Genomic DNA, 70,370 nt, shown 5'->3' with positions numbered 1-70,370 from the left:
TTAGCTCTCTCTTTGGCAGACGCATTCACGACCTTCAGAGAGACTCATTTTCTCACCTGGGTGGTTCTCCCCGGCGAGGGTCCTTAGAAGGAGAAGACAAACTCCTTCCCCCTCTTTCAAGGACTCGGCGAACGGCTGGAAAGCCCCACTGGAAAGAGGAGGGTCCTCAGCTCCGGGCCGAGCGACCGGAATGGGGCTAGAGTCCGTGGATTTAGCGGCGGTGAAAAGGAGACCACGTCTGTCTCAGCTCTCTCGGCTCCTGGACTGGAACGGCTGTGCGGTTGCCACGAGATTCGGCCCCTCTCAGCTGGGGCCGCTTGATCCAATCAACCCCAACATTCTCTAAGGGAGAAGGAAGCGTCCGGTGAAAGAGGAGCTTCCTCCTTCCCCTCTCCCAAGCTGGCCGAAACCCCAAGCTTTTGCTTTCAGGGTATTTCTTAAGCGCTTACTACTTGCCAGATGCTCTTCTAAGCCCTGGGGCCTGAAACAACTTAAATCAGGTCGGACACGGTCCTCGTCCCCCACGGCCCTCACGGTCTCAATCATCATTTTACAGGCGAGGGGACCGAAGCCCGGAGAAGTGAAGTGACTCGTCCAAGTGCAAGTGGCAGAGCGGGGATTAGAACCCGGGTCCTTCTGGACCCCCAGGCCAGGGCCCCAGCCACTGGGACCCGCTGCTGCGGCTCGTAGAGGCTGCTGCTGGGGAAGGTTGGGGAGAGGACAGGAAGGAAAGGAACCGCCTGGGTGGGATTGTCTAGGCAACTAATTTAGCCAAATAAAGGACAGGTGGGGACACGAGCGGTTTTAAGGCTCCTTTTCCTGCCATCCTGGGGACCCAGTGGGGATGAGATATCAGCAGTTTCAAGTTTCCCTTGAGAGCTTCCTAAGAAACCAAGACTTCCAGAACTAAGAAGGGAAAGTCGGCCCATTTACTCCGTGATGATAGTTATCTTGGAAATCTCCTCTCATACTCCCGCCATCTCATGAAGGTCTGCACTCGAAAGAGCCACCAAACTCTCTTACCTTCTCACAGATCTCGACGATAGTAATTAAGCTATTCGTTAAGCGATGACCAGGTGCCAGGCACTGTCCTGAGCACTGGGGGAGATACAAGCTAGTCAGTCTGGACACGGCCCCCGGCCCGCAGTCTTCATCCCCGTTTTACAGACGAGGGACCCGAGGCACAGGGAAGTTAACTGACTTGTCCGAGGTCACACAGCAGACGAGCGGCGGAGCCGGGGACTAGAACCCAGGGCCTTCTGACTCCCGGCCTGGGGCTCTATCCGCTGGGCACGAAAGAGGAGCTGCGTGGGGAGAAAACTCAAGATGGTGTGGGGTCAGGAAAAGGAACCGATTTCTTATTACAAAGTGCCCCCACCCTTCTCTGGGCACGGAGCGTGGCCTAGTGGATAGAGCCCGGGGCCTGGGAGTCAGAAGGACCTGGGTTCTAATTATGGCTCCGCTGCCTGTCTGCCCTGTGGCCTTGGGCAAGATACTTAACATCTCTGGGCCTCAGTTCCCTCATCTGTAAAATGGGGATGAAGACCGTGAGCCCCATGTGGGACAGGGACCGCGTCCAACCTCATCAGCTTGTATCTACCCGGTGCTTAGGACGGTGCCTGGTCCATAATAAGCACTGAAATACCAGAAAACAAAATGAACGGAGCCCGGCTGTTTTCCTTGGGAAATCTCATTCCAAATACCAGACACTGCAAAATGCCTGCGCGTGGGCCAGAGAGGGAGGTTAAAATGCACAGGAATGGATTTTTAAAACTTCGATATTAAGCACTTGCTATGAGAAAGTGCCGCGAGGTCAGAAGTTAATCCTTCAGGTTACCCTGTAGAGGTCAGGAAAGTGTTTTTTAAGCTGAGAAGACATCCCCCCACCCCCACCGGTCTCTGGGCAAGGGGCGTGGTCTGATGGTGAGACCGCGGGCCTGGGTTCTAATCCCCGTTCTGTCAGTCGCCTACCGCGTGACCTCGGGCAAGTCTCTTCCCTTCTCGGGGCTTCAGTTACCGCCTCGGTAAAATGGGAAGTCAATCCCTCTTCTCTCCGCCCCTTGGACTCTGAACCCCGTGGGGGACGGGGACTGTGTCTGACCCGATCGTCTCACCGCGGTGCTTAGCATTTAGGAAGCGCTTAGCCAACACCACTAGGATTATTAGGGAGAAGTAGCACGGCCTAGTGGATGCAGCGAGGGCCCGAGAGTCAGAAGGACCTGGGTTCTAATCCCGGCTCCACCGCTCGTCCGCGGGGTGACCTCGGCCAAGTCTCTTCGCTTCTCTACCCCTCGGTTACCTCGTCTGAGAAATGGGAATTAAACTTGGGGGCCCCGTGGGGGACAGGGACTTTAACCGATCCTATCGGCTCCTATCCGCCCCAGCGCTTAGAACGGTGCCTGGCAAATAGTGAGCGCTTGACGAATACCACCGTTTCTGTCGATTAGAATCGATTATAAAAATCGATAATTAATGGCGATTAATAAATATTCTGTGTTGCTTATTTATGGTGGGAGGCATTATTAGGAATTGATGGTCATAAACAGATGAGTGGATTACTAATGAAGAAGAATCTTCGCGAAGGCTACCAGAATCCAAGAAGGGGGGGAGATGGCCGGAGAGAAGACCCCCGACCTCCACCCGCCTCGGTCGAACCCGGAAACGTCCGGGAGACGAGTCGGGGGGAACGGCTGTGGGCGGGGAGTGTGTCCGTTTATTGTTCCGTGGTCCTCTCCCCAGCGCTCAATACAGCGCTCGGCACACGGTAAGCGCTCAGTAAATACGACCGGATGAACGCCGATCGAAGGGCTTGTCGTGAGGTGACGCCGGCTCTGCTGGTCAGAGATCGCCGGCCGGCGGGTCGGGGCCCGACGACCACAAGCCCCCGCAACCGGTACGGCGGACTGCTTTGGACTCCCCCGTGGACTGGTTTGTTCTCTGGGGTTAACAGTCGATCAATCAATGGTATTTATTGAGCACGGTACCGCTCGGGCTCTAGACGGGAGCTCGTTGAAGGCAGGGCACGTGCCCGTTTCTCGTTACAGTGTCCTCTCCCGAGCGCTCGGCGCCGTGCTCTGCGCACTGTGAGCGCTCGATAAATACGACTGACCGAATGAACTCGGGAGAGTACCATAGAACAGAGGTGGTAGACACGTTACCAGCCCACAACGAGCTTCCGGTCCGGAGGGGGACTTCACCCGGTTCCTGTCCGTAGATCTCGTGGGGTCACTTCCGGGGACCCTCGTAAGGGTAACGTCGTCGCCTGCGGCGATTCTGCTGGGGTCGTTATCCTCATGACGATATTGGTTGAGTGCTTACCACGTGTCAAGCGCTGTGCTGAGCGCCGGGGCAGATGCAGGTTAATCGAGTTGGCCACGGGCCCTGTCCCTCCCGGGGCTCCCGGTCAGAGCGGGAGGGAGAACGGGGACGTAATCCCCATTTTACAGTGGAGGAAACTGAGGCGCAGCAAAGTTAAATGACTCATCCAAGGCCACGCGGAGAGTAGTCGGCAGAGCCGGGATCGGAAGCCTCCGATGCCCAGGCCGGTGCTCTTTCCACTAGGCCACGCTACTGTGATATCTGCGAGGATTCGCTTTTCCTCTAGTGTTGTTGGATTAGATATTAAGAACGGCCAATTTCAAGCAATGAAGGAAACCGTCTCCCTCGAGTCAATACCCAGAGTAGAACTCGCTCAGGTCGTCTCGGCGAACGTGAGTCGCAGTGAACGCACGGTAAGAAAAAATACTAAGGTATCTCTTCGGTGGTTCCTTCGTGCTAAGCGCCGGGGCGGACCTCGAGCGAGCCATTTCACTTCTCTGTGCCTCAGTTACCTCGTCTCTATAATGGGGATCGAGATTAGGAGCCCCCGGTGGGACAGGGACCGGATCCAACCCGATTTGCCTGCATCCACCCCGGCGCCGAGCACAGCGCTCGGCACGTAGTAAGCGCTTCGCAAATCTGTCGTCGTCGTTGCTTAGAGCTGTCGAGTCGTGTCCGACCCATAACGACGCCGGGGCCCCATCTCTCCCGGAATGCCCCGCCTCCTTCCGCCATCGTTCCAGCCGCTTATCCGCAGCGCATCCGTATCCATTTTGCTTCGTAAAAATCCACAAGCGGCTTACCGTCGCCTCCCTCCGCGCGGGAAACTCGGGTCTCCGCCCTTGACTCTCACCCGTGCCGCCGCTGCCCGAAGCCTTCCGCTCGCTAGCCGCCGCCCAAGCTAGGAACGGAACGGATACGTCTCTACGTGACTCCCCCTTCCGTAGCCGGGGCTGGTGGAGCACTGGAAACTCTCCAGGTGCGACCCTGAGGGGGAAGCTTAATAAATGCCACGATGATAAGTGCCGTAATTATCATGATCATTGTTATTATTAATAAAGGGAAACCCACGTATAGTGACTTACCTTAACTGGACATGCCAGGAGATCTCCAGGACTCCAGAATTCCCAGGAGTCGGTGCCGGAAGCCCCCTCCTACAAGATACCACCCCCGTGCCGCACTTCTTTCCCGGCAGGCGGAGGGGAAGGGGAGGGGAGTGGCGGGAGTTGCCTAGGCCCGCTCCGGCCCCCTGCCTTCCTACCCCTCACTCGGCCACCCCCCCGCCCCCCGAGGGCCGCCCCACGGGGCCGGACTCTCGAGGTGGGCCCCGGGCATCCTCCTCCCCGACCCACACCGCCCGATTCAACCGCGTTTGGTTCCCGGGAGCCGGCCCGGGTTCGGCGGGCAGAAGGCTACCGCTGCGGCCGTCGCCGTCGACAGGCGGCCTGGAACGTGAGGGGCTGGCGGTCGAGGAGATCTTTTAGCCCGCCGAGGGAGGAGGAAGGCTCCCCGGACACCTCTCCCCGTGGGTTTCCCTGAATTCTGCCGTCTTGGGGTCGACCGCTCAACCCAGGGCTTCCCGGGTGGCGCGGCCTTGGCCCCGGGGCCTAACTGGGCTTCACGGGCCTCCGCGGGGAAGGACGCTGGCGGGGGTGGGGGGGAGAGGGCGGGCCTCCGGAAATCCAGGAGGGAGGGAAGGACGGCGGCGGGAGGAGCGAGGGACGGGGAGAAGGGAGACGAAAGGTGGGAGGAGGGAGAGAGGAGGACGGCAGAAACGCTTTCTGGGCCAGATATTTCTGCGGCGGCTCGGACACCTGCAGAGTCGCACTCGAACCCGATGTCTTCCGACTTCCCGCCTACCTCCCGAATCCGGGCTGGCTGGACCGGACCCCTAAACCCCCACCCACACAAACACACGCGTATTCACACGCGTGCAACACCCCCCCTCACATACGCGGACGGACAAGCAGGCGAGCGGGCCGGCCGGCCGACTAACGGACAGACAGGCGGAGAGTCAGACGGGCGCTGAGACGGACGGGCAGAAAGGCAGACGGATAAACGGACTAGCCGACGGGCAGGCAGCCTGACCGACCGGCAGGGGCACGGGTTCGGGAGCCGGAGGCCCGGGCCCCTGATCCCGGTTCCGCCGCTCGGCGGCTGCGTGACCTCGGGCGAGTCGCTTCGCCTCTCCGGGCCTCGGTGATCGCATCTGGAAAATGGGGATGAAGACGCTGAGCCCCACGCGGGGCCGCCTGATGACCTGACGAACAGGGCCCGGCACAGAGTAAGCGCTTAACCATTACCGTGATAATAAGCATAATAATACGAACGGGCAAACGGGCCGGCAGACGGAGAGGTGAGCAGACAGATAGGCCGGAAGGCTAACAGGGAGGCAGAGCGACAAGCAAACACTGGCAGACTGAGGGGTCAGCAAACTAGCAGGCAGACAAACAGGCATACAGACTGGCAGAGAAGTAATAAGAATAATAACAATAATGTTATTCGTCAGGCGCTCACTACGGGCCGGGGACCGTACTCGGCGCCGGGGTGGATACGAGCAAATGGGGTTGGACGCGGCCCCCGACCCGCACGGGGCTCACAGTCCCCATCCCCGTCTGACAGATGAGGTCACTGAGGCTCGGGGAAGTGAAGTGACCTGCCCAAGGCCACGCAGCAGACAAGTGGGGGAAACCGGGATTAGAACCCGTGACCTCCTGACTCCCAGGCCCGGGCTCTCTCCGCTACGCCACGCCGCTTCCCGAGGTGAGCGGGCCGGCGGGCCGGCAGCGACGTGGCTCGGCGGAAAGAGCACGGGGTCGGGACTCGGAGGACGCGGGTCCTAATCCCGGCTCCGCCTCCGGTCTGCCGTGTGACCCGGGGCAAGCCACTTCACTTCTCTGTGGCTCAGTTAGCTCATCTGTAAAATGGGGGTGAAGACTGTGAACGCCACGTGGAACAACCTCATTACCGTGCATCTACCCCCGGGGCTTGGAACAGGCCCCGGCACGGGGTAAGCGCTTAACGAACACCATAATTATCGTTACCATTAGAGGTGAGCAGACCGACAGGCAAGAAGGCTAACCGCAGACAGGCAGACCTCCGGGCAAACAGCCCGGCGGGCCGGCGGGGAGAAAGACGGGCAAGCGAGCAGGCGGGCTGGCAGAAAGAATCACAATGAGAATCGCGGTAATGACGATAATGGTATCTGTTAAGCGCTCGCTTTGTGCCAGGCACCGTCCTAAGTGCCGGGGTAGATGCAGGCTAATCAGAATGGCCCACGCGGGGCTCACGGCCTTCATCCCCATTGGACAGATGAGGCGACCGAGGCCCAGGGAGGCGAAGTGACCCGGGCCAAAGCCGCACGGCTCGACGAGGGGCAGAGGCGGGACGAGAAGGATGCCGGGCGGGCGGACGGACGGGCCGACGGGCAGCCGGGCGAGGCCGGCTGATGGGGAGAAAGACAGGCAAGGAGGAAAGCGGGCGGGGGCACGGTCACACGAAGGAGCGGGCGGACGGATAGATGAGCGAGCAGTCGGGAAGACGGCCAGGCAGAGGCCGGCAGACGGACAGAAAGGCAAACAGGCAGGCAGGCAACAGATCTCTCCTCATCTCCCCACTCCACCGCCCGGCCCAACCCCGCCCGGAGGTCACCGGGGACACCCAGAAGACTTGGGACGGGCTTGGGGGTCGGAGGACCCGGGTTCCAAGCCCGGCTCCGGCCCTCGCCCGCCGGGTGACCTTGGGCGAGCCGCTTCACTCCTCCGAGCCTCGGTCCCCTCATCTGTCAAATGGGGACGAAGACCGCGAACCCCACCCGGGACCACCCGATGACCCCGCATCTCCCCCGGCGCTTGGAAAAGTGCTGGGCACGCAGTAAACGCTCAACAGATACCACCGTCATCATCGTCATCATTATTATTATTAAGACTTCGATACGCCCTCCTCCCCCGATTCCTTCGGGTACCGGGATGGCGGTAGGGGGGCGGTCGAGTGGGAGAGGCGGGAGGGACTCAGGGCGGAGGAATCGCCAAGACCACGACTGGCCTACTGTACTCTCCCAAGCGCCCGGGACGGTCCTCTGCACCCAAGGAAGCGCTCCATAAATACCGGCACCGGTTCGGTCGCGATCCTCCCTCTCCTCCACCTCCTCCTCCTGAGACCCCCCCCACCCCCCCCCCAAATCCAATCCATCTCCAGGACCGCTGCCCGGCCCGGGGCGGGGGGCGGAGGGGATCGGGCGTTTCGGTCTGCGCGCCGACGGGCCGCAGGGGCATCAGAGGGAGATCCGGAACCGTTTCCGTCTGGGTCTCCTCCCGGGGATCCAGACCGGCCCCCCCGCCCGCCCCCCGCCCAGCCGCCTGCCCGGGACCGTCACTCGATCCATCGAAAGGATCGACCGTCCCTCTCCGTCCCTGTCGCCGTCTTCCAGGCCGGTTGACTCCTCCGTTCCTACGGTCGTATCTATCGGGCGCTCGCCGCGTGCGGAGCACCGTACTGAGCGCCTGGAGAGTACAATCCGGCGACGGAGACGATCCCCACCCAAACGACGGGCTCACCCCCGGGGGCCACAAGAAAAGGAGAAAAGACCCTCGCCCCTCCAAATACACCCACCCTCCCACCGCCTTCACTTCTCCAGGCCGGGCAGGGCGGAGCAGGGCCGGGCAGCGGGTGGCTCCCGCCCCGCTAGCCGGGGAGAGACGGTCGGAGACCTTCCCTCCCACCCCCGCGATGGCCCAGAAGGCCCCCAAGTGCCCCCCTACCCAACCTTCTTCAGGGATGGGGCAGAGGAGTGGAGGGAGGGGCCGTCTCTCCCACCCGCCACCCGCCAGAGAAGGGCAGGATGCTCTCTCCTCCTCCCTTCTCTGTTCTCTCCTCCTCCCTTCTCCTCCTTTTTCCTCCTCCTCCATTCCTCCTTTTCCTCCTCCTCTCCTCCTCCCTGATTTTTCTCCTTTCCCTCTGTCTTACTCTCCTCCTTATCCCTCTGGTCCGCCTCCTCTCCAGTCCCTCCTCCTCCTCCTGAGGTTTCCAAGCAGCTCTCCCAACCCTACACTCCGAAGCCGACTCTCACTTTTTTTCTTTTTTTTTTTTTGGCCCGGGGAACGGTGCTCCTCCGCCTCGTGTATTGGGGGGCGAGGGGCAGAGGAAGAGGAGGGGGAGGAGGGGGAGAGGAGGAGGGATACGGGAAGAAGAGGAGGGATAGGGGAAGAGGAAGCGGGATAGGGGAAGAGGAGGGGGACGGGGAAGAGGAAGGGGGATAGGGGAAGAGGAGGGGGACGGGGAAGAGGAAGGGGGATAGGGGAGGAGGAGGGGGACGGGGAAGAGGAGGAGGGACGGGGAAGAGGAGGAGGGACGGGGAAGAGGAGGGGGATAAGGGAAGGGGCATAGGAAAAGAGGAGGGGGTATAGGGGAAGATGGGGAGAGTTGGGGAAGAGGAAGGGACGGGGATAAGGATGGGGGAAGAGGAGGAGGGATGGGGAAGAGGAGGGGGGATAGGGGAAGAGGAGGAGGGCTGGGGAAGAGGAGGGGGATGGGGAAGACGGGGAGAGGCGGGGAAGAGGAAGGGACAGGGATAAGGATAGGGGAACAGGAGGAGGGGAGGGGGACGAGGAAGGACAGGGACGGGAGAAGAGGGGAAGGAACGGGAGGCGGGAAGGGCCAGGGAAGGGAGAAGGGAGGGGGGAGGAGAGGCTCAGGTGGGGGAGAGACAGGGGAGGGGGGGGAGAAGACGACGGGAGAGGACCAGGGGGAGGGCGGGGAAGGTGGCGACCCGGGTGGGGGCGGGGGGGGGGGGTGAGAAAGGGAGGGAAAGGACCGGAGAGGGCGGGAAGGGAGAGTGGAAAGGGAAGGGCTAGGGGAAGACGGGGAGGGCCAGGGGAAGATGGGGAGGGCCGGGGGAAGGTGGGGCGGGCTAGGAGAAGGAGGGCTGGGGAAGAGGAGACGTGGGGGAAGGGGAGAGCCGGGGAAAGGGAAGGGCCGGGGGAAGGGGGGGAGGGCCGGGGGAAGGGAGAGGTGGGGAGAGGTAGGAAAAGCAGGGCCGGGGGCGACGGGGAGAGAAGGCTAGGGGAAGGGGGGGGGGGGGGGGGAGGGCCGGGGGAAGGAGGACCAGGGGGAGGAAGGCTAGGGAGAGGGAGAGCTAGGGAGAAGGAGCGCTAGGGGGAGGAAGGCTAGGGCAAGGGCAGAGCTAGGGGGAAGGAGGGCTAGGGCAAGGGGAGAGTTGGGGAAAGGGAGAGGGGGGGAAAAGGAGGGCTGGGGGAAGGGGAGGAAGGCCGGGGCCGGGGCCGGGGCCGGGGCCGGGCGGGGGAAGCAGGGCCGCGGCGGGGGCGGGGGCGGGGGGCTCCCGGGGGTCGGGGACAGCGCGTCCCGGCGGCCGGGGCCCGCCCCCCGCGCCCGCCGTCGCCGTCGCCGTCGCCGTCGGCGAGGCCCGGGGGGGCGGGGGGGAGGGGAAGGGAAGGGAGCGGAGGAGAGGGGAGGGGAGGGGAGGGGAAGGGAGGGGAGGGGAAGGGAAGGGAGGGGAGGGGAGGGGGCGGCCGGGGCCGGGCCCGCCCCGGGATGGGCCGGGGGGGGGTGAGGCGTCGGAGGCGGGGGGGGCGGGCGGCCGGGGCCTCCTCCCGAGCCGGAGGATGGTGCGGCACGTCTTGCGGAGGGCTCTGAGGACGCTGCTGGGCCGGCTGGGCCGGCTGGTGGCCGGCCACCCGGTGCTGTTCGCCTCGGCGCCCGTGCTGCTGTCGGTGCTGCTGGGGGCCAGCTTCAGCCGCTACCGGGTGGAGGAGGGCGTCGACGGGCTGCTGGCCCCCCGCCACAGCCTGGCCCGCATCGAGCGCCGGCTGGCCGACAGCCTCTTCCCCCTCAACCGCTCCCGCCACCGCCTCTTCTCGCACCTGCACACCCCCGGACGCTACGCCCGGGTCATCCTCGCCTCCCCGCGCAGGGCCAACCTCCTCGACCGACCCCACGCCGACCTCATCCTCCAGGTGAGGGGGCCCGGGGGAGGGCGGGGGGCTCCCCCCGCCGCCCCTCCGTCGTCACCCCCCTTCCCCCTCGGGAGAGGAAGGGTCCCCCGCCGCCCCTCCCTCGTCGCCCCCCTCCCCCCCCCTCGGGAGAGGAAGGGTCCCCGGCCGGACCGCTCCTCGGCCCCGGGGGTCTCCCCCGTCGCCCCTCCGTCATCCCCGCCCCCCCCCCTTGGGAGAGGAAGGGTTCCCCCCCCCCCATTCGGTGGCCTCGGGGGTCGGCGACGTGGACCCGGGAGCCCCCCCCCGCCCGCAAATGCGCCAAAGAGGGGGTGGTCGCCCTCTTCTCCCGCATCGTCCCCACCCCCGATTGAGGATGTCGGGGGGTGGGGGGGGGGGACACACACGCGGAGCGTCCCCCCACCCCCGTTTCCCCCCGATGAGGGGTGGCAGACGGAGGAGGGGGCGTGGAGCATCCTCCCCGCCCCCGCCTCCCCCCCACCTCCCCGATGAGGGGTGGCAGACGGAGGTGGGGACGCGGAGCGTCCCGTCCCCCCGTCCCCCCCCCCACCCCCCCCGATCAGGGGGGTCCCGCGGTCCCCGGGGAGCGCGGGGAGGGGGTGGGGGGGGGGCGCCCCGGGGGACCGGCGGGGTCCTAACGGTGAGGATGGGGAGGCTCGGCTTCCAGCCCGTTGATGGGCGCCCTCTCCCCCGCTTGGACTTTCCGAGGGCTCGGGCCGGTGCTCCGCACCCGGGAAGCGCTGGAGAAATGCGCTGCAACGAGTGGATTTCCTAAGCGCCTTAACTAGGCGCCGGACGCTGTGCTAAGCGCTGGGGGACGCGAGCCGATGAGGTCCCACGTGCGGCTGCCAGGCCCAAGCCCCGTTCTGCCGAGGCCCCGGGGGAGGGAAGGGAGAGGACGCCGCTTCTCGGGGGTGGAGCTCTCCCCGACCCGGCCTCCCCCGAAATGATGATCGTCGCCCCGACCACGACGGCGTTCGTTAAGCGCTTACCGGGTGCCAGGCGCCGTCCTGGGGGCTGGGGGCGGGGGTGGGTTACGAGCCGATGGGGTCGTCCCCCGTGGGGCTCCCAGCCTTCGACCCCATTGTACAGATGAGGGAACCGAGGCCCGGAGAAGCGAAGCCACCGGCCCCAAGTCACCCGGGCCCTCTCCCGCCGAGCCGCCCGTCGAGGGACGGGCCCGGACCGTCCCCGGGGACCGTCCGGACACCGGCCCCCGGGACGCCCCCCTGAGACTCCGGGAAGCCCGTGGGGCCGGAGGGCATCCCCCCGGCGTGAACCTCCTTCGACTCCGAAGGCGGCGCCCGGACGACTTCGCCCCCCCCCCGGGCCCCCGCCGGGCCCGACCTCTCCTCCCCGGCCCGCGTCCCCCTCCGCGCCGCGTCGTCCCGTCCGGCGTCGTCGGGGCCGTCGACGCCCGTCTACCCGCCTTCTTTCGCTTCTTCGGCCGCCCGCCTCCCCGCTTCTGGACCGCGGGCCCGTCGTCGGGTGGGCGCGGCGACCCTCCCCGTCGCCGAACCGTCCTTTCCGGGCGCCCGGTACGGCGGTCCGCGCGCGGTGAGCGCTCGGTGGACCCGGCGGGACGGGTGAGTGAGGCTCGGCGCCCGAGGACGTGTCGCGTCCCGCGGCGGGCGGACCCGGTAAAGAACCGTGACGGCGCCGGTGTCCGCGATGCGCTTACTACGGTGCCGGGCGCCGTTCTGAGCGCCGGGGTAGATGCCGGCCGATGAGGTGGTCCCCCGTGGGGTTCGCGGTCTCCGTCCCCGTTCTCCAGAGGAGGGAACTGAGGGCCGGAGAAGTGAAGCGACTCGCCCGGAGTCAGGCGGCCAAGCGCCCGCGAGGGTGCGGGATCGTCGGACCGGACCGCCCCCGCCTCCGGTCCCGCTCGCCCCCCCCGTCCCGCTCGCCTCCCGAGAGGGAGAGAGGGAGAGCAGCCGGTCTGTCCCCGTTGCACCCATGAGGAAACCGAGGCCCCGGGGAAGCGGCTCGCCTCAGGTCGCGCGGCCCGCCCCGACGGCGGAGCCGGGGGCGGGACCGGGCCCGTGCCTTTCCCCCTAGACCGCGCCGCCCCCTCCTCTCTGCCCACGCCGGGCCGGCGGTGCCCTCCCCCTCTCCCGAGCGCTGGGCACGGTGCTCCGCGCCCTGCAGAGGCTCCGTAAATACCGTCGGACGGAGGAGGGGAGGGACTCGGGCACGTCGGGGTCCGTCTCGGGCTTGGAGCGACCGACGGGGAGGACGTCTCGAGCTCCGGATGAACCCGACGGATCGCTCCCTGAGAAGATTTCTCCGGGAGACTTATCGGGCCGGGCGGAGAGTTCTGATTTAGCGAGTCCCGTCGAGGCGGAGGGCGGCCTCGGCCTGGGATAGACGAGACCGATCCGCGGAACGACGGTCCCTTCGGATGTGCGGTTTTAATGGCTTATCCGGTCTTTTCCTCTAGGGCCCCGGCCCCCCCCCCCCCCCCCCCCGCCCCGATGGTCGGGTGGTCCCGGATCCGTTTGCTCCGAAGGTCTGGGGAGGCGGGGCGGCCGCATCCGACGCCCTTTCATCTATTTTCCTTTTTTCCCCCACTCCCTGCGAGGTGATGCTGACGCGGGGCCCAAAAGAGCGAGAATTTTCCCGAGGGAATTCTCTCTCTTATTCCCTCTGATCCCACGGGGTCACTCCCGGATAAAGACTTGGAGGTGCGGCCCGGCTCAAAAGCAAAGTCGGAGTGATGGGGGTCCAGACGACCTCTGTCCCGTGGAGGCCCGTGTTAGATGGGTTAACTCTTGCCGGAATCTAAAACGGACCAGGGGCCGCCGGGCACGCTCGCTCAGTCGGGTGTACTTGTTGAGCGCTTACTGTTGGGCAGAGCGCCGTACGAAGCGCTGGGGAGAGTGGCACGGAACAGGAAACGGACGCATCCGTTCATTCGGTCGGGTTCACCGAGCGCTCACCGCGAGCGGGACGCCGTACTACGCGTCCGGGAGAGGACGGTCTAACATGGCACGGGCACATTCCCCACCCACAGAGAGCTCACGGTCGAGAGCGGGGAGACAGGCGTGAACATAGATCGACAGATGAAGGATCCGGACGTGAGCGCCGTGGGACCGGGAGGCGGGGGGTGAGTGCCGGGAGCGGGTCAGCGGGAGGAGAGGAGGGGAGGGCTGAGTCAGGGAAGGCCTCTTGGAGGAGACGGGCCTTCGACAAGGCTTGGAAGGTGGGGAGTCCCTGGCGGGTTTGAGGAGCGAGGAAGGAGGATGCGGGCGAGGGGTCGGCGGCGAGACGGACGAGACCGAGGCACGGGGAGAAGGTCGGCGTCGGGGGGGGGGCTACGTGTGGAGGCTGCGTTGGAGTCGGAGGGTAGCGAGGTGAGGTGGGAGGGGGGCGAGGCGACGGACCGCTCCCGAAGCCAACGGCGAGGAGTCCCTGTTGGCCGCGGAGGCGGTTGGGCGACCGCCGGGGGGTCTTGAGGAGTCGGGACACTCGCCCCGAACGTTTCGCTGGCGGGACGATGCCGGCGGCCCAGCGGATTATGGACCGGGGCGGGGAGAGGCGGGAAGGTCGGCAAGGAGGCCGATACGGTCACGGAGGCGGGAGGGGATGGGTGACTCTATTAACGCCGGGGCGGTTTGGATGGAGAGGAGGGGGCGGATCGGGGCGACGCCGTGAGGGCGGAGCCGACGGGATTTAGCGATGGATTCAGCGCGTGGGTCGAATGAGAGAGAGGAGTCAAGGATTCCCTGCCCACAGCGAGTTTACAGTCCAGAGGGGGAGAGACGGTGCGCAGCGAAGGAACAGAGAGACGCGAGAACCCTACCCGTCAGAACCCCCGCCCCGGGTTTACCAGAACGTTTCCAAGTTCTGGGAATTGGGCCCGACTTGCCCCGGGACCCGTTGGGACTCTGGCGGAAATGTTCTCGGGAGCTGTAGAGAACGGCCCGCCTTCGTCAATCCCAATAATAAGCATAGTGCTCGTTGAGCGCCTACTGTGTGCCACGCACCGCTCTCGGCACCGGGGCAGGTACAAGGTCGTCGGGTCGGACGCGGTCCCACGGGGGCTCCCGGTCTTCGTCCCCATTTTCCGGATGAGGGAACTGCGCCACTGAGAACTTAAGTGACTTGCCCAAGGTCACACGGCGGACACGGGGCGGAGCCGGGACCGGAACCCGGGACTTCTGACTCCCAGGCCCGGGCTCTTTCCACTTAGGCCGGCACGGACCTCGGGGGCTTTTTTTTTTTTTTTTTTTTTTTTTCAGGGAATCCGTTCGGCATCGATTATGTGCCGGGCCCTGTCCTGAGCGCTGGGGTGGACAGAAGTTAATCAGGGTGGACGCGGTCCACGTCCCACGTGAGGCTCGCGGTCTCAATACTCATTTCACAGACGGGGTAACGGACCCGCAGAGAGGTGCGGCGGCTCGGCCCAAGTCACACGGGCCGACGGGCGGCGGAGCCGGGATTAGATCCGGTTCTTCCGACTCTCGGGACCGTCGCCCTCTCCGCTGGGCCGCGCTGCTCCTAAAATTCCGTCCGGTCACCCGGCGCTTGGACACCGTCTCCCCGCCAGACCGGGGGTCCGATCGAGGGGAGTCTCCTCGGCTCTCGGATCCGTCCCCCCTCGCCCACCTCCTCCTCCTCTCCGTCTCCTCTCGCCCCCCGCCCCTCTCCGATGACGTCTTCGGTGACGAGACCGCGACGGTTCCCGGGCCCCCGTCCGGCCGGAGGAGGAGGAAGGGAGGTGACGGAGGGGGACTCTCCGCACCGTCCGCCGACGGCCGTGACGGAAGTGAGCGGCCCTCGCGGGGACGGGTGATTTTCGCCCCCGTTGGTCTGGCCCGCGTGGACGCCAAGGCCGAGGATTCGGGGCCGCCGTCGAGCCGCCCGAGCTGTCAAAAAGCGATCCTCGCCCGCGGCCTCCGATGGCGTCGGGCAGATCTACCGTGGAGAGGGGGAATTCCTCCTCCCTAAGGCCCGTCTCCCAAGAGACGAGAACGAGGCCGCCTCGGGGGCGGCTCCGGTCAGTCAATCGTCAGTCGGTTGCGTTTGCTGAGATCACGCTGTGCGCAGAGCACTGTACTGAGCCCTCGGGAGAGAACCCTACAACCAAACCACGGAGGCGCTGATGCCCACAGCCCACAAAGGGCAGCGGTCGGAGGCCGTGGGTTCTGATCCCGGCTCCGCCGCTTATCAGCTGTGTGACTCTGGGCCGGGCGCTTAACTTCTCCGTGCCTCAGTGACCTCATCTGGAAAATGGGGACCAAGACCGTGAGCCCCACGTGGGACGACCCGATCGCCTTGTTTCCACCTCAGTGCTTAGAACGGTGCTTAGAACTTCGCTTCTCTGGGCCTCGGTTCCCTCATCTGTAAAATGGGGAATCGACCCCTGTTCTCCCTCCTGTGTAGGCCGTGAGCCCCACGTGGGAGCTGGTTATCTCGAATCCACCCCGGGACTTAGTACGGGGCTCGGCACATCTAAGCGCTTAACAGATACCGCAATTATTATTATTATTATCATCATGACTACAGAGGGGAGGCACCTCTCCTGAGTCTGAGATAGCAGCCGAGGCAGCCCTGAGGCCGGGTGGCCTGGCGGAAAGAGCCCGGGCGCACTTTCCAAGCGCTTAATACAGTGCTCTGCGCACAGTAAGCGCTCGATACGATCGAATGAATGAATGAATGAGAGGACCTGGCTTCTAACCCCAGCTCCACCGCTCATCTGCTGCGTGACCTTGGGCAAGTCCCTTCACTCCTCTTTGCCTCCCTCCCCTCAACTGTCAACTGAGGATCAGGACTGTGAACCCCAAGTGGGACACGGACCGCATCCAACCCGATCGTCTCGTTTCCACCTTATCCCTTAGGTCGGCGCCCGGCGCCTAGTAAGCGCCTAACGGCTACCACCAAAAAAATTAAAAAGGGGACGGGGATCAAGGGTGACAGAGAGAAGCCAAGTCGGATTGTGCCAGGCTACCTCATCGCTGCAGCGGGAGCGTATTTCACAGATTGCCAATCGGCCAATCTTCCGATGACCCATTTCACTGGCGCTGGGGGAAGGGTGGGAAGGTTTGGGAACTGCGCAGGACGTCGGAATTGGAAAGCCTTTGCTGACTCGTTACTGAGAAACACCACCGTCCCCAGAGTGGATTGTTGAGCGGTTCATTCTATCCACCCGAGTGCCCAGTGCTTAGGGGAAGCACTCGGTGGAAAGAGCCCGGGCTTGGGAGTCAGAGGTCGCGGGTTCTCATTCCGCTCCGCCACTCGTCAGCTGCGTGACCTGGGGCAGGTCACTTCGCTTCTCTGGGCCTCGGTGACCTCGGCTGGAAAATGGGGACGAAGACCGTGAGCCCCACGTGGGACGACCTGAGACCCTTGTATCTACCCCGGCGCTTAAAACACCGCTTGGCACGGAGTAAGCGTTTAACAAAAACCAATATTATTATTAGATACATAGTAAGCGCTTAACAGATACCATCATCGTCGTCATTATTATTATTATTACCATTATTTCCAAACGCGGCCGGAGGGGCTGTGGAAAGTGGAATGCGGACGGATGAGAGACGGGTCTGTTCCTCACCTCAAGGAGCTGAGACTCAGGAACGCCGAGAAGCGGCGTGGCCCAGTGGCTAGAGCCCGGGCCCGGGAGTCAGAAGGACCTGGGATGTCAACCCCGCTCCGCCACACGTCTGCTGTGTGACCCTGGGCAAGTCATTTCCCCTCTCTCGGTTACCTCAGTTGCGCCGCTCTCTCGGGGCGCGGCCCGCGGGTGGGGTGGGGGGGGGGGGCGTCACCTCTCCCGCCTTGGGGGTGGGAGGGGAGTCCCCAGGCCCTGTAAGCCGAGGCCGACGTTAATAGAAATAAATACAAGACGGATACGGACCTAACGTCCTGCCGGGGCTGAGGGAGGGTGAATACCAAATGCCCAAAGGGGATGCTCTCGGAGGGCAGGGGTCGTGGCCGCCAATAATAATGATATTAATAATCGTATTTGTTAAATGCTTACTATGTGCCAAGCGCCGTCCTAAGCACTGGGCGGGGGGGATACAAGGTGACCAGGCTGTCCCACCTGGGGCTCACAGTCTTGGTCCCCATTTTACAGATGAGGGAACTGAGGCCCGGAGAAGCGAAGTGACCGGCCCAAAGTCACACAGCTCAGCAGTGGCGGAGTCGGGATCAGAACCCACGACCTCTGACTCCCTTCCCACAGCCCCACAGTCCTTAGCTATATTGTAATCGTTTATATAACCGTCCGTCTCCCCCTCTAGACTGCAAGGTCACTGTGGGCAGGAAACGTGCCTGTTTATTCTAACACTGGAGTTTCCCAAGCACTTAGTATGGGGCTCTGCGCCCAGTAAGCACACAATAAATAGGATCGATTGGTTGATATTATATTGGACTCTCCCAAGCGGTTAGTTCAGTGCTCTGCCCGGAGGCAGTGCTCAATAAATACCCATGATCGGCTGATTAAACGAGGGTTCCCGTTCCACGACGGGGACGACGGCCGCCCCCCCCCACCCCCCCCAACCAAAACAAACACACCACATACCCACGCACGGGCTGTACTGTACTCTTGCAAGTGCTTGGTATAGTGCTCTGCACAGAGTAAGCGCTCAATAAGCACGAATGAAAGAATGAGCTGGACTCTGCACCTCGCTCGTCCTCAGTCTCTGACCGGAACTTGAGAGTTTCCTCCCGAGGCCGAAACAGACCTAAAACAGTCGTAGGCGTGGTGATGGAATTTAGTGAGCGCCAGTGAAGAGAAGCAGCATGGCTTCGTGGAAACAGCCCGGGTCTGGGAGTCAGAGGTCCTGGGTTCTAATCCAGCATCCCCCCCCCCCCCGCCCCTTCCCTGCTGGGTGACCTGGGGCAGGTCACTTAACTTCTCTAGGCCTCAGTTCCCACGTCGGCACAGTGGAGATTCGATACCTGTTCTCCCTCCTACTTGGACTGGAAGCCCCGTGTGGGACCCGGCGATCTCGGGTCTACTACAGTGCTCGGCACGTACTAAGTGAGCCCTCAACAAATACCACGGTTGTTCTTATTCTCATTACCCACTGGATGCAAGATGCTGCATTCAGCGCTGGGGAAAGTCCAACACAAGTCCAGGATGCCTTGTCCACGAGGAGCTTTCGCTCTAAAGCGGGCGGGGGAGGCGGTATCCGATTGCGCTCGACACCCAGTGACCATTTAACGGAGATAATAATAACAACAGCGATAACGATGATGTTCAGAGACGATCTAAATTAGCGTCTCAGACTCACCTAAGGGCATTACGGCTGGCTGCTTTGCAGATTTTTCAAGGAAAATTCACATTTAACTGCCTGTTTTCGACAACAGGGTTTGCCTGCCTCCTGTTTCATGTGTAATGCCCGTGGATTGCTCAGATAAGCAGGCAGTTGCCAAAAAAACGCTCGACTGAGAGGATATTTCTTTACTAAAATCGTATCTCCTCCGAGAGCCCTTCCCCGACTAGGCCCTCACTTCCGCAAGCCCTCCCTTCGGCTTCGACTACGCTTTTGGGTCTCTTCCCTTATAAGCGTTTTGATATTCGCCCTTCCCCAGCCTCCCAGACCTTAGCTACATAGCCATCGCCGATGGTTTTTAACGGTGTCTCCCCGTTAGACTGTAAGCACCTTACCGGCGGAGAACGTGTCTATTCCGTCGTACTGCACGCTCCCAAACGGTCAGTGCAGTACTCTGCGCACGGTAAGCGCTCAACGACACGCCGGAGATTGAACTAAGGACTTTCTTACCCTCTATACCCAGATTCGCTACCAGGTTGATAGAAGCGATTTTTTAAGCCCCACGGCACTTCTATACACGCCTGTATTTTATTTGTACTGAAGTCTGTCTCCCCTCTCTGGACGATAAGCGCGTGATGGGCAGGGGATGTGCCTCCCAACCCCGTTGTACTGTGCTCTCCCAAGTGCTTAGTACAGTGCTCTGCACATAGAAGCGCTCAGTAAATACCACTGCGTGATTTCTTGCTGCATTGTACTTTCCAAACGTTTAGTAGAGGGCTCTGCTCACACTAAGGGCTCAATAAATAAGATCGAATTCGAAGGTTTTTCTAGGCTTTTCCTGTCGACTCTGCTTTCCCCCAAAACCTTTCCTCTTCAAATATTTGGAGCAATAAAGGGAAAGAGAACATCCTTGCGCAACGGAGAGAACTACCTCCCTTCGCAAAATGAGGATAAAAATTTCAAATCTATCGTTCAGACAATCGGTGGTATGTCTTGAGCGCTTAGTATGTGCAGAGTGCTGTATTAAGCCCTTGGGAGAGTACAGTACTACGGAAATAGCAGATACGTTCCCTGCCCGGCGCGAGCTTACGGTTTACAAGAAGATGAAGAGTCCTGCCGGGCGGAATGGATCCAGGGACCTGGGGTTCTCTAACGACACACTACTGCAGTCCTCTGCTCTACCAGCCGAGTTACCGAAATCCTACCGGCCGCCGAATGAATATTCCTGACCCAAAAAGAAAATTATCCCCCTTCATCCCTCCACCGTCAGCTCTCGGCAGCTCTGCAACTCTTACCTCTTCCTAAGCGTTCTCCCTTTACTTCTCAGAATCGGGGATGACCAGCGCGGCCTAGTAGAAAGAGCACGAGCCGGGGAGTTCCCTCATCTGTAAAATGGGGGGTCAATACCCCTTTTCCTTCCCATTTAGTCCCGTGGGGGACCTGATGAGCCTCGTACGAGCCGAGCAGCGCGGCTTAGTGGTTAGAGCCCGGGCCTGGGAGTCAGAGGGAACTGGGTCCTCACCCCGGCTCCGCCGGAAGTCCGCTGGGTGATTCTGGGCCGGTCACTTCACTTCTCCGGACCTCGGTTCCCTCATCTGTAAAATGGGGATTAAGAGCGTGAGCCCCGCGTGGGAGAGAGACCGTGTCCAACCTGATTAACTTGTATTCTACCTCAGCGCTTAGAACAGGGCTTGGCACATAGTAAATGCTTAACAAGTACCACCGTTATTATTATTACTTATCCCGGTGCTTAGTCCAGTGCTTGGCACACAGTAAGCGCTTACCACCACAATGCTTATTCAGTGCACTTTGACTTTCTTACGTTACTTAGCGTTCATACGTTTGAGGTCTTTCGTGCGAAACATGGGGGGGGGGCTGCTCTTCATTTGAGTCTCTGTGGTTTCTAGGCTTAATCGATAATATTTATTCAGCACTTCATGCAGAACACTGCCCTAAATGCTTGGGAGAGTGCACTATCAATCACCCGATCGTATTCACTGAGAGCTTATTGGGTATAGAGCACTGTACTGAGCACTCGGGAGCGTACAGGATAACAAAGTTGGTGGACACGTTCCTGTCCTCGATGAGTTCACGGTCTAGAGGGAGTGTCGGTAGGCACGATCCCTCCCCTCAAAGGGTTTACAATCTAGCAGGGGAGGAAAAAAATGAAGACGATTTTTGCCGAGAGGAGGAAGAAGTGTGCACGTCCATTAGTCAGGGTTCTAATAGTAGCATGCGCAAGTCGATACGTACAAAAGTGCTACGGGAGGTGGTAACCGGAAGGTCAGAAGCTTGGAGAGGAGAGCGATTAAGAGGAGAGCCCCCAGATAGGTCAGTGGGTAGAGCATCAGACCTCAGGGTTCACGTCCCTGTTCGGGCAAGAGGAATTTTTATTTTTTGTTGCGGGGGGAGAGGCAGCGTGGGAAAGAACACGGGCTTGGGAGTCAGAGGACACGGGTTCTGATCTCGGCTCCGCCACCCGTCCGCTGTGGGACTTCAGGCAAGCCACTTCGCTTCTCTGGGCCTCAGTTGCCGCATCTGCAGAAGGGGGATTAAGCCTGGGAGCCCCACGTGGGACAACCTGATGACCTCGGTTCTACCCCGGTGTTTTAGAACGGTGCCTGGCGCGCAGTAAGCTCTTAGCAGATACCATGATTATCAGTATCGTTATCAGGGAAGGCTTCCTGGAGATGTGATTTCAGGAGCGCTCTGCAGGTGGGAGACAGATGACCCTTTGGATTCTATAGCCACTAAAATGCGAGAAGTGACACCATCCTCATTTGAGTGCAGAAGTCCCCGGCTGTCTAAGTCTGTCTTTTTTAATGTTATTTACAAAGCACTTGCTAGATACCACCCACTCTCCGAAGCACTGAGGAAGCTACAACTCAGTCAGGTTGGACAGTGAGCGCAAGATAAATCCCACCGAATGAAGGGATGGCCCAGTCGCTATCCCAGGTGGGGATCGCCGTCTCGGTAGGAGGGAGGATGGGTATCGAATCCCCGTTTTACAGCTGAGCAAACTGAGGCACAGAGCAGCCAAGTGACCCGCCCAAGCTCACACAGCGGGTTTGCGGAGGAGCCGAAAGCGGAACGCAGGACCAAAATTAGAACCCGCGTCCTTGCTCCATCCACTAGGCCACACTGTTGGTGCTGTCCTGCCAAGGGCCTCCCGGCTACTGCTCACAGGCCAAGGTCAGGGGGCAGGTGAGAATTCTTCTTTCCCCACATCGTTCTGGCTCCCCGGGGTTGAAGCAAAATCAAGCAAAATCTCACTCCATCGGGTCCCAACTCTCCCCGCCTTAACCCAGAGAGAGGCGAGCACGCCCCGCGCCGTCAGTCTGTAGGCGTCGGCGATCCGATCGGGCCTCGGAGGCGACCCGGCTTTTCGGAAAGTTGGGTCCGGCGCTACCGGTGTGTTGGGATACGGAGTCCCGCGGGGTCAGAGGAAATGAGGCTGCACGGATCCACGGTGGTGGGCGTTGGGAGAGTGCGATATCGGGAGGGGTCTGTCCCGCAGGGCCCTGCCATCTAGGAGAGCCGGGTGTCAACCTCAGCGCTCCCCGGGAACGGGAGAGCCGGTCTCCGGGGGGGAGCCTCGGCGCCCGAGGAGAACGGGGGTGCGGTGGTCTGGGGGAGCGCCTCAGCCTTTCGGGAGAACGGATGAGCTACGGTCCGCGGGTGAGCCTCGGCGTCCCGGGAGAACGGGTGAGCTGGGATCTGGAGGGGAGCCTCGGCCTTTCGGGAGAACGGGTGGGCTGCGGTCCGGGTTCAGGATGGAACGAAGCTTAGAGATTTGCGGTAGAGCAATCCAAACGGAAGCCGGTCGAGGGAAAGGAACGGCGCTTCCTTTCATCCAGGAGTGGCTATCCGAGGATCTCGTCCAGGTTTGCAGGTGGCAACGCTGAGGTTTCCATGTATTGTTGTTGTTGTTGAGCGGGCAGGTACCTACAGCCTCCCTTCTCTACTCCCTCTCTTCCTTCTTTTCTCAATCTACAGCTACCGCAATCCCCCCAGATAGCCGGCACGAATCCCTAAATCATTCCATACTTTGGGAAGGTGGTGCTCGGCTGTTAGGACCTGGGTTCTAATCCCAACTCCACCGTATGTCTGCCGTGTGACCTTGAGCAAGTCGCTTTGCTTCTCTGCGCCTCCATAGCCTCATCTATAAAATGGGGATTGAGACTTCGCGTGTGAGCCCCACGTGGGACAGGGACTGAGTCCAACCTGATTCGCTCGTCTCCACCCCAGCGTTTAGTTCGGCGCCTGGCACGCAGTAAGCGCTTAACCGATACCACAGTGATCGATGTCATTGAACAGTTGGTCCGAAGAGACGGCGAGCTACGGCCAGCTTCAAAGCGTAGGGCTCCGCGTCTGCTGGCCGAAGCCGATTTCCATTTGCAGTTCAGAAAGGCACCCGGAGAGGCGAAGGGCGATTTCGGCATAGATTCGGCAGGAATACTCCAATCTCTGAAGAGAACGTTGAAGGACAACTGCATGAGACCTCAGTCCGTCCCTAAATGACTAGTGACGTCAGAGACCGGTTGCACCGTGACCTAGGCACCCCAGTCTCACCCTCGACTTGAAGCTGTTTGAGGCCAGGCACTTTGTCTGTTAACTTTACTTCATTCTCCCAAGAGCTCAGTACAGTGCTCCGCACAGAGTCGGCACTCGGTGGACCCTGTCAATCGCCTGACATCTCAAATAGACTTGATTCTATTTAGTTGCCGTTGTTTTTACGAGATGTTCTTCCGCTTGACTCTTCTATCGCCACTGTTCTCGTCTGACCGTCTCCCCCCGATCAGACCGTGAGCCCGTCAGACGGCGGGGACCGTCTCTATCTGTTGCCGACTTGTTCATTCCAAGCGCTTAGTGCAATGCTCTGCACATAGTGAGCGCTCAATAAATACTATCGAATGAATGAAAGGGGGAGACTCCCCCGCCCCCTCGTCTAAAGCGGGACTGGATAAAAACGCCGATTCAGACGCAAGGAGATCAGTGGTTAGGAATAATAATATTAATAACGACGATGGTATTTGTTAACCGCTTACTATGTGTCAGGCACCGTTCTAAGCGCCGGGGTAGATACAGGCTAATCCGGCCGGCCACAGTCCCTGTCCCACATAGGGCTCACGGCCTTCATCCCCGTTTTACGGACGAGGGAACTGAGGCCCAGGGAAGTGAAGCGATTTGCCCGAGGTCACGCGGCAGAAGGGTGGCAGGGCCGAGATTAGAACCCAGGTCCTTCCGACTCCCAGGCCCCCGGCTCTATCCGCTAGGCCACGCTGCTTCCCGCGTAAGTGGCCGGGGAACCCAGACTGCTAACATTCGTGTACCTCCTATCCGCGAGAAGGGGAGGGGTATCAAACTGCCTGCTGAAAGCTCAGAAACTAAGCGGCTTTTCTCAGAACCCAGTCGGCAGGGAAACAGATGTAGCGCGTGAGCCCGTGGCACTGCGGGATTCTCTTGCCAGGAGAAAGGATCTTATTCATCCATTGATTCATTTAATCGTATTTTTAGAGGGCTCACCGTGTCCGGAGCACTGCACTTAAGCGCTTGGGAGAGGACGACGTAACGATAAACAGACACGTTCCCTGCCCACAACGAGCTTACAGTCCAGAGGGGGAGAGAGACATTACTATAAATCAATAAATGACAGATATGGACGTTAGTGTTGTGAGGAGGGGGATGAGTAAAGGGAGCGAGTCGGGGCGACGCAGAAGGGAGTGGGAAAAGAGGAAAGGGGGACTTAGTCGGGGAGGGCCTCTTGGAGGAGATGGGCCTTCAATCGGGCCTCGAAGCGGGTGAGAGTCGTTGTCTGTCGGATACGAAGAGGGAGGGGGTTCCAGGCCAGAGGCGGGACGTGGGCGAGGAGTCGGCAGTGAGATAGACGAGCTCGAAGTACAGTGAGAAGGTCGGCATTAGGGGAGCCACGCGTGCGGGCTGGGCTGCGGGAGGAGAGTAGCGCGGGGAGCTAGGCGGGGGCGAGGCCATCGACTGCTTTAAAGCCGACGGTGAGGAGCGTCTGCATGAGGCAGAGGTGGATGGGCAGCCACTGGCGGTTCTTGAGGAACGGGGAAACGTGGCCCCGACGTTTCTGTAGGAAAATGATCCGGGCAAGCAGAGCGAAGTAGGGGCCGGAGGGGGGAGAGGCAAGAGGCAGGGAGGTCGGCAAGGAGGCTGATACGGTCAGCCGCGGGGGGTAGGAGAAGTGACGGGATTAGCACGGTAGCACTTGGGACGGAGAGGAAAGGGCGGATTTTAGCGATGTGGTGAGGGTGGAACTGACGGGATTTAGTGACGGATTGGATATGCGGGTCGAATGACGGAGAAGAGTCGAGGATAACGCAGAACACCGTACTAAGCGCTTGGGAGAGCGCAGTATAACAGTAAACAGAGACGTTTCCTGCCCGTGACGCGTTTGTGATCTGACTAGATTGGGCCCGGTCCAGTGCTCAAGACACGGTGCCTGCTTAATAAATGCCATCCTTATCATTATTACAAGGATTAGGAGTCACAGTCCCCGCCGTAAAACGCCCACCAACAGGACCGAAGGGCCTTCTCTCCGATTCCCGTTCCGGAGGCATCTCGGATGGCTCTCGCCTTCTACTGGGGAAACCGATCCCACTCGCAACCCGACGGTGAAAAACCTTCCAGATTTTTTAGCATCGCAGCTTAATGCTCTGTTTATATCAATCTTGGAAAACAGCCATTTTGAGTAAAGATGTATTCGGTCACAAATACTCGTTTGTTTTGAAAACGCCTATTATTTACTCAACATCGAACAGCTCTTTCAGACTCTTGACAGCTTGTTGAGCAAACAGATATCCATGTGGTCGTTTCTGGTCCGAGAGACCGTGACGGGTGCGAGACGGAGAGACCCTCAGTAAACAGATTGGCAATTCGTGGGTCTCTAATGATTTCGTCTGAGCCCCCAGAGTCCCCTGGGCTCAACCGGGGGCCGAGAGTACGGGAGCCCTGGGTCAACGAAACTCGTCCTGCGGGGTGGATGGCCGGATGGCCTAGTGGGTAGAGCCCGGGCCTGGGAGTCGAAAGGATCCGGGTTCTCATCCCGGCTCTGCCACTGGTCTGCTGTGTGACCCTGGGCAAGTCGCTTCGCTTCTCTGGGCCTCGGTTCCCTCATCTGGAAAACGGAGATCAGGTCTGCGAGCCGTATGGGGGACAGGGACTGCGTCCAACCCAATTATCTTGTATCTAGCCCAGGGCTTAGGACGGTGCCTGGCACACGGTAAACACTTAATCGATGCCGCAGTTACAATTATAAAAAAATTATATGACAACGATAATAATAATTGTAGTATTTATGAAGCACTGACTCTGTGCTAAGATCTGTGCTCAATACCGGGGTAGACGCGAGATCATCAAATCAGATAGTCTCTGTCTCCCCCAAGACTCACAATCTAATAAGGGAGAAGCATAGATTATTTGTCCGTGACAGATCAGGAAACCGAGGCACCGAAAGGGAAGCAGCATGGTCTAGCGGAAAGGGTACGGGCCTGGGAGTCAGAGGATGTGGGTTCTAATCCTGGCTCCGCCTCGCATCTGCCGTGTGACCTCGGGTGAGCCATTTGACTTCTCTGTGCCTCAGTTCCCTCATCTGTAAAAATTGGGGATTAAGACTGGGAGCCCTATGGGGAACGGGGACCGCGTCCAACCTGATTACCTTCTATCCACCCCAGCGCTTAGATCAGTGCTTGGCACATGGTGAGCATTTAACCAATACCACAGTTACGATTATTATCATTATTATTATCGTTAGAAAGGTTCGGGGACTTGCCCAAGGTCACACAGCAGGCCAGGGGCACAGCCAAGACAAGAACCCGAGTCTCCCGAATCCCAGTTCTGTGTCCTTTCCACACGGCCTCTGGTAAAAGAAGCTCAAAGAAGCTCGAATTACGTAGCTATGGAGAGGATTCACCTCATCGTGGTAGCTGTTAAGCGCTTACTATGTGCCAATCACTGTACTAAGCGCTGGGGAAGAAGATGTAAGATGACCAAGTCCCACAGGGGGCTCGTAGCCTAAGGAGGAGGAAGAATAGGTATCAAATGCCCATTTTGCAGATGAGGAAACCGGGGCCCAGAGAGGTTGAGCGACTGGCCCGAGGTCACACGGCAGGTAAGAGCTGGAGCCGGGATTCGAACCCAGGTCCTCCGACTCCCAGGCCTGTGTTCTTTCCACTAGGCCACGCTGCTTCCTTTTATCGGTCAGTCTTGTAGCGGGAGGCGTTCGGAGTTCTCGGGAGCCTCGGAAAACGTCACTAGCCCCGCCAAGTCCCGCCGGTTCCCGCCGGATTCTAGTTTGGCTATAAGAGATTTCAGCGAGGATGCCAAACGTTTGCAATCGATATAGATTTGGACTTGGAGCCGATGGAAAAACACGACACTTCATGTTTACGATTTGTTTTGTCGCACAGGACTGAGGAGAAGAGGCAAGCCAAAAAAAAAAAAAAGCATTTTCCAAGTGATTCTCATTGAGCTAGATCTTTCCCACGGAAATGAGATGGGAGACAGTGTGGACTAGTGGACAGAGCAGAAGACAGTAAGTCAGGACCCCGCTGGGTGCTGCGTGTGAGACCTTGGGCAGGTCCCCGAATCTCTCCGTTTCCCCATCCGTAAACTGGGGATCAAATTCCTGCTCTCCATCCCTCTTGGACGGGAAGGCCCTTGTGGGACAGGGGCCGTGTCTGACTCGATCCGTCTCTCCCTCGTAATTCATTCATCTACACTAGCGTCCGTCTCCCCGCCTCGACGGGAAGCTCACCGCGGGCGGGGGATTGCGTCTACCGACTCCGCCGTAGTGCCCTCTCCCAGCCGCTTCGCGCGGCGCTCTGCCCACGGTAAGCGCTCAACAGATAGCGTCGACAGAGTGACAGCCATCGAGAGATAGCAGGGCACGACGACTGACACTCGGTAAGCACTTAATTCCTAGCCCGCAAGACCCTGTCGTCTCTGCCCGGAGATTAGAGCCGAACTCACTCAGCGGTTGCTTCGGAGAACTTATCTCTCCCACGACGGCACTCCACTGCAGGGCCCGAGAAGGATGGAAAGCGACGAGACCGATTCGAAAGCGTTCTTTACAAGTCCGTTCCCTCCATCGCATTTATTGAGCGCTTACTGGGTGCGGAGGAGCACGGTTCTAAGCGCTTGGGAAAGTACAGGTGAATCAGACCCAGTGATCAGACTGCGATCATCGTGGTACTTGTTAAGCGCTTACTGTCAGTCGGGTTGGGCACAGCCCCCGTCCCACATGGGGCTCACAGTCTCATCCCCGTTTTACAGATGAGGCAACTGAGGCCCAGGGAAGTGAAAAGTCGATCGTGTGTAAATGCTCACGTGCCGTTGAGAGAGGGTATCGGTAAATGGCGTATAAATGCTAGGGGTGGATCTTGGGTCGACGTGACTTGGGATGTTGGGAGGGAATCGGGGAGGGCGTCTTGGAGGAAGTGGAATTTTAGAAGGGCTTCGAACGTGGAGAGACCCGTGGCCTGCCGGAAAATGGGGCACGGGGAGAGGGAGTTCCCAGCTGCTGAAACTAGGCGACTGAGAGGATGGAGGGGAGAGAGTGAAGAGTGAGTTATAACTGGACCGTAGACTGGAAGCTCACCTGGGCAGGGAACGGCTCTACCAACTAAATTGGACTTTCTCAAGCTCTTGGTACAGTGCTCTGCACGTAGTACGTGCTCAGTAAATTGACTGAGAGGATGGAATTAGAACCAATGCAGCCTTCTAGACTCTACTGTGGGCAGAGAATGTATCTACCAACTCTATGTTACACTCTCCCAGGCACTTAGTACAGTGCTCTGCGCACAGTATGTGCTCAATAAATACGATCGGTGGATCGACCTGAAACCGGAAGCGGCGTGGCTAGTGGATAGAGCCCGGGCCTGGGCGTCGGAAGGATCGGGGTTCTAATCCCGGCTCCGCTACGTGTCCGCTGCGTGACCTCGGGCAGGTCACGTCGCTCCTCTGGGCCTCGGTCACCTCATCTGCACAACGGGGACGGGAGCGTGAGCCCCAGGTGGGTCGGGGACGGCGTCCAGCCTGATTAACTGGTATCTACCCCAGCCCTTAGAACAGTGCTTGGCCCACAGGAAGCACTTAACAAGTATCATAACTGTCATTATTGTTATTATTTAACTGGAAGATCGGCTTGAGAGGAGCAAAGAAAGCCAGCTGGAGAGTAGCAGGGGAAGGAGGCCCACGTATAGGACGGAAAGAGTTGATGAAGAGCCCTGAAGCCAAGCGCTCGATGAGGAGAAAAACAGGAAACCCACGGAGGTTTATGAACGGGGAGAGAGGTGTGCAGAGCCCTGATTCGAGAAGATGATCCGCGCAGCGGGGACACTTCGCACGTAGCGGTTTCAATCGGGCCGTGCGCGGCGGAACCATCAAATAACTCGGGAGAGAAAGCCCCGGGCTCCCGAATCTACAGTGACGACTTGATAAGCGCTGGATTTATCGACCGTGCTCTCCAAGGCGATGAAGGCGCCCCAGCGCACGCCCATGATCGATACACCCCGGATCGGGAGGAGCCGGGAATTCCGGGACGAGGAGGAGGACGGGTCCGTCGGAGCCAGAGGGAGAAGGGAGGTGGTCAGGGCCGAGGGCCGGGGTAGCCGCCGTTGGAAGCCTCGGGTCGAGACTTGAGGTCCTGCCTCGTTGACCCTCGTGCCTCGTGACATCACGGGCCGGGCCCGCAGCGTGACGTTATGACATCACATGCGGAGATGTCACAGAGCGTGTCCCGCCCCCCCCCCCCCGAGATCTGGTGTGTTTCCCAGTCAGGTCCCTGCAAGCAGGAGCGCTGATTCAGAGCCATGGAACTCGACAGGAGGATGATGATAATAATAATTATGGTACTCGTTAAGCGCCTGCCATGCGGCCAGCACCGATCTAAGCACTGGACGCAGGTTGGACGCAGTCCCTGTCCACCATGGGGCTCACGCTCTTTATCCCCATTTTACAGATGAGGGAACTGAGGCCCAGAGAAGTGAAGTGGATTGTCCAAGGTCACCCGGCAGACGAGTGGCGGAGTCGGGATTAGAACCCAGGTCCTTCTGACTCCCGGGCCCGGGCCCTACCCGCTAGGCCGCGCTGCTTCCCTGGCTTCTGTCACTAAGGTGAGCAGGCATGACTCCGAGACTTGGGGAGCGGAGGGGTTGAGGGAAAGGCGAGAGGGAGAGAGGCACTCTCCGGACAACTCTCCGGCAAGTTAAATCGGGTGTCGTCTAGAAGCACCGGATTTAGAGGACTTGGGTTCCAATCCCGGGGCTCGGCCGCTCGCCTGCCGCGTGACCCCGGGCCGGTCACTTGACTTCCCTGGGCCTCGGTTCTCTCATCTGCAGAAGAGGGATTCGATCCCTCTCCTCCCTCCCACTCGGACTGCGAGCCCCGCGTGAGACCCCATTACCTCGTCTCTACCCCATTCCCTAGTACGGTGCTTGGCACAGAGAAACCGCTTAACCGGTACCACAGTTACGATTACGGCTATCACGACGATGAAGACGACGTGATATTCCCGCCCGCCTATTAGAGAAGGACCGGCTTCCGGCGATCGAGAGACGAATCCAGAGCACATTTGCTGGCTTGCGACTTGGGCGTCCTGATGCACCGAACTGCTATTTAAAGGAGAGGAAAGAGAGTGGGCGGGAGGGAGATGACACAGAGGCAGTTCGCAGCAAGCCGGAGGGGGATCGATCACAATTTCTGAACCGCGCTGGGAAGAATCCATCCAACCCGACGCATCTCACGCGACCGGGGAAACCCAGCGGCCGCGAGGGACCATCTTCTTCCGGCTGTTCAAACGGAAAGCCAGTCCCCGCCGTTGGGAGACGACCAGAGGTGCAGGATTTCAAACTGGGGGACACCAAAGGCTTTCTTTCTTCCGCCTTGCAGTGCGACGCCGGGGCGGAAGAACCCTTTTCGAAACCAGCGGCCACCTCTAAGAAGATGGCGTGAGAAGCCGAGGGAGAGGGGCCAAGAAAGCGAGGACGCTCCGTAACGACGAAGATCAAGAAGAATTGATTGACCAGCTGCTAGCTGGCAAGGGCTGCCGTGATAAAAACCGGAGTAATAACAATAATAATAATAATAATAATAATAATAACGAGTGGCATGCATTAAGCTCTAACTACGTGTCAAGCACTGTTCGAAGCGCTGGGGTAGATAGAAGACGATCGGTCTGGACACAGTCCCTGTCCCACGTGGGGCTCACGGTCTTAATCCCCATTCTACAGATGAGGGAACCGAGGCACAGAGAAGTGAAGTGAGTTGCCCAAGGACACACACATGAGACAAGGGACGGAGTCGGGATTAGAACCCAGGACCTTCTGACTCCCAGGCCTGTGCTCTATCCCCTAGACGACGCTGCTCCTCGGTTGCTCCTCGAGAAGAAATGAGTGCCCAGCGGGTAGCCGGCGAGGGATGCCGTGACAAGGATTGGAGTAATAAGAACAACACGAAGTACGCTTGCACAACTGAAAATCACAAAAGACACTTGGATGATCTCTAATTCGAGACTGTACGCTCGTCGTGGGCAGGGAAACGTGTCTGTTTATTTTTATATTGTACTCTCCCAAGCGCTTAGTACAGTGCTCTGCACCGTGTGAGCTCGTCCTCTAGACCGTAAGCTCCTTGTGAGCAGGGGATGTTTATATTGTACTCTCCCAAGCGCTTAGTACAGTGCGCTGCACACAGTAAGCGCTCAATAAATACGACCGAATGAACAGTAAGCGCTCAATAAATATGATTGATTGACAGGCTGACTAACTGGGAAACACCCGAAGAGACTTCACTAGAGCTATAAGCTTCTATGACAAGTATCCTCCTTGCTTACTTGGAGAGGGTGAAAATGACAAGGAAGAGTCAAACCCAATTTTTTGGAATCCGAGTTTTTAACAGGAAATAGGGACCCGGAATTCTACCGGAAAACTACCTCCATTTCCGGACTTGGGCTGCTGGGCTTCTGAAAGTTTGGATCCAAATCCACTCAGCCCTTAATCTTAAATCACAGGAAGAATGAAGCAAAATACATTTTCTCAACTGAAAGTCACAGAAGTCGCTTGGCTGATCACTCATCCGGCAGCCCCGGAAAAGACCTGAGAATGGGTGGGGAACGTGTCTGCTTAGGGCTGTACTGGACTCTCCCAAGCGCCCAGTACGGTGCTCTGCGTACCATAGGCGCTCCATAAATACGGTCGAATGAGTGAACGAACCTCTACGACAAATATCCTCCTTGCTTGCTTGGTCGGTCGATCGCCGTCGAATCATTTCTGATTCTTAGCGACTCCGTGGACCCCCTTTCTCCAGAACATCCTATTTTTCCCTCCTCCGGGCATGCGTGTCCACTGGGTTTTCTCGGTAAAAATGCGGAAGTGGTTTCCCATTGCCTTCTTCCGGGCTTACTTGGAGAGGAGGGGGGAAACCGTGAAAAAAAATCCAGTCCAATTTTTGAAATCATACAGAGTTTTAACAGGAAAAGAGGGGTGATCTGTAACCCCCGGAATGGAGGGTGGGGTGGGTGGGGAGGGGAAGACTCAGAGCCGAAATCCCACGTCACCTAGGGTTGGTGAAAGCTGCTATTCTTCGTCGCTGCTAGGACATGGCGGAAAGAGCACAGGACGGGAGTCGGGAGGCGTGGGTTCTAATCTCAGTTCATTCAATAATATTTATTGAGCGCTTACTATGTGCAGAGCACTGTACTAAGCGCTTGGAACGTACAAGTCGGCGACAGATAGAGACAGTCCCTGCCATTTGACGGGCTTACGGTCTAATCGGGGGAGACGGGCAGACGAGAACGATGGCGATAAATAGAGTCGAGGGGAAGAACATCTCATAAAAACGATGGCGACTAAATAGAATCGGGGTGATGTACATCTCATTAAACAAAACAAAATAAATAGGGTGATTAAAGATACATACGGTCGAGCGGACGAGTACAGTGCCGAGGGGGTGGGACGGGAGAAGGGGAGGAGGAGAGGGAAAGGGGGGAGAAGAGGGTTTAGCTGCGGAGAGGTGACGGGGGAGAGGTAGAGGGAGGAGAGGGAAAAGGGGGGGGGGGCTCAGTCTGGGAAGGCCTCTCGGAGGCGGTGAGTTTTAAGCAGGGATTTGAAGAGGGGAAGAGAATTAGATTGTCTGAGGTGAGGAGGGAGGGCGATCCAGGACCGCGGGAGGACGCGGCCCGGGGGTCGACGGCGGGACGGGCGAGACCGGGGGACGGCGAGGAGGTGGGCGGCGGAGGGGCGGAGCGTGCGGGGCGGGCGGTGGAAAGAGAGAAGGGAGGACAGGTAGGAAGGGGGGAGGCGACGGACGGCCTCGAAGCCTAGAGTGAGGAGTTTTAGTTTGGAGCCGAGGTTGACAGGCAACCACTGGAGATGTTCTGCCACTGGCCTGCTGCGTGACCCCGGACAAGCCACCTAACCTCTCGGCTATAAAATGGTGATGATAACGCCTGCCTCTCCCTAGCTCACGCGGATGTTGTGAAATAACTATTGTGAAGGCATTTGACTAATTGATTAACTTGTATCTACCACAGCGCCTAGAATGGCACATAGTAAGCGCTTAACCAAGGCCTTTTTTTTAAATAAAGAAAAAGGGCACTTGGAAGGAATAAAAGTGTCAGATTAATAGAGATTATCATTCCCTAAGGCTTTTCCACAGGGAGACTAAGAATGTCCCAGTCAATCGATCAATCCAACGCATTGATGGAGCACTTACTGGGTGCCGAGCACTGCACTAAGCGCTTGGGACAGTACAATACAACAGAGTTTTAGACACGTTCCCCGCCCACAATGAGCTTAGAGTCTAGAGGGTTCTGTAAACCATCAGAGCTGAGTTTCCTCCCCGTTTTTCATGTCTAACATGGAAAGACCTGAAGGTGCCTCTGCCCTAAAAGATTTCGTTTCGTTTCTTATGGCACCCGTTAAGCGCTGACTACGTGCCAAGCCCCGTCCTAAGCACCGGGGTAGATACAAGCCACAAGTTGGACACGGTCCATTTCCCAAATGGGGCTCACGGTCTTAATCTCCGCTTTACAGATGAGGGAACCGAGGCCCGGAGAAGTGAAGCGACTCGCCCTAGGTCACGCAGCGGACACGTCTAGTCCGCGAGCTTGTTTCGGGCGGGGAACGTGTCCATCGTCCTAACGTACTCCTCGGAGGACTTAACAGAGCGCTCTGCGCGTGGCAAGCGCTCAGTAAACGCGCCTGAAATGAACGAACGAACGTGGCGGAGCCGGGATGTCGTTACACTGCACTCTCGCGCGCGCTGAGCACGGTCCTCTGCACCCAGTAAGCGCTCAGAAAGGAGGACCGAGCGAGCGCCGGGGGGCTCGGGCCGCCCCAGAAGGGCAGGGCCTCGATCCCGGCCCTCGCCCGCCGCCGCTAATAACGGGCTGACCTCTCTCCCCTCCAGCTGCACTCGGCCGTGACCAGGATCCAGGTGCAGCGCCCGGGCTTCAACTACACCTTCGCCCACATATGCGTCCTGAATAACGACAAGACCTGCGTGGTGGACGACCTGGTGCACGTGCTGGAGGAGCTCCAGGCGGCCCGGGCCTCCAACCGGACCAACTTCGCCATCACCTACCCCATCACGCACCTCAAGGACGGGCGGGAGGTGTACAACGGCCACCAGCTGGGGGGCGTCACGGTGCACAGCAAGGATCGGGTGCGGTCGGCCGAGGCCGTCCAGCTGACCTACTACCTGCAGGCCCTCAACTCCCTCAACGACCTGGTGGCCGAGCTGTGGGAGGCCAGCTTCTGCGACACGGTCCGCCTCTTCCAGAAGGCCCACCGCAAGGTCCGGCTCTACCCGTACACCTCGGCCTCCCTGAGGGAAGACTTCCAGGAGACCAGCCGGGTGGCCGAGCGCTACCTGGTCACCGGCCTGGTCCTGGTGGCCGGGGCGGCGGTCCTCTGCTGCTCCATGCAGGACTGCGTGCGCAGCAAGCCTTGGCTCGGGCTCCTGGGTCTGCTCACCGTGGGCCTGGCCGCCCTGACCGCCGCCGGGATCGTCAACCTGACCGGCGGGAAGTACAACTCCACCTTCGTGGGCGTCCCCTTCCTCATGCTAGGTAACGGCCGTCTCCTCCCCGCTGGCGGGCGGGGGGCGGGCGGGGCGGGAGGGCGGCGGCTTGGAGAGAAAGGAGCCAACCGGCCACCCCCCTTCGGCCCCCGCCGCCCGCGCCCCCGTAACCCGAAGGAGAATCACGGTACCTCTTAAGCGCCTGCCGTGTCCGTTCGGTCGGTCGGTCGTAATGATAATCACGGTGTCTGTTTAGCCCTTGCGGGGTGCGTTGGTTCGTTCGTATCGATGACAGTGATCAGGGTAGAATCACGTCCTACCGCTGACCTGGAACGCCCTCCCTCCTCGCATCCGCCGAACTAACTCTATTCCCCCTTTCCAGGCCCTCCTGAGAGCTCACCTCCTCCAGGAGGCCTTCCCAGATCGAGCTCTCCCTTTTCCTCCGCCCCTCCTCCCCTCCCCATCGCCCCGACTCCCTCCCTCCGCTCTACCCCCTTCCCCTCCCCACGGCCCTCGTCTATATTTGTATATATTGTTTATTGCTCTATTTTATTAATGAGGTGTACATATCTGTGACTCTATCTATCTATTTTGATGGTACCGATGGCTGACTCCTCGTTTCGCTTTGCCGTCTGTCTCCTCCTTTTAGACCGCGTGCCCGTCGCCGGGCAGGGATCGTCTCTATCTGTTGCCGAACCGTACAATCCAAGCGCTCAGTAGAGTGCTCTGCACGCAGAAAGCGCTCAGTAGATACGATCGAATGAATAAATGGAAGTTAGACACGGTCCCTGTCCCACACTGGGCTCGCCCTCTTAATCTCCATTTTTTACACATGAGATGTCTGAGGCCCAGAGAAGTTAAGTGACTTGCCCCAGGTCACACAGCAGACAAGCGCTGGAGCTGGGATTAGAACCCACGACCTTCGGACTCCCAGGCCCGGGGTCTCTCCACCACATCGTGCTGATTCAAGCACTTGCTGCGTTCATTCATTCGTTTATCATAATGGTAACAGCGCTTGTTAAGGGCTTGCTATGTTCATTCGTATTAATAATTATTATTACGGTATCTGTTAAGCGCTTGTTATGTTCATTCATTCGGGCGTATTTATTGAGTGCTTACTGTGTGCAGGGCACTGTAATAAGCGCTTAGGAGAGGACGGTACAATAAACAGGCACTTTCCCTGCCCGCACGAGCTTACTGTCTAGACGGGGGGGGGGGGGGGGGGGGAGACAGACACTGCCGGAAATAAATAAACGACAGCTATGGACGTAAGCGGGGAGGGGCGATGAAGAAAGGGAGCAAGTCAGGGTGACGCAGAAGGAAGTGGGAGAAGAAGAAAGGGGGGCTCGGTCAGGGAAGGCCTCTTGCTAAGCACTGTTCGAAGCACTGGGGTAGAAACAAGTTAATCCGGTTGGACCCGATCCCCGTCCCGCACGGGGCTCACAGTCTCAATCCCCCTTTTCCACCCGAAGTAACTGAGGCACAGAGGAGGGACGTGACTCGCCCAAGGTCACACAGCAGAGAAGTGACAGAGCTGGGATTAGAACCCAGGCCCTTCTGACTCTGCACACAGTAAGCACTCGAACGGCATGAGTGAATGACTGTGTGGCACGAAGCACTAGGGAGATATCAGCGGCATGCCCAGCCACTTAAGCGACGGCATTTACTGAGCGCTTACTGCGTGCCGAGCACTGTGCTAAGCGCCCGGGAGAGACAGTACAACAGAATGGGCAGGCAACGTTCCCTGCCTGTAACGGGCTGTCCGGAAGCTTCCAGAAGCAGACAGTTAGGAGTCTTCGGGCACGATCGACTTGAGTCTCGGCTCTTCAAAAACCCCAAGTCGCTCTGCTTGGAAACCCTGTGCGCCAAACGTCTCGTTCCACCTCTACGGCAACCGAGCCCGGAGCGATATTATCATATCTATATCTTCTCGACAGCGACCGGGAGTCGATGGCATCGGACAACCCCGTTATCAAATGTGATGACGAGAAGAGGAGAAGAAATCAGACCTGACGTCATTTTTCAGTTTAATCCCCTTACGTCATTTTTCAATCTAAGCCAATTCCCTCCGGACGGCGTCTCCGAACGGCTGCAAAATCCATCGCGGTTCCGATCCCTTAACTGCTCTGTCGGAGGCCTCGGTACCGAGGCCGTAGTTTGATATCCTGTCCACAGAAGCACCCAGAAAGTCGTCCACCACGACCTGGTTAAGAGCGTTCGCTCGGGTTAAGGTTTTCATGCCTATCTCGGCCACCTGAAGGCCCGGAAAGTTAATCCGTCTCTCCTTCCCTCTATCGGCAGAAAACCCATTCCTTTTTTGAAAAGGTCAAACCCTCTTCGCCGAGAACACCGTGAAAGCGGGCTTGATGCTTTCCCTTACCGAGACCAGAACGTGACCGTTTCAGACATGACGAAGGACGGGATGTCACCGAACGTCCCTTTCTGCTTTATTTAACGTCGGGATTCGGGGCTTTCGATGAAATAGCCGACGCTGGGTTGGGAACAGGTATCGATCAAGCGCTCGCGATGCTTCATCGGCAGCCCGCTGACTGCCGGGGTAGATACGAGTCCGCCACTCGTCTGCTGTGTGACCTTGGGCAAATGGCCTCACTTCTCCGGGCCTCGGTTCCCTCACCTGGAAAACGGGGATGAGGTCCAGGAGCCCCGTGCGGGACAGGGACTGTGTCCGACCGAATCTGATTGTTTCCACCCCACCGTTCATTCATTCAGTAGTATTTATTGAGCGCTTACTACGTGCAGAGCACTGTACTAAGCGATTGGAATGGACAGATCGGCAAGAGATAGACACGGTCCCTGCCCTCCGACGGGCGCACGGTCTAATCGGGGGAGACGGGCAGACGAGAACGATGGCGATAAACAGAGTCGAGAGGAAGAACAGCTCATAGAAACGATGGCAAATAAATAGAATCGGGGTGACGTACATCTCATTAAACAAAATAAATAGAGTGATGAAGATTTATACGGTCGGGCGGGCGAGTACGGTGCCGAGGGGGTGGGACGGGAGAGGGGGAGGAGGAGAGGGAAAGGGGGGAGAAGAGGGTTTAGCTGCGGAGAGGTGAAGGGGGGGGAGAGGGAACAGAGGGACAAAAGGGGGGAGCTCAGTCTGGGAAGGCCTCTCGGAGGACGTGAGCTTTAAGTAGGGATTTGAAGAGGGGAAGAGAATTAGATTGTCTGAGGTGAGGAGGGAGGGCCTTCCGGGACCGCGGGAGGACGCGGCCCGGGGGTCGACGGCGGGACGGGCGAGACCGGGGGATGGCGAGGAGGCGGGCGGCGGAGGGGCGGAGCCTGCGGGGCGAGCGGTGGAAAGAGAGAAGGCAGGAGAGGTAGGAAGGGGCGAGGTGACGGACGGCCTCGAAGCCTAGAGCGAGGAGTTTCTGTTTCGTGCGGAGGTCGATAGGCAAGCACTGGAGGTTTCTAAGAAGGGGAGTGACACGCCCAGAGCGCTTCTGCGGGAAGATGAGCCGGGCGGCGGAGTGAAGAATAGACCGGAGCGGGGCGAGGGAGGAGCAAGGGAGATCAGAGAGAAGGCCGACCCGGTAGTCTAGCCGGGATATGACGAGAGGCCGTAGCGGTAAGGTAGCCGTTTGGGTGGAGAGGAAAGGGCGGATCTCGGCGATAAGCATTTAGTACAGTGCCCGGCACCTAGTAAGCGTTGAACAAATACCACAGTCACCATTACTGTTATCGGTACAGTGTCTCACGGTCGCTATGTACACCACACAGTTCTGGGCACTAATGTGAACGAGGTGCATGAAAAATTCCAGTCGTATCATTCGGAGAGAGAATACGCTACCTCAGGATAAAGATGTCACTCTCTAAAAGAGTCGGTTTGTGTCTCCCAGTGCTTGGCAACACCAAGGTACATCTGTGTGACTCTGAAGAAAGGCTTGGGTTAACCCCAGCGAACGGGTCGCTTTCTCGGCTTCTTCTCCGATACGGTAGCGATCGTTCGGCGAGTCCCAGAGAGGAGACGGAGACGTTAAAAAAGTGATAATTCCGGTATTTGTTAAGCGTCTGCCACGTGCCGGGCGCCGTTCTCCGCGCTGGGGTGGAGACAAGCAACCGGGGTCGGGCACGGTCCCCTGTCCCGTGCGGGGCCCACGGTCTCCTCGGTAGGTGCACGATAAATACCCCGTTGTAGACCTCGCTCCGCCGCCGGACGCTCTGAGCCTCGGTTTCATCCCCAGAAAATGGGGGTGCCCGCCGATCGCCCCGTTCCCTCCCCCGACTCCGACCCCCGGCCGCCGAACCTTTCCGCCGGAAAGCCGGGAAGCAGCCTGGCCTAGGGGAGAGAGCCCGGGCCTGGGAGTCCGAGGACCTGGGTTCCGATCCCGGCCCCGCCGCCCGTCTGCCGGGTGACCTCGGGCGAGTCACTTCGCTTCCTCGGTCGCCACGTCCGTAAAATGGGGACGGGGACCGGGTCCAACCCGCGGAGAAGGTGTATCCGCCCGCGGGCGCGGCGATGATGATGATGCCGTCAGCGACGGGGGGGCCCGGTACCGAGCGCCGGGGCGGAGACGAGCAAACGGGGCCGGGCCCGGTCCCCGTCCCACGTGGGGCTCAGGGCCCCTCGTCCCCGTTTCCCGGATGAGGGAACCGAGGCCCCGAGCGGCGAAGCTCTGGGTCCCCCGGCCCCCCGGGCCCCGGCCCCCTCCCCCGGGGCCGGGCCGCGCGGCGCCGGGCACGCGGCGAGCGCTCATCGAGCACCCTCCCGATTCTCGCCACCAGGTCACGGCCTGTACGGGACCTTCGAGATGCTGTCCTCCTGGAGGAAGACGCGAGAAGACCAGCACGTGAAAGAGAGGACGGCGGCGGTCTACGCCGACTCCATGCTCTCCTACTCCCTCACCACCGCCATGTACCTGGTCACCTTCGGCATCGGCGCCAGCCCCTTCACCAACATCGAGGCCGCCCGCATGTTCTGCTGCACTTCCTGTATCGCCATCTTCTTCAACTACCTCTACGTCCTCTCCTTCTACGGCTCCAGCCTGGTGTTCACCGGCTACATGGAGAGCAACCACCAGCACGGCGTCTTCTGCCGGAAGGTGCCCAAGCCGGACGTCCTGCGGCAGAAGCCCCCCTGGTACCGGTTCCTGATGACGGCCCGGCTGGGCGAGGCCGCGGCCGAGGCCGAGGAGGCGGGGGCTCGGCGGAGCCAGCTGCTGGGGTGCCTCCTCCGCCGCTACTACTCGGACTGGATCACCAACACGTACGTCAAGCCTTTCGTAGTCCTCTTTTACCTGATCTATATCTCCTTCGCCTTAATGGGCTACCTGCAGGTCAGCGAGGGGTCCGACGTCCGGAACGTCGTGGCCACGGCGACCCGCACCACCGAGTACACCGGCGCCCAGCAGAAGTACTTCAGCGACTACAGCCCGGTCATCGGCTTCTACGTCTACGAGTCCATCGAGTACTGGAACGCCAGCGTGCAGGAGAACGTGCTGGAGTACACCAAGGGCTTCGTGCGCATCTCCTGGTTCGAGAGCTACCTGAACTACCTGCGGAAGCTGAACGTGTCCACGGGCCTGCCCAAGAAGAACTTCACCGACACGCTGCGCAACTCCTTCCTCAAGGCCCCGCGCTTCGCCCACTTCTCCGAGGACATCATCTTCTCCAAGAAGGCCGACGACGAGGTGGACGTGGTGGCCTCCCGGATGTTCCTGGTGGCCAAGACCTCGGAGACCAACCGCGAGGAGCTCTACCGCCTGCTGGAGACCCTGAGGAGGCTGTCGGTCACGTCCAGGGTCAAGTTCATCGTGTTCAACCCCTCCTTCGTGTACCTGGACCGCTACGCCTCCTCCCTGGGGGCCCCGCTCCAGAACGCCTGCGTCAGCGCCCTGTTCCTGCTCTTCTTCTCCGCCTTCCTGGTGGCCGACGCGCTCATCAACGTCTGGCTGGCGCTGGCCGTCGTCTCGGTCGAGTTCGGGGTCGTCGGCTTCATGACGCTGTGGAAGGTGGAGCTGGACTGCGTCTCCGTGCTCTGCTTGATCTACGGCATCAACTACACCGTCGACAACTGCGCCCCGCTCCTGTCCACGTTCGTCCTGGGCCGGGACTTCACGAGGACCAAGTGGGTCAAGAACGCCCTGGAAGAGCACGGGGTAGCCATTTTCCAAAGCTACCTCTGCTATCTCGTCGGTCTCATCCCTCTCGCAGCTGTGCCTTCTAATCTGACCCGTACACTGTTCAGGTGCTTGTTTTTGATAGCCCTCGTCACCTTCTTTCACTGCTTCGCCATCCTACCCGTGATCCTGACGTTCGTGCCTCCCTCCAAGAAGAAGAGGAAAGACAAGAAGAACCCGGACCACGGGGAGGAGATCGAGTCCGTCGAGATGGTCGACATGGCCGGCACCCGGGTGGTGGACCAGATCACCACGGTCTGACCCGGCGGGCGGCCGTGGCCCTTTCACCCTTAGGTCTTACGGCGGAGGGAGGAGACGGCGGCGAGGAGGCTTCGCCCTTTAATTTGCGAAGCGAGAGCCGAGCCCCGGGGGATAACCGGAGACCGCGGAGAGGGACGGTCGAGCACGGTGTGTTGTCCGTTCCTTGAAATCCTCCGAAACCGAGGGGCACGGCGGGCCGGGGCCGGGCGGGGCCGGGGCGGACGGGCGGGCGGGGGCTGCCGGCCGACCCCCCGGGGCGTAGGCCCTCTCCGGTCCCGGGGCGGGGAGGGGCGGCCGGGGCGGCCCCGGGCGTCCGTCCCGACGCCGGACCCGCGCTCCCTTCCCGCAGAGCAATAATCCGAGGCAGTGGATCGGCCGTTCTGGGTCTTAGCCATCGCATCTAACTTTGTACGTATGTTTTGTTTTGTTTTTTCCAAAGGAAAATTTATGCAAGCATCGGCTCGGTGATCGGCTCGCGCGATCTGGTCCCCTAGACGCCGTCACTCTGTCGGTTGAGAAATCGTTCGCGGACTCAGAGTTCCACGGAGGTCGGGGGCGGGGGGCGGAGGGGAGGCCCGGTGTCCAGGGGCGGGAGGGAGTGGGTTCCGTCTCCGGAGAGGTCGTTCCCTCTCCGCGCCGTCCGCGGCTCGGTGTCCCGGCCCCGCGCCCTCCGCCGCGACCGTCTCCGTCGGCCGCCGTCCTCTCAGAGAGAAAACAGAGCCGGCGGGACGGCCTGCCGGACTCTCGGTAGAATGTACCTCTCCCACCAAAGACAGCTTCGGAGCACCCCGCGTGTCCGGGGCGGGATACGGACGGATGCGTAGGCGTGGACGTGCGCGCGGACGGCCGACGGGGTCGTGCCGGTTGTCGTCCCGAGCGTTAACGGGGAGCTCGCTCACCGGGTTCTAGCCGAGGGGAAGCCGGGCCCCACCGCTTGGAATGACCCGCTCCGCCCCACTGATCCCCCCCCGACCCGCCGAGCCGCCGTCGGGAAGCCTCTCCCCGCTCCCCGGCCGGAGCGACCGAGCCGGGAGGAACCCCCCGAAATGAGGGCGCCGGCGAAAAGGGGGACCCCCACGGCCCCCTCCCTCGGTCCAGACGGCCTCACGGAGAGAGGACGCTCCGGTCCGGTGGGAGAGGCGAAAGGCGTTCGGGCCCGAAAGGAGCTCGGGGGAGCCCCGGGGCCACCGACAGACGAGGCGTCAGGGTGACGCCGTGAGGGGGATGTCGGGGGGAGACCCGCTTCGCCCGGCGAGGGCGGGGAGGGAGGTGGGGGACGGGGCGAGGAGACGAGGGAGGTTTGGCACGCGAGCGAACCCTCCCGAGGCCCAGCCGGGGCGGGCCGAGGGGAGGACGGGGAGGAGTCGCCCCCGAGAAAACGTGTCCGCCCACACTCTGTCTTACGGTACTCTCCCGGGCGCTCGGCGCGGCGCCCCGCACCCGCCGAGCGCTCGATAGAAACCACCGATGGTCGATCGAAAAGAACCGCCCGCGCGAATCGGAACGTCCCCGGGGCCCCGCCTCGTTCGGGCTCCCGGCCCCGTCCCCGACCGTCTTCGGCCTCCCCCGTCTCGCGGTTCATCTCCTAACCCCAAATTCTGCAGTTTGGCGAGGATCTCAGGTTTCACGCGGCAATGGGGGCTGCGGGATTCTGGTGTCGGCCCGAGTCGGAACCGCCGACCGCCGAGACGACCGGACCCCCGGGACCGCGCGGGTCTCGCTCCCCCGCTCTCGTCTCCCCGGTCCCGGAGGCGACGAGTGAGGAGCCGAGGAACCGCCGGGGTCGAATGTCCCGATTTACCTCCCCCGCGGCCCCTCCGTCCGCGACCGCGCCGGTAAGCGTCTCCCGGCAAACGTCAACCGAACGTCATCTTCCCGGCCCCGGGGACGGAGAGGGAGGCGAGTAGATGCCGGCGGAGGCCAACTGCCCCTAGCACGCCCCCTCCGCGAGGTTTCCTAGGATGGCTGGCAGCGGCTGCTCGGTGGAAATCGCCACGATAGTATCGGTCATTCTGTATCGTTACCGTGAACCCCACGACGATGTTCCGTTACGCATTAAGCCCTTCCTCTGAGCGCTAAGCCCTGGGGCGGACCCCGATAACCCTAGGCCGCGTGGGGTCCGGAGTGTAAGATCTGGGGAGTGCCGGCCTCTTCTCCCCCATCTTGCAGATGAGGGACCTGAGGCTCGGAGAGGTTAAGTGACTTGGCCAAGGTCACGCAGTAGGTCAGTGGCGGAGCTGGGATGAGAAGCCAGGTCTCCTGGCTCCCCGTTCCCTTGTCCTTTCCATAGGTCACCCCGTACTTATGTAGTCAGGATGACTCCCAAAGAGTTTTCCCCAAACGGTTGAACCCCGACAACAGGCACCCATCAAAGTCTGTCCAAGAGCCCTTCGCCCTGTCGGCAAAATTCATTCATTCAGCCGTATTCACTGAGCGCTCACTGTGCGCAGAGCACTGCGTTAGCGCTCGGAAAGTACAGTTCGGCCAAACGCGATTCTCCGACGTAGATAGAGCCAGAATAAGTCGGCCCCCCGCTTCAAACTCGTCTGTCGGCCAGCCGAGCAGGAGTCCCTCCGTCGATCCACCGCAGTACAGTGCTCTGCACACGGTAAGCGCTCAGTGGATGCGGCTGAGCGAACGAATGTACGGATCCCAAGAGATCGTTGGTTAATGGGATCCGTTAAGTGCTGACTACGTCCTGAGCGCTGGGGGAGTTACGAGTTAATCAGGTTGGACGCGGTTCGCGTCCCACGTGGAGCTCACGGTCTTAATCCCCCGTCTGGAAGCCGAGGCCCAGAGAAGTTCGTTCAGTCGTATTTCAGTCGGTCGTATTTAATAAGCGCTTGGCGGGTGACTTGCCCGAGATCACAGAGAAGACAAGTGGTGAGCGGGGATTAGAACCCAGGTCCTTCAGATTCCCAGGCCCATCCCCTATCCGCTTGGCCACACAGCTTCTCCGCTAAAGAACGAGACCAGGCGATCCGAAGTCGGGTCCTCAGAAGCGGGTGAGGTGACAGAGTAGAAGCGAGCCAAATCCCCTCTCCGAGGGGTCCGCCCCAAGGGAGCCACCCTTCAGAAAACACGGCCGACGAGGGGACCGCTTTCACTCGGGCGATCTAACGGTGCCGAATCACCGTCCGAACAGTACGTCGGCGATCCATTTCACGGCGGCAACAGAGAGCGACGGGCCGAAGGACCCCGCGAACCGACGGGACGTTAACTAACGCGACGGGTTTCACGGGAGGTCTAATCATTCGAACCGGTCCGCGAAGATGACGTATGGCGGCTTTCCGTTGGGTGACGGATCACTTTCCTCAACGCGTGCGTGCTGTCTTGACATCCCCCGTGACTTGGGAGATTCCGCTCAGAAAAAAATGAAGGGGATTGAGTACCGCTTACCAGTGTTTCTTTTAAAAACCGAGACCCGTGGAGTTTGATTTTTAGGCTTCAGGACTGGGTCCTCCGCGGGGCTCAGGAGACGGAGAGAGAGGGAGATAGAGACACAGAGAGAGACGGAGAGAGAAAATCTCCCTGGATATTCGTGGGTCTGTAAGAAGGGAGTGAGTCCGTAGATTCCCTTGACTCGGTCTCCTTAGGACGGTTTCAAAAACGCCCCTTAAATCCAGCCATGCAAATCTAAGCGGTTTATTTCAAGGGTTTTCGCTTGCCAAAAAGTCGAGCGGGACGAGAAAGAGATCATTTCAGGGTCTTAAGAGAGAGGGAAAAGCTTCGGGAGATAGCATTTCGTGTTTTCTTTCTGAAAATTTAAGTCTACCGTAAATCTGGAGAGGAGTCGGGGGAAAACTCCCCAGATTTTTCAGCTCGAAACTTTCCTCCCCACGAGAGACCTTCTCTCAGCCCCTCAGCTCGCGGTCCTCTCCGCGAGTTCAAATCCGGGCAGCCTCACGCGGCGGCCGTTTTCCGTGCTGATTTCCAAACCGGGCATTGCTACAACTTTCAACTGAAGGTTCCGGATGTGCCTGTCGGTATCCATTCGTTCCTTCAGTGGTACTTATCGAGCGCTTGCGTGTGCAGAGCACTGTACTGAGCACTTGGGAGAGTCCAACAGAACAGCAGACGGACGCGTTCCCTGCCCCCAACGGGCTGGCAGTCTAGGGGGGGAGACGGACGTTAAGAGAAATCAATTACAGACGCGGACGTCGGCGCCGTGCCTCTCCCGTGACACGGGCCGAGGACGATGATTCCCTGTAATCTTAACGCGGCCGTTTTCGGCTCGGTTACTCCACCAGACGCAAGCTCCTTGAGGACAGGGGTCTAACTCCGTCCCGCTCTCCCAAGCATTTGCTCCGGTCTTCGGCGAGCGGGAATTACCGTCGGACGATCGGCGTTTTCGTAACCTAAAGGCCCCGTGAGCTGAATCGGGAGTATTGCTTTGAAGGTTCATCTCTGACCTCTTAAGGCTGTGAGTCCCATGAGGGACAAGGACTGAGTCTAATCTCAGATCTATGCCAAAGCTCGGGGTGGTGCGTGGCAGGTCGTAATCCCTTAAAAAACACCACAGTCATTATCATTATCATTATAATTAATAAGGCGATCCTTCGTGCTGGTGAATGGGAGCAAAATGAGTCGGGTGGAAGTTAAGGCTCACGGATGCAGCAGCCGGGAAATTATTTCATTCAGTCGTTTTGATTGAGCGCTCACCGTGTGCACGGCGCCCTGCTAAGCGTTTGGGAGAGTGCGATCTAGACATCTCCTTAGTGGCTGGACACTCCACCAACTTCACAGTCTCGCAGATAATTCCCAGCCCGCCTTAAAGGAGAATGAGCAACGCTAAAGCCTCGATTTCATGATCCCCATTTGGGGTCGGTTAGATTCCGGCTTTTGTTTTGGAAAGTGTGCAGTCAGATCAATTTACTGATACATAGTAGGTAGGGCCCCTCGTGAATCCAAGACAGCGCACTAGGCACGTGAAAGAGGAAAGCAGCACGGTCTAGTGGATAGAGCCCGGTCCTGGGGGTCGGAAGGACCTGGGTTCTAATTCCGCCTCCGCCACTTGTCTGCCGGGTGAGTCACTTCACTTCGTCGTGCCTCAGTTACCTCACAGGCATTCAGACTGTGAGGCTCATGGGGGACAGGGGCCGTGTCCATCCTGATTTGCTTATATTCACCCCAACGCTTAGTACAGTACCTGGCACCTAGTAAGTGTTCAACAAATGCCATTAAAAAATCCCCACAGAAGTAAGGATGACACTGTCCGCCCTTGGGGAATTTACGCTCCGAGAGGGAAGCCGGGCACATAGGGATGTTGTGCAAATAGCAGGAGCGGGACAGGTAGGTGAAAATGAAACCGGTGAACCGTGCTATCAGAAGAAGCCGTGTGGCCTAGTGGAAAGAGCCCGGGCCTGGGAGTCGGGGATCTGGGTTCTAATCCCGGCTCTGCCGCGCGTCGGCTGGGTGACCTTGGGCGAGTCACTTCATCTGTAAAACGGGGATGAAGACTGAGCCCTACGTGGGGCCAGGAACTGTGTCCAAAATCATTATCTTGTATCTACTCCGGTGTTGAGGACAGTGCCTGGCACAGAGTAAGCGTGTAACGAACGCTATTATCATTAATAATAATAATGATAAAAATGACCAATCAGTACCCCTGAACCAGCACACGGTGGAAGCCCCGCGGGACTTGACGGGAACGGTTTACTGTCACTCTGAGCCAAGCTGGGAGACGACAAGACCGAGATCTCCTGGGTTCCCGGCGGAAGCCCAGAACCAGAGCCGTCTGCCCTAATTCTCCTCTCCCATCTCTGCTGCCGACTCCAGGGTTCCTTTGGCATCCGGGAATGATGCCTGCGTGGAAAGGGAAAAGTACCACTGGCAAATCAGGATCTCAATGTGATAGGGACGTTTTGGGTTTTTTAGGCTATTTGTTAGGCGCTTACTTTGCGCCGGACACTGTACTAAGCCCTGGGGTAGATACAAGTTGAACAGCCTGGACACAGTCCCTGTCCCACGTGGAGCTCACGGTCTTACTCTTCATTTTACAGGTGAGGGAACGGAGGCCCAGAGAATCCAAGTGACTTGCCCACCGTCACAGAGCAGACAAGGGGATTAGAACCCAGGTCCTTCCGACTGGCAGGATCGGGCTCTATCCGCTAGGCCGCGGACGTTAGGACTGGAAAGCTGTGAGGGAATCGGCTGAGGGAAAACCTGGGCCGTCGGGAGACTTCAGAGAAGCCTCAGTGCTCACAGACCGAGCGCCTAGTACAGCGCTCTGCACACAGCAGGTGCTCGATCGATACCACTGATGGATCGATGAACCGACTCTCCCCCAGACCCTAGGGCAACCTCTAAAATAGAGCGGCGGAAGCGAGGGCCACCCTAGATCTTAATCCAGGTTAGTGATCAAGCAGACTCTAGACCGTAAGCTCGCTGCGGGCAAGGAACGGGTCTGTTATAATACTAGATCGGACCGGCCCAGGCGCTTAGCGCAATGCTCCGTGCACAGTAAGCGCTCAATCAATGAGACCGACTGGCGGTGCCCTGGGCGACAAGTCCGGAGAGCGCGGGGAGACGTAGTAGCCGAATATTTCCCTGGGCGAGGTTCACCGGCCTTGAATCCTTCACCCCGCTCTTCCCCTTTAACCAACCCATCGATCTATCCACCAAGTGGATATTTTGAGCGCCGTACTCTGTCCTCGGAGAATACAATAGATTTAGTAGGCCCTATCCCCTCTCTCGAGAAGCGTACAGTCGAGCGAGGCGGCCTGACACCGAGCACGGAGCAACGGGGGAAATCTAGAAGCGGGGAAAATTCCACCTCGAAGGAGTGGCCGCCGCGTATCCAAAATGGTCAAAAGGGTCGGCACACGTAGCTGGCGCTGAGCCGGCCAGCTGGAAATCCTTGCCTCTCCGACGACGGTCTGCTCCCCCCGGGGACGGGGAAAGAACTGGGCTCCCTCTGTCTCCAACATCTCCATTGCGTCTGTGTCATTCAGCAGCATGGAAGGAACCTGAGAATGTCTGCCTTGCGGTCTACCGCATTCCCCCCAGCGCTTCGTACAGTGCTCTGCACGTGGTAAGCGCTCAATAAATACGATCGAATGAATGAATGGATGGATTATGTAATGACGACGATGATGGTATTCGTTAAGCGTTCACTACGTGCCAAGTCCTGGTATTGCTTATGCCCTGACTACGCGCTGAGCGCTGTGAAGTTCTGGGGATGCTCAGATTGGACATCGCAGTGTAAGAGGACAGGATTTATATCCCCATTTTAGCTCTCTGTGGGCGGGGAATGTGTCTGTTGTTGCACTGTACTCTCCCAAGCGCTCAGTACGGTGCTTTGCACACAGTAAGCACTTAATATTTACGTCAGTGAATGAAAATGAGGAGCCTGAGGCCCAGAGAGTTTAAGCGACTCGACCCAGGCCACGCGGAAGGCCGGTGACGGAACGGTGATCGAGGGTCACGTCAGTGCCGGGCGAAGACGTGTTTACCCAATACGTCGGCTGGCTCTGAAGGTGCCCTTTCTGTCATTTCTTTTCACTCAGTTGTACATGCTGAGCGCTTACCTTATGCAGAGCACTAGTACTGAGCGCTTGGGAGAGTAGAGCGTAACAATAAACAGACACATTCCCTGCCCACAACGAGCTTAGAGTCTAGGGGGAGAGTCAGACGTTACTAGAACTCAATAAATGCCGGCTAAGGACGTAAGTGCCGTGAGGCCGGGCGGCGGGGTGAATAAAAGGAGGAGGTCGGGGCGACGCAGAGCGGAGTGGGAGAAGAGGAAAGGGATCTAGCCGTTCGTCCCTGCCCAGCTGCCAGCTTCCTTGGCGGAGGCGAGCCCATCTCTCACAACAGCGGCCACGAAGCCCCTTAGACGGGCCCTGAATATCCCACGGCAAACCACGACGCGGCCCGTGGGAGCAAACATACCACTGACTCATGTTTTCTACCCGCTGGTGAAAATACTTTCCCTGATTGCTTCTAGGAACACCTCAGCTATCTTAAGGCCCAGAACGCTTGGACTGCGCTAATCGGAAGGGGGAGCGAAAAGGGAAGAGGCCGGGATCTGTGGCTCTTTGTCATAAGGTGTCGAAATGAACCTTTTTATTTTAATGGTGTCTGTTAAGCGCTCACTATGGGGTAGATACGAGTTAATCGGGTTGGACGCCGTCCCCGTCCCACAAGAGGCTCGCGATCTGAATCCCCATTTTACAGATGAGGGAACCGAGGCCCAGAGAAGTGAAGTGACTTGCCCGAGATCACGTAGCAGACGAGTGGCAGAGCCGGGATTAGAACTCAGGTCCTCCTGACTCCCGGGCCCGTGCTCTGTCCACGAGACCACGCTGCTTATCTCTATTTTTTTTTTTTTTTGGCCAATGTTCATGCCTGGCAGGAAGCCAGTGGGAACTAGCTGTGAGGAAGTGTTCATAAGATCCACGAGGTTGCGGGCAGGGACTGCGTCTGCTTATTTTACTGTACTCTCCCAAGCCCTTAGTACAGTGCTCCGCACACAGTAAACTCTCAATAAATACGGCCGAATGGATGAATTTAGTCTCCGTTTTACAGATGAGGTAACTGAAACCCAGAGAAGTTAAACGACTCACCCAAGGTCACGCAGAAGACAGGTGGCGGCGATTAGAACTCAGGTCCTCTGACTCTCAGGCCCGTGCTCTTTCCAGGGTTTCCCAACATTTAAGGGGAAAATTTTCGCCGAGGAACCACCCTGTAACACTTATTGGCTGTATCCTCGGAGATGACTATTTTAGGACACTCAAAACCGTTAGTCTCCAATGTAGCAATTTCAGAGCATTTGTAAAAGCGGTAGCCGAAGTCTTTCAAATCAGATATTTGAAAAGATTTCGGGTTGCTGTCCTTTGCAACTCAACTGCCCCCAGCCCCTAAAAAAAGCTCGTTCTTCGAGCTTGATCACCACCAAATCCCAGGTAGTAGAATAATCCAGATTTTGCGCGCTTCTGAGACAGTCGGGGGGGGGGGGGGGTTGTCGGGACGGTTTCACGAAGAGGCATTTTTTTTCTTGGCTCCGAGGAGTTCTCTTTTAATAGATGCAATCGTATTTACTGAGCACTTACTGTGTGCAAAGCACTGGGGCAAGGGCACGGGCTTGGGAGTCAGAGGACATGGGTTCTAATCCCAACTCCGCCACTGTTCAGTTGCGTGACCTTAGGCAAGTCGCTTCACTTCTCTGTGCCTCGGTTACCTCAGCTGTAAAATGGGGAGTAAGAATGTGAGCCCTCTGTGGGACAACCTGATTACCTCGTATCTATCGCAGCGCTTAGTGCCTGGCATAGAATAACAAATGCCATGATTATTATTATTATTACTAAGCCCTGGGGAGAGTACAATGCAACAGTAAACAGGCCCAGGGCAGGGATTGTCTCTATCTGTTGCTGAATTGTACTTTCCAAACGCTTAGTACAGCGCTCTCCGAACAGTAAGCGCTCAATAAATACGATTGAATGAAAGAATGAATTCCCTGACCACAGCGACTTTACAGCACGCTGAGAAGCAGCGTGGCTCAGTGGAAAGAGCCTGGGCTTTGGAGTCAGAGCTCATGAGTTCGAATCCCAGCTCTGCCTCCTGTCAGCTGTGTGATTATGGGCAAGTCACTTAACTTCTCTGTGCCTCAGTTCCCTCATCTGTAAAATGAGCATGAAGACTGTGAGCCCCACGTGGGACAACCTGATTCCCCTGTGTCTACCCCAGCGCTTAGAACAGTGCTCTGCACATAGTAAGCGCTTAACAAATACCAACATCAGTCTAGAGATGAGGTCTCCAGACTTTTAATTTTAGGATGTCGACCCCACAGTAATATCTGTCCCTTTCTATAGGTAAAGGAGCCCTCAACTCCCAAGCAGGTCCCAGGGCTTTCAGCTACCCACAGGACCTTGTGATTCCTCCCATCGGCAGAATCCAAGACTGTTTTTCCATTTTTCTTTAAATGACCGTAATCGGGTAACTCCACACCAGTGCTAGAAGCTGCAGACCGACTCTGCAGCCCTGCACTTGAGAAATTATCACCAAGGTTGAACCTTAATCCTTTGAAGGCACCGAGTAAATTCGCCTCAACACTCCAGGCCCAAAGTTCAGTTGAAAAGAATTTGTCGCGCTTTGCTTCCCTCTCTCTTCCTTTACTGTTCCTGCTTTCGGGGGAGTCCGTACCGGTAGGAAAATGCATAAAGGACAAGAGAAGCAGGGCGGTCTAGCGGATAGAGCGCAGGCCTGGAAGTCCAAAAGATCAGAGTTCTAATCCCTGCTGTGTGACCTTGGGCAAGTCACCTCACTTCTCCGGGCCTCGGTTACCTCATCTATGAGCCCCATGTGGGACGAGGACCGTGTCCAACCTGGTTTGCTTGTATCCACCCCGGTGCTTTAGGACAGTCAGTGCCTCGCACATAGAAAGCGCTCAACAAATACCACAGTCGTTATTATTATTAATCAAACGGTAGCACTTATGGAGTATCTGTGTAGGGACAGAGGGGTACGGAACCTGTCACTCTGTTATTCTGAACTTCTCCACCACCTAGTCCGATGCAACACATCAAGTGGGTGCTCAGTTAATGCCACTACTGTGCTATGACAACCACCACTACAGGCCACTGTACTAAGCGCTTGGAAATGCACAACGGGGACAGAGCACACCATCCCGGCCCCGGAGCTTACGGTCTCGTGAGGGGGTCGGATTCGGAAGAGATCACCGAAAGGAAAGGCCGCTAGGTCACTGAGCGTCTGAACGGCGGGGATTTGCGGGAGACGGGATCTTTGGCCTATCGAGAGGGGAAACGGTAGATGGGGAGACGATAAAGGGATACCCGACGCGGACTTTGTGACGGGGAAACGTTTCCAGCACCGAAGGGTTGGGGAAGCTCTCTTTAAGGGAGGCCGTTCATTACGCAGGGCCACCAGAGGGTTTCGGAGCTCGTTCGTGACTGTGGGTGGTAAAGGTAGAAAATGGAAGCTTTTTTGCCCATATGGAAGTCTGGTGTTTTTAGATATTGGCCCAGTAGCTCTGAGCTACAAGTCAGCAACTGGGGGTAACCAAAGAGAAATCTCACTCTTGCTTCTGGCCGCTCACGTCCTGACTTAGCATGTTTCCATGGAAACCGAGATCAGATCGCCCAAAAGAAAAAAACCCACCGGCGAGGGAATTTCCAGAAATATCTGAGGCGGCCTTCTCGTTCGGCAACCCCCGACCGACCTGACCCTCGAGGCGATCGTCGGGAAAGTCGGTTACTGATGACGGTGATGGTGGCATCTGTTAAGCGCTCGCTACGCGCCGAGCGCCGTACTGAGAGCTGGGGTCGATACCGGATCATCGGGCCCCACACGGGGCTCACAGTCTAAGTAAGGGGGAGAACGGGTATCGAATCCCCATTTTGAAGACGAGGGCATCGAGGCACAGAGAAGTTAAGTGCCTTGCCCGATCCTGAAAGGTACTGGGTGAAGTCGGGATTAGAACCCGGGGCCTCGGACCCCCAGGCCCGTGCCCTGAACACCAGGCCACGCCGCTTCCCGAGAGTCTGAATAGGCACAAGGGAAGAGTCAGCACCCATAAAGAGCTGGGACTAAACCGGAGAGTTCTCTAGAGGGCTCGGGTGAGCTCTACGGTATTCCAGAATCCCGCCCGCATCCGTCGGGAAGGTCATCCCGATCCCAGGTGGCTCCCCTTCCTAGAGTGGGCCGGTTGGCCGGTGGCAGAGAAAGGGGTAACGAGCCGGAGGAAACCCGTGTTTTATCACCGCAGCTAAGCCTCCATCCCCAGAGCAGATCTGTCTCCACCCGGGGATGCGTCTTGGGGCTTGGCTCCAGCCTCGACTCTTCCTTTAACTGGATTTCCAGGTTCTGGAGATGCGCGTTCGGCTCCCCTCACCCCGCCTTCACTGGAGGAAGCCACCGAAAACCGGGGCGAAACCGGAAACAGAGAAAGGGGGCCCTTGGGGGGTTTCCGTGGGGACATCAGCTCCGGCGGGAGGGGAAACACCAAACTTTTAGGAACCGTGCGACCTCCCGGACCCCCGGGTGCGAGGATCTAACAGGCTCAGGGGACCTGACTCTTGCCCCGCTCCGACTGTGCTCCATATTCTACTGGCGGTGAGGGAAGAGTCGCCACGGAAGGGTCCGGCGTCCCCACAGAACGGAGGCGCCCGAGGAGTAACCCCCAGGTAAATGAGAGTTGATGAGCGGTCGGGTGAAATAGCGGAATCGTTGGCTTTTGAGTGGATTTTCATTCAGCCGGTGATGAAAGAGGCAGCACGGAGGGCAGCTATTAAACCTTGGCGGTTGACCTACGGGTGACCATATAGAGTCAGGGGGAAGGATTCAGTCTTACCCCAGTCAATCAATCAATCTCTCTCTCTCTCCACTCTCTCTCTCTCTGTCTCTCTCTCTCTCTGTCCATCCGTGCAGTTCCCTGCGGGAAAAATTCCATCCTGGCGTTGGAAAACTTAGCTCCCCACGTATCCTTTGTGAAAGAGAGAAAAAGAGTCAGGACACCGGGCGGTGTTGTAGAGACGTAAGATCCTGCTACCCCTTGACGATTCATTTGGGATTAATTTTTTTTTTTTCTTCGAATCACTGTCGAAAGGAGAGAAAGAGACCCTTCGGGAGGGGAAGTGTTGGACGGATGACAATTACTTTAATCTTTTCTTTCTAAGGAAGAGCGCTATCCCGCCGCCCTCCTCTTCTTTTGTGGTCTCAAACTTTTCTCTGGAGAAAAGCCCCAGACTCTGGGCACTCCCCCCTTCCACAGAACCCACGCCCAAGGCTCACTAGCTTTCCTAACCCACTTTTGTAATTGTAAGCTCTCAGGGTTTTCACTAAAGGGTGGACGGATACAGCATCGTGACTAATTGTATCCTACAAGCGACAGAATTATGCACGGACACCTGAAGGACACAATTACAAGTTGAAGTACACACTGTGTAATGTCATACAATCAAATGCAATGTTTAGTACACATAAACCTTTGTCATTTTGTATTTATTTATACAGGTTTAAAAAATAAAGCACACAATTAAAAAAATATATATTTAAGGTGCCGATCTCATCCTTTCGATCCAGGAAAAGCGGGCGGGGAGGGGGAGGGCGAAGATCGACCGACCCGTAAGTACTGCTTACCGAGAGCCTACTGTGTGCACAACTCTGTGCTGAGCGCTTGGGAGAGGATGCAGACACAGCAGGTCTCATCTCTACCCTCTGGGAGTTAGAGTCTAGCAGGGGAGACCCGCCAAAATACAACCACGGAGTCGAGGGTGAAGGAGAATAATACTATTAATAAGTATGGTAGTTAAGTGCTTACCACGTGCCAGGCACTGTACTAAGCGCTGGGGGGTGGATACAAGCAAATTGGGTTGGACACAGTCCCCCCTCCCACTTGGGGCTCACCGTCTCAATTCCCATTTTACAGATGAGGAAACTGAGACCCAGAGATGTGACGAGAACTCATCTACCAGGATGAGAAGGCCAGATGGTTGGGATTGTGCTCTCCCTCTTCCGGTTTTTTGTTTGTTTGTTTGTTTTTTCATGGTATTTGTTAAGCGCTTAACTATGTGCCGGCCACTGTACTAAGCGCCGGGGTGGACACCAGCAGATCGGGTTGGGCGCAAGTCCCTGTCTCAATCCCCATTTGATGGTTTAGACTGAACTGCTCCACCTCAGTCATTTATACTTATTTAATACGGGGGGGGAGAAAAAAACCACAAAAAAAAGCTCCCGATGTTTCACTAAAAATAGTTTCCCTAATTTTCAAGAGGGATTTAAGGATTCAGTGGAAATCCCCAGGGACGAGTGAAACATGGAGAGCTCTGATGTGATATTTTAGTACGCGACCCCAAGATTACGGGAGGACGGGACAAAGCTTAACTCCTCTGTCTATCCCAAGGTGCACTGTGTCGATGTAGATGGTCTTACCGGATAACCCGGAAAAGTCCACTCGATTGCTTTCGAACGGCTCGGGAAATCCACCGGCTGCCTAATGCGGTATGATGAAAATGGAATAATACTAATCACTACGGTTTCTGTTACGCGCTTAATTTTTGTCAGGCACTGTGCTAAGCACCGGGGTGGGTACCAGCAAATCAGGTTGGACACAGTCCCTGTCCCGCCTGGGGCTCACACTCTTAATCCCCATTTTACAGAGGAGGCGACTGAGGCCGAGAGAAGTGAAGTGACTCGCCCAAGGTCACAGGGCAGACAAGTGGCCGAGCCGGGATTAGAACCCACGACGTTTCGACTCCCGGGCCCGGCCTCCATCCACTGGGTCACGCCGCTCTCAGTCGGTCAACCCGCGTAGAATTAGGCTTTCCGTCTTTACGAGTCCGACATTAGGAACTCCAAGCAAACTTTTTTAAGGATCGTTATAATAATAATAATAATAAAGACGATGGTACTTGTTAAGCGCTTACTATGTGCTAAGCGCTGTTCTAAGCGCTGGGGGGGGGGATGCAAAGCAATCAGGTTGTCCCACGTGGGGCTCACAGTCTTAATCCCCACTTTACAGAGGAGGTAACTGAGGCCCAGAGAAGTGCAAGAAAAAGAGGCTTGTACCGGCTCCCCATCCCAGACTTTCATTCATTCACTCATTCAATCGTATTCATTGAGCGCTTGCTGTGTGCCGAGCACCGTACTGAGCGCTTGGAAAGTCCAATTCGGCAACAGGTAGAGACGATCCCTACCCAACAACGGGCCCACGGTCTAGAAGGTTCTAATCCCAGCTCTGCCCCATGTCTGCTGGGTGTCCCTGGGTAGGTCACTGATCACCTCTGGGCCTCAGTTACCTCATCTGTAAAATGGGGATAAGAGTCTCCGGGACAGGGACTCCGTCCAACCTGATTAACTCGTATCTAACCCAGCGCTTAGAACCGTGCTTAGCTCATAGGAAACGCTCAACAATTACCGCCGTTATTAATAAGACTTTGAAGTGGGGGAGAGTACCCGAGAGGCAGCGTGGCTTAGTCGAACGAGTCCGGGCCTGGGAGTCAGAAGACCCTGGTTTTAATCCCCACTCCGCCACTCACGTGCCGTGTGACCTTGTCCAAGTCACTTCACTTCTCCGTCCCTCGCGTCTCTCATCTCCCAAAAGGGGACTCTCCCTCCTACTTAGACCGTGAGCCCCTCGTGGGGTCCGATGATCTCGTATCCACCCCAGAGCTTGGCACGTACTAAGCACTTGACAAATAGCACTATCATTATTATTATTATTATCATTATTATTATTCCGTTCCCTTGGCCTCAAAGGTGGCTTCGCAATTCCCTTCCTCTCCTGGGCAAAGCAGATCCGTACCACCTGCCGATCTCCATCTGCTGTTCTCCCTCCCACGCCGCTTCCCCGTCCAAAAACCAAACTCGGGATTTTCCACTCCTCCTTCTCCACACTTCCAGCGGGCAACGGGGACGGGGCCTCTCCCGTCTCACCCGCGTGACCCGCTTTTATCCGGCTTCCAACCTCCACTCCCAAAGGCGAGTGTGCAGTGGTGAGATCTGTCTGGATTTCTGCCTCTGTTTTCCCGCAGCCTAAGCTCTGAGCATCCTTTTTCCCCCCACGGGCCGCTCCAAAACACTCTCGAGAAACACGGCCCTGACTGTAGTCCACGGAGACGGTCCGGTGATCCTCGGACATCATCGGTGGCACCTACTGAGCGCTCACTGTGTGCGGAGCACTGTGCTAAGAGCCCGCGAGAGTACAACGGAACAGGGAGACGCGCCCCCTGCCTACGACGGGCTCACGGTCTAAAGGGGGAGACAGACATTAATATGAAGGGAGAGACGACGGATACGGACACAAGTGCCAGCCTGCAGCCACCTAAGCGACTCTAAAAAATGTCACAAAGTAACGCTCGCCCCATCCACAAAACCACATCTTACCTCTCTGATGTGGACCACGCCACGTAATCCCCACTGGAAGAATCCCTCTGTCCGGCAGAGTTCTGTGGTTGTTTTTATGGATTCACGAAAGCTTATTCCTAAAGCCTGTATTTCTGACAAAAGTCTTTCTTGGTCAAGGAAATGACTCCTAGAATCTCTTCGCCAAGGTAGAATAGATGGTGAATGATAACTGAAAATGCCCAAGGGTACAGAAACCCTACCAGTTGAGTTTTCTCCCGTCAGTACCACGAACGATCGCGTGACTCGGAACGTCACTGTCGTTCGCTGGGGTTCACGGTCTCACTCATCATTTTCCGGATGCGGTAACCGAGGCCCAGAGAAGTGAAGCGACACGCCCGAGGTCACACAGCAGACACGCGGCGGAGCCGGGATTGGAACCCACGACCTCTGACTCCCGGGCTCGCGCTCTATCCGCTAGGCCGGGCTGCTTCCCGGCATTATTTTGTGTGGACTGTAAGCGTCTGGAAGGCAGGGATCGTACGCTCTAATCCCGTCGTACTCTCCCGAGTGTGTTGGGCAGTGCTCTGCCCACGGTAGGTGCTCAATAAATACTCTTGAGTCGCATCCCTAGCTTTTAGCTTTTAGACTCAATTCCTGGAAGGCAGCGTCTTAATTTTCTTATTCTCTCCCAAACGGTCTATCAATCAGTGGTACTTACTGAGCACTTACCGTGGCGGGCAGAGCACCGTACTGAGCACTCGGGAGAGTACAACACAACAGAGTGGGTAGACACATTCCCCGCCCACAACGACCTTACAGGCAAGAGGAGGACACAGACACTAATATAAGTAAATATCCTATATATGTTCAATTAATAGAAAATGGGGATTAAGATTGTGAGCCCCAAATGGGCCAGGGACTCCGTCCAAACTAACTTGTATCTATCTCAGCGCTTAGTACAGTGCCTGGCACGTCGTAAGCGCTTAACAAATATCACAATTCTTATTACATCAGCAATGGAGGCTACTCGTTCCCAGTACTTAACGATGACTGAAAAAAAATCCAACTGACAACTCCCCTTCCTCTTAATCAATTTCCACGCCTTCCTTTGGGGCTTTCCAACTTTAGCACAGAACCCAAAGCTTAGTATAGCGCCTGGCACGTAGTAAGCGTTTAAAAAAGATACCGTTTTTTTTTAAAAAAAAAAAGCCGGTTGAATTTTCCTAGCCGTGTTTGACTCCTGGATTGGAGTAGAAGACCGAAACGAGAATAAAACAAACAGCTCCATCCTACAGATGTTAGCGCTGCGATTAAACGAGCCGATCGGGCGGAAGAAAGCGCGACCGGGTCTGTCGGCGTCAACGTCGCCGGCAAGCACGGATCACACGGAAAGTGGACCGCCGCACGGATACCCGGTATAATCATTACGGCATTTCTTAAGCGCTTACTACGTGCCGGGCACTGCTCTAAGCGCTGGGGCGCTGGGGTGGATGCAAGGTAATCAGAGTGGTCAAAGATGGTCACCTTTTTTTTTTTTTAATGTGGCATTTGTTAAGACTTAAGCACGGTACGAAGCGCTGGGGTAGACCTAAAATAATCCCTCAGTTACCTTATCTGAAAAATGGGGATGAGAGTGTGAGCCCCCTGTGGGATAGGGACCGTGTCCAACCTGACTAGCTCGTAATCTCCTGACCGCTCAGTAACAATAATAGTAATAATAATGCTGGTATCTGTTAAGCGCTTACTATGCGCAGAGCACTGTTCTAAGCGCTGGGGGAGATACAGGGGAATCGGGTTATCCCACGTGAGGCTCCCGGTCTTCAGCCCCATTTTACAGAGGAGGGAACTGAGGCCCAGAGAAGTGAAGTGACTCGCCCACAGTCCCACAGCTGATAAGCGGCACAGCCGGGATTCGAACCCATGACCTCTGACTCCCAAGCCCGGGCTCTTTCCCCTGAGCCACGCTGCTTAATGTCGGCATTTGTTAAGCGCTTACTATGTGCACAGCACTGTTCTAAGCGCTGGGGTAGACGCAGGGGAATCAGAGAAGCAGCGTAGCTCAGTGGAAAGAGCACGGGCTTTGGAGTCAGAGGTCATGAGTTCGAATCCCAGCTCTGCCACCTGTTAGCTGTGTGACTGTGGGCAAGTCACTTCACTTCTCTGTGCCTCAGTTACCTCCTCTGTAAAATGGGGATTAAGACTGTGAGCCCACGTGGGACATCCTGATTCCCCTGTGTCTACCCCAGCGCTTAGAACAGTGCTCGGCACACAGTAAGCGCTTAACAAATACCGACATTATTATTATTATTAGGTTGTCCCACATAGGGCTCGCTGGCTTAGTCCCCATTCTACAGATGAGGTCACTGAGGCACAGAGAAGTGAAGTGACTTGCCCACAGTCGCACAGTTGACAAGTGGCAGAGCTGGGATTCGAACTCAGGACCTCCGACTCCAAAGCCCATGCTCTTTCCACTGCTTCTGCAGAGGGAGGGAGTCGGGGCGAGGGGGAGGGGAGGAGGGAAAGGGGGGATCGGCCCGGGAAGGCCTCCTGGAGGAGGTGAGCTCTCGGTAGGGCTTTGAATTGGGGGGGGGAAGCGTGCTAGCGTGCTAAATCAAATCCCCATCACAGAGAGCTCTCCCCTCTCCTGCTCCCAGAGCATCTAATGGGGGAGAAGAGAAGGGAGAGGGAGAGAGGGAGGTAGGAAGAGAAACGGAGGAAGACGAGCAAAAGAATTGCGGTAACCGTATTTACCGCCGGTTTTGCGACTTTCCGATCGTGAGCCCCCCGAAAGATCGGGATCGTGTTTACTTCCCACCTGTTTATTTTCTCCCAGAGCCATACGGCAAAGGCTGAATTGAAAACTGTTCCCACGAGTCGGGGCAGAGCACCGTACTAGGCATTTTGGAGAGCACTACGGAAGCACAGGCTAGCTTTCCCGACCTCCCCAGCAGCTCGGAGTTTCCCGGGGAGAGGAGAAAAGGAGAGAGAGAGAGAAACACGAGAAGCAGCGTGGCCTAGCGGCAAGAAACCGGGCTCGGGAGTCAGAGGCCGTGGATTCTAATCCCGGCTCCGCCACTCGTCCGCTGCGTGACGCTGGGCAGGCCGCTTTACTTCTCTGGGCCTCGGTCACCGCACCTTGTGAAATGGGGCTGAAGACCGTGAGCCCCGTGGGGGACGGGGACCGTGACCAAGCTGACTACCTCGTATCTACCCCAGCGCACGGAACGGTGCTCGGCACACAGTGCTTAACAAACACCAGAATGATGATGATCATTATTAAGTAGGAAAAGAGTCCCGAAAAGCACAATTTTGGATTTTCCTCTTCTGCGGAGTTAAAAGAACAGCCCACAGCCGCTATTTTGAGTCTCACAAGATCCCCCGGAGAAGAGGAGTCAGCCGAAGACGGTCTTTCGTAAAAGGTCCACTATGCAGCGCACCTAGGTTCCTTGCACGTTAAACCTAAACTCAAAGCCATCCACAGATTAGCTGGGAGTGAACCTTCTTTCCCCTCTCTACATCGAGAAGTGATCTTAAAAACATAGCAGGAGACCGCCGACCCCCGCCGATTCACCCAGAGATGCTTCTCCGTACCCAGAGCGATTAAATGCGGGCAGCATTTCACTCTGAGGCTGCCATAATTTCGGCCCGGATTAGGATGGTGAAGCGGGGCGAGGCCCAAACGACAAAATCTTCGCAAACTCTTCGGCGGGGCGAAAAGGGTCACCCTGCCGAACGGTTTGCTTCTCGTGGGTGGGGACGACGATTTTCTTTTTCTCGAGACCCGATAGGGATATCGCTCTCTGTCTCTCTCATTCCAGTCCTCGGGCTTCCCACAGAGCCGCAGAACCTTCCAAATAACGAGCTGTTTCCATGACACCAAACCCTTAATTTGAAGCGGAGACATAACCGGGCTGGGAACGTCCTAGCACAATGCACCATATTTTTTTTCCTCTTTGTCTCATAAATTCAGCCTTGAAGAAAATATCTCTGAGAACACCTGATGTCCTTTTAACGCTTTAATCGACTTTAAGACCCCCCTTCCCTTCCGTCCGCCCCGAAAAAACAAAAAACAGCCCTTCTGCCTTGGATCCATACTAAATCTCCCGTCGCGGTTAATAAATCTGGGGTAATACGCCACGAGGCTGGTGAATTCATTAAATAACTCGTAAGTGTGTGCTCCGCCTTGCTGGTAAAAAGTCTTTTTGTTTTCCTACAATCAACTAAAGACCATTTTATTTCTCTCCCTGACGGCTGTTTTCCTTTGCAGGCTAAAGTCCTATTTCTCTTCTTACGTCAACATGATGGGGGAAATCCAGAAGTGTTTCCGATTATTAAATCTGGAGATGTCCGTGCCTATTCGGTGCAGTATGTGCGGATTTACGGCCCGCTTAGCGGAAAAGACAGACCCCACACCGACTCGTTTGCATTCGCAGAAGCTTGAAGAGATAGGAATTAAATCCCCACCTCAACCCCCGTAAACACCTGTTTTTTTCCCTAAACGGTGACTGATAAATCGCCCCTTCGTTTAAACGCATTTTCGCAAATGACTGAACACTGAAGGGAAAGATAGCCTAAGCCGATGTCCCGGCGGGTCTGAAACGGCAAAATCTATTAACGATTGTTCTGAAGCCTTAAAAGGTGGATCGGGCGAAGAAATTCAGACCAGGATCCCGATGTCTAGAATTCGCTCTCCACACACGCTTCACACTGCAATCGGCAGAGCCACGCGAAGAGCCGCCAGTTAGAGAAGCCGCGGGGCCTAGCGGACGGAGTCCGAGCCTGGGAGTCCCGGGCTCTAATCCCGGCCCCGCCACCCGTCTGCCGGGTGACCTCGGGCGAGTCGCTTCACTTCTCCAGGCCTCGGTCATCTCGTCGGGAAAGTGGACGTTAAGAGCGTGAGCCCCATGTGCGACGGGGACTGTGTCCGACCTCATCGGCTTCTCTCCACCCCAGCGCTTAGCACAGTGCCCGGCACGTGGTAAGCGCTGGGCAAAGCAGTGTCTCTTCACTTCTCTGCGCCTCGGTTCACTCGGCTGTAAAACGGGGATGAAGACCGGGACGGGACGGGAACCGCGTCCACCCTGATCACCTCGAATCTACCCCGGCGCTTAGGACGGTGCTCGGCACGCAGCAGGCGATCAGCCGATTCCATTACCGTGAAACGCCGCGGTGAAAATTAACTTTACCATCTGAAGCTGCGGGTAGGAACACTCGGGGATCATCGACGGCCGCGGTCGGTCGGTCGGTCGGTCGGATTTATTGGGCACTTACTGCGTGCAGGGCACTGTACTGAGCGCTCGGGAGAGTTAAAATCCAACAGGGGCGGTAGACGTGGTCCCTGCCCACAACGAACGTACAGTCTAGAGGGGGAGGCAGACGTCGATATAAAGAAATGATGGAGATCGTGGACATTGCATTAGGGCGTCTGTGAGGCGTCTACTATGCGTCAAGCGCTATTCGAAGTGCTGAGACAGGTGCGAGTTAGTCGGGTTGGACGGAGTCCCCGCAAAGCGCTCCCGGGAGGAGGGAGGAGAGGCACGAAAACCCCATTTCACAGATGAGGAAACTGAGGCACAGAGAAGTCGAGTAACTGGCCCAAGGTCACACAGCAAGCGATTGGCGGGATGAAAGCCCCGTGTTCCCTCACCCCCAGCGCCCGTGCACTTTCCGCTGGGCCGCGCCGCTTCTCCGGAAGAATTTCCGGAGGGGTGAAGGCAGGGTTGTTCTACTGTCCTCTCCCAAGGGCTCAGCACAGTGCTCCGCACACAGTAAGCGCTCAATGAATACGACGGGCCGACCGACGGGAGGTCGGGGCCTCTCCTCACCGGCCCCGGGCGGAAGCCGTCGGATCCCCCGGGCGGGCGGGAAGCCTGGATCCGGGCCACGGGCCGGCCTGGATCTCTAACTGTAGCGGGGGGGGGGGGTTCGGAAAAATCCAGGGCAGCGACGTCTCTTTCGGGGGCCGGCTGCGGGGAGCCGGACGCGCAGCCAACAGCCCAGGGTAGGCACGGGAAGGAACGGCCCGCGGAAGGTCTCGGAGACGGAAGGAGCTCGACGGGGAAGGGACGGAAGGAGAGGGGAGAGGAGCAAGGAAAGACGGAGCCCGCTTCCGCTGGACGCACCGGGGGCCCGCTTTCTGAGTCGCTCACGTTTCTCGAGGAGGCGGGACGGGGGCGGAATTTTCCATCGAGGACTATCGGCACCTCACCCGCAGGTTTGTGGCGTTTGGCGGCCCACCTCGAAGAGCACGGGGCCCGGAGGTGCGAGGTTCTGGCTTCCGATCCCGGCTCCGTCGCTCGACCGCTGCGCGACCCCGGGCGAGTGACTCCACTTCTCCGGGCCTCAGTGACCTCGTCTGTAAAACCGGGGTGAAGACCGTGAGCCCCGCCCGGGACATCAGCTGGGTCCCGCCCACTTAACTTGTACCTACCCCCAACGCTCAGTACAGCGCCTGGCACAAAGCAAGCGCCTCACCAACACCCACCGCGAATTCACCTCTGCCGCTCCCGGGGCCAAACAGGCGCCGGAGAAGCAGGGCGGCCCGGTGGGTAGAGCGAGGGCCGGGCGGTCCGAAGGAGCTGGGTTCCGATCCCGGCTCCGCCGCCCGTCTGCTGGGTGACCTTGGGCGAGTCACTTAGCATCTCCGCGGCTCAGTTCCCTCGTCCGTCAAATGGGGATTAAGCCCGTGAGCCCCACGTGGGACGGCGACTGGGTCCCACCCGATCGGTCGCATCAAGCCCCGGGCTGAGTACGGAGCCTTACGCGGAATAAGCGCTTAAAGAATAACATTTAAAAAAAATAAAGGTGACAGCTTTTGGGCAAACCTCAAGCTGGTCTTCCAACCGGGGGACCCCATTTTAACACGCAAGCACCATTTTAACGTACAGAGCGGCTACGGAAGTTAATCGCACTTCGAGGAGATACTCAACTTTCGGTTTCCACTTAAATAGCAGATTGCGAATCGTGAACAGAAAGAAACGCTCAACCGCTTATCGATACCAGATTCGTTCTCAGAATACGCCAAGGCCTCTCATGGACCGTGTGCAAAATGGGAGTCCATACTCGTTCTCTCTCCTACTTAAATCGAACACACACCGAAACAGCTGTTATCATTATTATTATTATTATTATTAATAAACTGTGGGCTCCAAGTGCGACCGTGATGATCTTTCATCCACCCCAACGCTTAGTACCGGGCCTGCTACAGAGCAAGGGCTTCACAAATAGCCGAAAGAAGGGTGTTCTACCAAAAAGTCAGGGTCATCACTCGAAGGCAGCTACGCGGATCACGGCTCCTTCCGAAAATAGTTCCCCTCGGCTTTCGTAGCCTCTCAGTTCGCACCCCGGGCTACTGCGGTCGGCTGAGGATTTTTTTTTTGCCATTTTACTGGATTAGGGTGGGTCTATTTATGGGGCTCCCCTAGCCGAAAGTTAGCAGCTAGTGCCATCTAGGGTTTTCCTCTTCAGACACTCGGGCCCGGCGTTTCTATTTCAAGACGGTCAATCAACGGCATCAACGGAGCGCATACCGTGGGCAGAGCATCGTACTAAGCTGTTGGGAGATTGCGGCAGAGTCGGGCTTGTCGCCTGGAGGTGGGATTTCGGCAGGACTGTAAACTGAGGGAGAGCTGGGGTCGGATCAGAGGGTGGGGGGGGGGGGGGGGGCGGGCGACGCTGAACTGCGATCGAGGTTTCAGCCGAGATTCTGCCGCCGGGTCTATAGGGAAGACAGACGGGGGAAGTGAAAAGGAGAGAAGCGAGACGCAGAGAAGTATTTCGCCCGTGGAAATTAGGCAGAAAGAGAAAGGCCGGCAGAGAGAGAGAAGGGAGCGGGGAGACAGAGAGAAAAAGGCAAGCAGAGATAAGTTCATGTTTTCATGCCCACTTTCCACTCTGGTCTCCTGGAGACCAGACTGGGCAGAAACAGTAATTTGCAGGTCGGTGCCCTTTAGAGAGAACAGTCCCTGGGAGACAAAGACTTCTTCTGTCGGGGAGACCGTGAGCATCATTAGCTCAGAGACGGGAGGAAGGTTCCGCGCCCACCTTGGGAGCCTCCGTTTCCGGAGGGATCTTCCCGTCTCCGTGCAAATCCTCTCGAGGTAACGGACATCACGCCAAGCGTCCCAGCTCGGGCCCCAGCCGTTGCCAGGACACGGCTCGATCGCGGCGGCACCTTCCAACCTGGCGGTCACGGAACCCGTCACGGATCCATCCTGTCACTCGATCGATGCTACCTTCCGAGCGCCTACCGCGTGCGCACGGCATCGCGCCGAACTCTCGGGAGGGGACGGAGGAGTCGGTAGACGCTTTTCCTTCCCACGACGAGCTTACGATATGTCAAATTATGGTATTTATCGAGTGCTTACTGTGCGCAGAGCGCTGTACCGAGCTCTTGGGAGAGGACGCTATAACAGCGATCGGACCCAGCGGGCTCACAGTCTAGAGAGGGAGACGGATACGGATATAAATCCACGTGCAAGGGTGACGCAGAAACGAGTGGGAGAAGAGGAAACGAGGACTCGGTTGAGGAAGACTTCCGGGAGGAGAGGTGCCGATTACACCGCAGAATAAGTTTTCCTCCAGGAGTGGGGCTCTTGGCCACAAAACTCGATATTTTAAGGAGAAAGAGGGACGCGGAGGGGGAGGGGGAGAGGAGGGAGGAAGAGAGGGAGAGAGGGAGCGAGACGTTCATCTACACCTCTCTACTTATCTATTCATTCTTCCCTATTCCCCCCAATAGTATTTACTGAGCGCCTACCCTGTGCCCAGCACTGTACGAGGAGTGGGGAGAGTACGGTATTATCAGAACACACCTTCCCTGCCCCCGAGGAGTTTAAAATTTAATAACCGTTCGCTCTCCGCCGAGAACCGGTCGAGCTACAAGATAATCGGATCAAAACGCAGCCCCTGTCCTACGTGGGGCTCACGGCGTAAAGGAGGGGGAGAACCCGCTTTTGTAGGTGAGGAAACTGAGGCCCAGAGAAGTTGAGGGACTTGATCAAGGTCACGCAGTAGCCCAAAACCCAGCGCCGAAAAGAGACGCTCACTGCGGCAAAGCCGAATGTACTCTACGTTCTGCCCGGCGTCTCCCAGGAAGAGCAACTTTCAGAAGCGTCTCCCGGTATTCCTCCAGGTAGCGATGCGGCCTAGTGGAAAGGGCGTGCACTTGGGAGTCGGAGGACCTGAGTTCTAATTCCGGCTCCACACCCATCTGCTAGATGGCCTTGGGCGAGGCACTTCACTTCTCTGGGCCTCAGTTCCCTCATCTGTCAAAAGGGGATGAAGACTGTGAGCCCCACATACATTCAATAGTATTTACTGAGCGCTTGCTATGTGCAGAGCACCGTACTAAGCGCTTGGAGTGTACAAATGGGTAACAGATAGAGACAGTCCCTGCCCTCTGACGGGCTTACGGTCTAATCAGGTTGAACACATGGACTGTGTCCAACCTGATTTCCACCCCGACGTTTAGGACAGTGCCTGACTTATAGCCAGTGCTTAACAAATACCTTCCCCCCCCCAAAAAAATCCCCCTCTGGGAGAAACTTTGTCCTACTGTCCTCTCATCGTGATGTTAGACTGGAAGCTCACTGTGGGCGGGGAACGCGTCCGCCGACTCTGTTATATCGGAAGAGCTTAAGGTGAGAGCTTAACACATCCCACAACTAATATTATTATCACAGAAAGCGCTCAACAAATACGATGGCTCGGTGATACACGGCTTGCTTTTGAGACGCTTGGGGCTCAGAACCTCAGAGCTGGCGGGGGCCATCCCTGAGACATTTTCAGAGATGACTTGCCACACAAGAGGACCTGAGGCGACCGGGACAAGCAAGTATTTCGAGGGTCACTCGGAGGAAACCGAAAATAAGCCCGGGGCTGGCGGGGTTGGGGGTCAGTCAGGCCCTGAAGCCCTCGGGGAACTTTTACAAATTATTTCAGACGCAATCCCCTGCCAAATGAGGAGAGGCGTTAGAAGTTTAATCAACAGTGCGACCGGAGGACACGCGGGAGACAGGGTGGAGAAGACGCGTCTCGTCCTACCGGGGCTTGGCGAAGAAATATCTTGTCGGCACCTGTTTGGGTCGACGACCGTCCCAGAGACTCCGGAGGGAGAAACCTCCTTCTTCCTCTGCCCCCTTGGTCTTCCCCGCCTCCGGATTCCCACTGCCCAGGGGCAAAATCGGCCACCTCGGTCCTGCGGTGCCGCAGGCAAGCGGCGGATCCGGGACTAGAACCCACGTCCTTCCGTCGCCCGGGCCGCGCTGAGGAGAACGTGTCTACCGACTCCTTTATATTGTACCATTCGATCGATCGCACTTATTGGTGCTAACGGTGCACAGAGCACTGTGCTGAGCGGTTGAGAGAGTACAGTAGAACAGTAAGAGACACATTCCCCGCCCACGACGAGTTTACGGTCTAGAGGATGAGGTTATAGCCTAGAGGTACGTGTTGTCATTGGGGAAAACCCAATTCTTCCACTTGGGTTCAACCTGTGGGTGACCCCGGGGGAGCGGCCGTGTCGCCTGGTGGTTAGAGCACGGGCCCGGAAGCCAGAAAGACCTGGTCTCCGATCCCTTCTCTGCCACTTGTCTGCTGTGTGATCCTGGGCAAGTCACTTTGCCTCTCTGGGCCTCAGTTCCCTCATCCGTAAAGTGGGGATGAGACGGTGAGCCCCGCGCGGGACACGGATCGGGTCGGGTCGGATTAGTCTGGATCTACCCCAGTTTTTAGTACAGCGTCTGGCACGTGATGATCGCTTAATAAATGCCACCGTCCTGAAACATAACTGCTCAGAGAGCCAGAACCGCTTTCCGTCGCCAGTTCGGGTCTCGACGCCAGCCACGCGGAGAGAACCCAAATGACCCGATAAGCCAGGCGCCGACAACGGTCTCAACTCCACCCACGCGGAGAGAACCCAAATGACCCGGTGAGCCAGGCGCCGACAACCATCGCGTCCGCCAACGCACCCTAGGCATGAAATTGTTTTCGAAGCAAAGAGCGCTCCTCCGGGTTGATCTCTCCCGAGAAGTCGGAGGAAAACAGGCTCCGTTGTGACCTCTGAGTTACTGTGGGAACCAAAGCGACGGAAAGAGATCGCTGCCTACCTCGCCTCACTGACGGAAGCCCAGCGTGCGCCCCGGGCCTCGATCTCGTCTATCTCGCTGCCGACCCCTTTCCGCACGCACGTCCTCCCCCCCGTACCTCAGTCCACGACTCTGCCCACCTTCCAATAAGGTCGCATCTCCTCCAAGAGGCCTTCCCCGATTAGGCCTCTTTGCCCCCCAACCCCTTCTCCCTTCTGTGTCATCTACGGACTTGGCTCTCTACCCTCTGGGCACTTTGTAATCATCATAGTAATTGTGACACTTAAGCGCTTACTACGTGCCAGGCACTGTACCGAGCGCAGGGGTAGATGCACGTTCGTTAGGCTGGGCACGGTCCCTTTCCCCTGTGAGGCTCACGGTCTCGATCTCCATTTTCCCGACGAGGCCCAGAGAAGTGAAGTGACTTGCCCAGGGTCACACGGCTACCGTGCGGAGGGGTCGGGATTAGAACCCAAGACCTCCTGGGTTCATCTGTAAAACGGGGATCGAGATTGTGAGCCCCACGTGGGGCAGGACTGGGTCCACCCCGATTTGCTGGAATCCGCCCCAGCGCTTAGAACGGTGCCTGGCACATACCAATCATTACCAACGAATACCATCATTACTATTATTATTATCATTTAGTTCTCGTCGATCGAATCAAGTCTCTCCGCGATCATTCCAGGATACCACGATCGTGATAACCCTGGTATTTGTTAAACGCTTACTGGGGGTGGAGAGAGGGCTTGCCCAAGGTCACGCGGCAGACAAGCGGCGGAGCCGGGATTAGAACCCACGACCGAGAATCACGCTCCCTCGGTCAGGGGTTCTAATCCCGGCTCCGCCGCTTGCCTGCCGTGTGACCTTGGGCAAGGCACTCAACTTCTCCGCACCTCGGTCATCTCATCTGGAAAATGGGGATTGAGACCGGGAGCCTCCCGTGGGACGACCGGATTGCCCTGTATCTACCCCAGGACTTAGCACGGTGCCTGGCACATAGTAAGCGCTCGACAAGTGGCATGATAATCGTCCTCAGGGGGAGCACGATACCTACCGTTTCTACCGTACATCTACGTTGCCGTCCTACTCCCCAAATAATAACGATAATAACGACTATAACGGTAAGAACGGCACTTTGAAGCACTTAGCACGTGTTGTTCTAAGATACAAGCTACGCGGGTCGGACGCCGTCTTTGTCCCCCGTGGGGCTCACGGTCTTAATCCCCATTTCACAGATGAAGTAACTGCGTGGCTCAGCGGAAGCAGCCCGGGCTTCGGAGTCAGAGGTCGTGGGTTCAAATTCCGGCTCGGCCACTCGTCAGCGGTGTGACTTTGGGCGAGTCACTTAACTTCTCGGTGCCTCGGTTCCCTCATCTGTAAAATGGGGATTAAGATTGTGAGCCCCCAAGTGGGACAACCGGATTCCCCCGTGTCTCCCCCGGCGCTTAGAACGGTGCTCGGCACCCGGTAGGCGCTTAACGGATACCAACATCATTATTAAGTAACCGAAGTACAGAGAAGTGAAGTGACGGGCACAAGGTCACCCGGCAGACAGGTGGAGGAGCCGGGATTAGAATCCAGGCCCTTGTGACTCCCAGGCGTGGGCGCTAGCCGCCGGGCCGTGCTGCTTCTCTGAAACGGCGCTCCCCCGGAAAGAGACCGGCAGTCTACTGATCTCCCTGTTCCTCCCCCGGGAGAGAGACGGATTAAATGGAGCTCTGACTTCAACGGCACAAGCGGGACAAGCGGCACAAGCCAAGTCTCGCTCCCCGTTCTGTGCAGCTGCTGCCGCTGTCAGTCTTCCCCCACTAAACCGTGAGCTTCTACCGGGCAGGGACCGTGGCTACCATCTCTATTAAACGCTCCCAAGCCTTTATTAATAATAATAATAATAATAACGTCGGTATGCGTTGAGCGCTTACTCTGTGCAGAGCGCCGTTCTAAGCGCTGGGGGAGATCCAGGGTCAGCGGGTTGTCCCACGTGAGGCTCCCGGTCTTCATCCCCATTTGACAGATGAGGCCGCTGAGGCCCAGAGAAGTGAAGCGACTCGCCCACAGTCACACGGCCGACAGGCGGCGGAGCCGGGGTTCGAACCCCTGACCCCTGACTCCCCAGCAAGGGCTCCTTCCGCCGAGCCACGCCGCCTCCCTTTAATAGCCCGGAATTAGCACTCCGTCGAGACCACTGACTGATTCCCACGGAGGACGCCGACGATCTTCGGTATCTCCGTGTCCGGAGCGCGAATACGCCTCACCGAGAACTCGCGTTGCCGAGAAACCGTCGGAAATCACCGTCGACCGCTTTACTCTCCCCGGAGGTCTAAATCAGGTACCTCGGCATTTCGGCGACGCAATCCCCGTTTCCAGATTCTTCTTTTCTTTTTTCCGAAAGCGGGGCGTAAATCACAAATCCATCAACACCTGACTTCCCACGGAGACGAGCTGTCGGCCGTGAGGTGATCGTAGCCGGAGAGGCGGAGGTTACGGGCCCCTATCAGTCCCCGAAAGCACGGTGTCCATTCTGGACCC

At 57.8% G+C, this 70,370-nt stretch overlaps 1 protein-coding gene across 1 annotated transcript; it reads left to right on the top strand.

The window, feature by feature from the left end:
* The first annotated feature begins 9,913 nt into the window (after window positions 1-9,913).
* On the top strand, window positions 9,914-41,155 carry PTCHD1 (patched domain containing 1). The gene is made up of 3 exons (XM_029079769.2): window positions 9,914-10,289; window positions 33,935-34,595; window positions 39,296-41,155. Exons 1-3 carry the CDS (start codon window positions 9,939-9,941, stop codon window positions 40,948-40,950), a joined length of 2,667 nt encoding a protein of 888 aa, XP_028935602.1. The 5' UTR covers window positions 9,914-9,938; the 3' UTR covers window positions 40,951-41,155.
* Window positions 41,156-70,370: the final 29,215 nt, after the last annotated feature.

The sequence above is a fragment of the Ornithorhynchus anatinus genome, chromosome 15 (genome assembly GCF_004115215.2).
Source record: "Ornithorhynchus anatinus isolate Pmale09 chromosome 15, mOrnAna1.pri.v4, whole genome shotgun sequence".
Lineage (NCBI taxonomy): Eukaryota > Metazoa > Chordata > Mammalia > Monotremata > Ornithorhynchidae > Ornithorhynchus > Ornithorhynchus anatinus.
Note: the sequence above shows the minus strand (reverse complement) of the source record. Positions and strands in the feature narration are given on the sequence as shown.

Bases quoted from the DNA above. Each gene is read 5' to 3' on its own strand.
- PTCHD1 (XM_029079769.2), top strand. From the start codon at position 9,939: ATGGTGCGGCACGTCTTGCGGAGGGCTCTGAGGACGCTGCTGGGCCGG. The intron at 10,290-33,934 runs GTGAGGGGGCCC...TCTCCCCTCCAG, and splicing joins ACGCCGACCTCATCCTCCAG to CTGCACTCGGCCGTGACCAG. The intron at 34,596-39,295 runs GTAACGGCCGTC...TCTCGCCACCAG, and splicing joins CGTCCCCTTCCTCATGCTAG to GTCACGGCCTGTACGGGACC.